Source organism: Cygnus atratus, chromosome 3 (genome assembly GCF_013377495.2).
Source record: "Cygnus atratus isolate AKBS03 ecotype Queensland, Australia chromosome 3, CAtr_DNAZoo_HiC_assembly, whole genome shotgun sequence".
Classification (NCBI taxonomy): Eukaryota; Metazoa; Chordata; class Aves; order Anseriformes; family Anatidae; genus Cygnus; species Cygnus atratus.
Window position 1 is genome coordinate 42,394,274 of NC_066364.1, and position 72,089 is coordinate 42,466,362.

The window sequence follows — 72,089 nt, forward strand, 5'->3', positions numbered from 1 at the left end:
TTAAAATATTCATCCAGATTTATGTTGCAAGCATGCTTGTTTGTCCCTTTAAGTCTTGTAATTTCCTAAGTCACTGAACAATCAGAAGACTGACTCTAGGCACTGAAAGACTACTTCACCCTACACCACAAAATAACTCAAGTATTGCAAACCAAGTCATCTGAAAATGGTACCACCTTATTTGGGACAAGATATATATTTGCCAGCACTACAAATGACAAAGTGGTCATTGGAAAGCTCCAATAGGGAGGAAGGCCAGTACAAAGGGCTGTAGTCATCCCATTATCATTGCTGCATATATAAAAAGCAGTAAGAAATGTGCAGCAGCAGAGCCTTCTCTTTATGCTGTGGCTGCATCTATCTTTGAAGACCAATTCCAAATTATACTGTTCATTATACAGAGATATGTGTGGATAGGTCTGTAAGCGTACATGGATGATAATGATACATATGTACACACACACATGATAAATCCCTCCCAGAAGTACAATTCCATAAAAAAGATTTAATTCTGGATGAGTGAAGAGGTTCAAACCTTTAATATGTGTCTGAAAAAGCCTGGAAAAAAACTAAGCATGCCTGTTCTTCAACTGAATGCACAGAATTTGTTTCTACCCCTGACTGCAGAATGAGATCACTTGTGACAATGGACACAAATCATGCAATTTTAATATTAAATTTTAAATAACATTTTAATTTAATTCCTCTTCACATACATTCTGTACTGGTCTGGTAGAGCAAAAAATTCTGCAGGATTATATTGCAAAGTCTCTTGTGAGCAACTCTATTGAAATGAATAGATTTATTTCACATTTACAATTGCTATAACGAGAGCAAAAATTGGTCCCCTGTAATAAAAATGGTCCAGCCGTGGAAGTGAAGATATGGAGAGTCTAATTAATTTCAAATATCTGAAACATTTCCAAGATGTTTTTCATGTAACATCAGTAGAAATGCAAAAATTGACTGAGGTACGACGGAATGACCTGGAATTAATAATTTGAAGACATAAGCAAGCCCAGTATCTTTACTAATCATGTTTGCAAGCCATCTTTCCTAAATACAGAATCACAGAATGGCCAATGCTGGGAGGGACCTCTGAAGATCATCTAGTCCAACCCCGCTGCTGAGCAGGATCACCTAGAGCATACATATAGTTTTATAATAAAATAGATGACCTCAGAGAAAAGCTAGCTTTTTAAATGCTCTCTGATTTCTTGCAGGAGGACAGGGGGTGAGGGGGTTGGGATTTTTTTAAGTACATATTTTTTGACAAAAAAAAATAAATCTGCATATCATCTGTTCAAACGTTGATGGATAAGCTGCAAAAAATCAGTAAGTGGATGAGAAATTGTAATGCTTCCCATCATTTCGAGGACTAGCAGGCAAAAACATCATAGTCAGTAGGAACTAGTAGGAATTCCAAAATTCCTGCTTACGTCAAGAATGAAACAAGCAAATGAAACAAGCCAGGGATTTATTTCTCAGACCAAATAGCATGGCTCAGCATACATTCTCCCCCATAAGGGGTTAAGGTCTCCCCTTAAAATATGATCTCCATACCCAAACTGTTAAGTGCAATAAACTCGTCCTCTGTTAGCCTGTGAGCCATGCCAGGGAAAAGGCTTACTGACCCATGAAAAAAATAAGTCTGTCAGATATTTAACAGCAAGGACTGTGCAGTGGTGCTGACAGAACCATGGAATGGTTGAGGTGGGAAAGAACCACCGGGTCCAACCCCGCTCAAGCAGGACCACCTTGAGCTGCTTGCCCAGAACCATGTCCAGGCAGCTTTTAAAGAAAAGGCCTGGAAAGAGGCTTACTAGAAAGCTGGAGAGGGACTCGTTGTCAGGGAGTGTAGTGATAGGACAAGTGGCAACAGCTTTAAACTACAGGAGATATAGATTGGATATTAGGAAGAAATTCTTTACTATGAGGGTGGTGAGGCACTGGCACAGATTGCCCAGAGAAGCTGTGGATGCCCCATCCCTGGAGGTGTTCAAGGCCAGGCTGGATGTGGCTTTGGGCAACCTGATCTGGTGGGAGGTGTCCCTGCCCATGGCAGGGGGTTGGAACGGGATGGTCTGTAAGGTCACTTCCAACCCAAAAACTATTCTGTGATCTCCAAGGAGGGAGACTCCACAGCCTCTCTGGGCAACCTGTTCCAGCACTCAGTTACCCACCAGTGCACCCTGATGTTCAGGTGGAACCTCTTGTGTTCCAGTTTGTGCCCACTGCCTCTTGTCCTGACACTGGGCACCTCTAAAAAAAAAAGCCTGGCTCCATTCTCTTTGCATCTTCCTTTCAGGTATTTCTAAACATTGATTCTCCCCCCGGGCCTTCTCTTCTCCACACCGAAGAGGCCCAGCTCTCTCTCCAAGGAGAGGTGCTCCAGTCCCTTAATTTAGCCATGCTGTAACCACTACACCCAGGACCAGTTAGCAGTGTAGATGCTAAATCTAGCGGTGCAGATTCATTCCTGCAGCTCCCTCACCACGTCCAGGACTAGCTGACCTAAAGCGTTCAGGGGCTGCAGCTTTAGGCCAACCCTGATGCAAGGCGCTGTGAGGCTAAGGACGTTGGATCTCTGGGTTCCCTGACACAAAGATAAAAGACTTCGTCTCTGGAGACCAAGCTTAACTCAAGCTTGACTGCTTGGCTTGGTCCTTGCAGCAGAGCCCCTAAAAGCATTAAGAGAGTTGGAAGTGTAAGAGTTCAAGCTTACTGACACCCCTGTTTACAATGAGACATCTTCACACTCCAGTCTGATTCTCTGGAGGTTGCCTGGGGTCCTGGATAGTGTGGGAGTCTCTGGAACAGAGAAAAACAGCAGCATTTTGTTGAAGAAACACCAAAACAAAAGCCGCCTGCTTTTCTAAAGGAATTGATTCTTTGTCTGCTGAGAGAATTTTTGAAACCACTAACTTGCCCTTTGAATGAAAATCAAAACATTCTCAAAACATTGGCATTTCCCACAGAAACCATAACGTAATTGACCTATGGCAACATCATAAAATCTTAATTGCTTCAGACAAACTAATACTTTCTCTAATCAACTAATCAGACTTCATGCAACTTACTTATTTCAAACCCCTGCTTAAAGTGATTTAGAGCTTGCAACATAAAATGATACAGTTTAAGAACAGAATCTATTTCTAAACATCACATTAATTTTTAAAAGCCATTCAGTCACTTGATAGATGTAAGCAGATGCACAAGAGACAGTGATAAGCTTTAAACAGAGCTGGGAAGTTCCTGTACAACCCTGGATGGGAAAGTTAGGAGGGGTTCAGATACCAAGGCATTTTTTTTCACTGAAGTGAGGACACAACTGCTTCTGGGCATGCCCCAAAATAGACCTCATTTAGCTTGGAAAACACCTGGCAATTCTCAGTATCTCCAGGGACAGGTTAACATCTCACTAGAGGCTCTGCGTATTTACTTTAACTTGGTGGCAATTAGGCATCTAATTTTTTATTTTATTTTGGTATTAATTTCTCTCGTGCCTCATTTCTCACTTTATAAACATTTGGGTAGTAGTGCATCTATCCTAAGTAGTGTCAGAAGATATGTATATTTGGGGAAAAAACATCAAACAGTGCTAAGAAGAAACTGTGACTGGAACGATCAGAGTTCAAAATATTTTGGGGCAGTAGTGGTCATGAATTTCTACGCTAAAATTGATTTTGGATATTCTATCCATATCTTTAGGAGTCTGACATTCAAGACCAAATATATTTACTATTTAAAGCATATTTAGCATGTTTTTTTCAATTGTACATAACCTACGTGCACCATTACTATTGGGTTGTAATGTAATAGATATATTTACTGTGAGGTTTATAAACACTATTGAACAAATATTCAAATTCACCTCATGTAAAAGTTGTGCTAGAAAATTGGATCTCTTGTACACTTAAATGAAACACAAGAAGAAAAAGAACAAAAAAATTGAAATTATAAAAAAGTCATTTGAACGTTTATAAGTAATCTTTTTTTTCCTTTCTCCTGTCATTTGCACTTTGTATTTAACAAGCAGTTAGCTAAGCTATAGAAGAGAGTGAAATCTTTTCCCTCAAAAAGCTGAATATCCCCTGCCCCCTTTTTATTTTTAACTTAAGGAAGCTGCAAATATATATTTCTACTGAGACCGAAAGATAGCATCATTTGTGAGCTAAGAAAGCATTCCTGTATTCCTGTATTTCATTTCACTCTGTCCTCACAACTAGAATAAGCGCTCTTCTTTGAATATGACTAACATACTGTATCTGATTCCTTTTCTCAGAAGAGTTGAGTATGCTGAATTGTATTGCGGACTTTTTTTTTTCCCTTTTGAATGGTCATGCTGTGGTGTATTTTTTTGATGAGAGGCTGAATCTTGCTTTGTATTTGCAGTAGACAGTAAAATGCTATGACCAGTCTACGCTGATCTTTAGCTCCTGTGGGTCAAACAGCAGCTTTCATGGAAACTCCTGGAAATACCCTGTGCATGGTACTACTTGTGGCCAGTCTACCCATCATACCGTTTCATCATATTTTCACTGTGTTTTGCTTTACTTTTGTACATGCTGTAGCTTCAGCCCCTCAAGAGACGCTCAACAGAATCTGTTGCTTAGTAATAGTAACCTTCATGGAAATTAGCTTGAACTTCAAAAGAACAAAACATCTTTCGTTAGTCACAGATTTTAAGATAATGAATTCCTCTGAGAAAGTTGATTAGAAAAGCCAGCCTTCCAGAATCAAGTACCACCGATGTTGACCTAAGATGAATTACAAAGGTTAGCAACGCTCTTGAAAGGGCCATTTCTTTGTATCCCTTAAATTATAGTTAAGATTCTTCCTAGCAATTCCCAGGCTCACCTTGACAATGGCACTAATAAAGTGAAGATTTATGTAAGTGAAATCAGCCTCTCATACAGAAAAAAAGTCAGAAAGAATTACTGTGGTCATATAGTCTGGCCTCCTGCACAAGCCATGTGAATTAATTATTGTAACACAAACACCTCCTAAAAAAACTCAAATATAAAATGCTTTTTGAATTTTTCTTTTCCCTTAGAGACCTGCTTCAGTTAAAAAAAAAAAAAAAAAGTCTTGTGTTAGGGAAGAGGGGTTAAGATCCAGAGGCACGAAAAGTGCTTCCGTTTACAGCCCATTTGCAGACTCTCATTCAGTGTCAGAGACAGGTGCCTACAGTACTTGTGCTGAGAGCAAAGTCAGCTGCCTTCAAAGGTTTTGTCAGAGATAGCCAAAATAATACATTCATCTCATCATATTGATCTGCTTCTACACATGTCCAGAAGTGCTGCAGTAGTGACAATGGTGAACAGTGCAGTGCCCACCTCAAACTAGGATTTGCAGAACAGGCTTTACACTACCCACGTCACAAGAAATTCCATCCACAGGCATTGTCAGGGCTCATTCAACAGCTAAGACTGGAAGACAAAAAAAAAAAAAACACATAACCAAGACAAATTTCTTGGCAGACCACTCCCTTAAGCTAGTTATTCAGTGGTGAATATATTTATGAGGGAAATATGGTATCAGTTCACCTTAGGACACAAGAGGATTTTAAATCAGAGCTTCTGTCTCTTGCTAATGCTATTATCAGTGGATTCTTACCTTATCCATGGTAAGAATAGAAGGATAGAAGGGGCATTCTCAGTCCCTCCTGTAAAAGCTGTTCTACATTGAACAGAATAATTAACTATTTGCTGAAAGAGAAAGGACATGCACCTGGGCTGCGGTACTTGCTGCATGCATCAGTGATGGGGCTTCCAACAGTTGAAAACCTAATTGCAAAACTCTACTCTACCTTATATGAAAGGTGACTGGAGCACAGCCTTCCGCTTCCTTGTGAGTACGCTAACTCTTTCCCTCTGGCCCAAGAAATTTGAAGTCACTCATTGTGATAGCAAGGGAGGGACTGACACTGGAGGGACTGACAGCATCTCCCTGCTCTAGGACATACTGCTGATACACAACAGGTTCAATCTCCTCCTGCAAGGAAGGGAAGGACATCCAAGTCCAAGGAACCAAATTCAAAGACTGTTCTCACCGCCAAAGAATCAACAAACAGGAGATGATGGAAGACAGGCCACTCTCTTCCTTTGAAAGGCATGACTTTTTCAGAGAGACAGCACTGGCACCCCAAAGAACAGCAGGACTGAAGCTGTACTTTAGCACCGAGATTTTCCTCCACGCTACAGGGTCTCTCTTTTGCCATACCAACTTTAGGCACTGCTCACAGCCACCAAAATCTTCTGTCTTTGACACAGAGCCTAGGTCCCTTAAATCTGAGGACAACACTGATGTTTATCACAGCAGTGATTACAGCCCCTTTGGAGATCAGATTAATTCACTCCTGGAGGAATTATTGCCATTTATTTGACGAGAACTTCTCTTTCAACAGAAGGGACAGCGTTAGTAGAATTCCTACTCACAGTGGTGAAAGGCTTACCTTTATTTCAGGTCAACCACAGAGGTTTGAATTGCAGTCATCTATTTAAGGCACAGCACCAATTAAACAAGGAGCATGCCTCAATATTGCTATGTTCTGCTCCCACACACAAGCAAAGTTAGTTATCTAGACAGGCGAATAGAACAGGAACAAGTTCTACTTTGATATTTATGAATACTATCTGCACTCACTTGCAGCACTGTTAGTGATTTTACCTCAAGCTGCACTCACCGTTGCACAATAAAGTAAAATAAGACATACTCTGCTCAAAGTATCCATAACGTCCATTTTACAAACAGATCAGTTTTGTAAGGAGCAGCTAAGAATTAAGAAGCATCACCTACTACAGCTGATAATTTCTCCCATCTCACACAGTGCAGTAACTGACTTAAGGCTTTCTTTTCTCCTCATATCGTAGCAGATCTGACTGTCTTCATTAATGCCATTTTGATTGACAGCAAGCAGTAGGAACTCCAGTTCTGTTTAATACTCACTGGCAAATACTGTGCCCAAGGTACTCACAAAAACAGAGGGACAAATTCAGCCATGAGCTGATGACTGTTGTAGCTCAGTTGGAACAGGACAAAAACGGAATAAAACCTGGACCTACTGGGGATAAGAGCAGAATCCTGCACTAACGCTAGAAGCAAATATATGTGGACCTGTAACAGCTCTTCCCTGACAGCCCTAATCTTATAGTCCAAGTTGGTAAAACTCTCTCTCAACCTGCCAGAGATGCTCCAAATAGCCCAAGAGCTGCTTCAGGTACCTGCGCTTCCTCACCTTCTCCAAACACCAGCACCAGCACCTCCTGCCACAACACAGCAGAACAGGAGGTGCTGCCTCAGGGGAGGTGGAAGGCAAAAGGAGAGAAGAGATGAAGTGGTTGTTGAAGAAGTCAGGGACAGAGCATTACAATTAGCTGTGTGACCAGCTGAGCAAGGCCATCCCTTAGCACCTGGAATACCCATCCCCTTGCAGGGGTTCTCTAGGGACATGTCTTGACTCTTTACCATTTCTCTACATCACTCCAGTGGAATTTCTGCTGAATCATTAGCAAGCTGAAAAATTTCCCCAAAACAGCCAAGATGCTGGACGTTTTTCATTCTACTAATATCTGAAGTAATTCATCACATACAAACAAGCAGCATTTGAATCATAAAGGTCACTAACTGAAATGAATCATGCCATGCAATACTACTGCCTGCTTTATTTATTGTAAAATAAGATTATTTAAATTACTTAGTCCTAGCTAAAAGATAGCACGCAGTACAGGTAGTATTTTTTGGATTTTTTTTTCTCCTTTGCAGTATATTATCACTTTTATTTTAGCTATGTTGACACACAAGCTCTTAAGAGAGTTTTCTATTTTTTTAAAACAACATTTTGTTTTAAACTGAAATTCTGAAAAGCACTCATACTCTTAATTAATTTACAAATAAAATAATGTTTGCAACTAGGAAGCTGGGCATCAAATTGAAGAAAACTTTTGCTTAGGTTGTGAATATACAAATATATAGCAATTGTACAGTCTTTAACCACATTTTTTTGAGAATGCTCTTTTTGTTTGTTTGTTTCTTTATTTCTCAGGTATGTTCACAGGCATAGAAAAGACAATACCATTCTATTTAACAGGTTGTTTTCAAAGAGTAGTTCAAGTTTTCTTCAGAAAATGACTATTCCTCCAAAAAAAAAAAAAATCAAACCAGTCCATAATGGCAAAGTAGTGTCTCCTAGAAAACTGGACTTAAGAAATTTGTCACCATTGCAACCACAACAAACTTGTGCTCTGAATTTTTATTTTTCACTTAAAAATAAATCAAGATCTCTCTCTAGGAGGGCACTGTTGAATGATTTGAGAATTGAAAGTTTCAAATGGTTACAGAAAGACCACTAAAGTCTTGCAACTGTCTATGCATGTGCCCAAATTCAAAAGAAAATATAAAAGCATCTGGCATACAAATTAAGAAAGTAACAGAAAACAGTAAGAGACAAAACAATTTTCGTATCTAAATACATAAATTTCTTACATGAGTAACAAATGTCAAAAATACACAACTTTGAGTACAAAAGAATCATTTTAGCAATAGATTTCTACAAATGAGCCTTGTGTAAGCAGCATGCTTTCACAGAATGAATTAAACAAACATAATTGAAAATACATTCATTTCCATCCTCCACATCAAAGACTTCTGAAAATGTAACATAAGGGAATGCAGTTTAGTAACCAGTGTAATTTCTGGAGAAGACTGTTGTAATTTGCCTGTAGAATCGAGAACGATCAACTTTATTTTTTAAAATCCTGACTTGATCAAGCCCACCAAAATGCCTTAGTAGCCCCTAATTCTGCAAACATGCAGATGTTTTAACATTACAGATGTTTGCAAGGTCAGGCTTATTTTGGCAGGATCACAGACAGTAAGACTGAGCAGTTTCAGTGGTCTTTAACTTGGTCCTAGAACTTCAGCTGTAACAATCAAGGCACTGCTCTAAAGACAGTGTATTAGATACAATAGGCCAAATGATTTTGTAAACACAGTTATCCTGGGGATTATTCTCTGACACCTTTTTGTATGTTTGTTTGAACACCCTTTGTTTACTGCATGCTGTCATCATCTCTAAAACCTGGTAAGTGTGAATACTGTATCACCACCTCAGTCGCTTTTGAATTTGGGCTACACAATTAGCGTTTCTTTTCTCCAGGTATCAGCAGGCCCAGCTCTGAGCAGAAACCTTGGTAGAGTAGTAATAAACAAACACCAAGTTATTCAGACAGATTAACTTTCTTTGATGTTTGCAATTTATACTTCACAGCAAGTACTTATCAGAGATTCTGAAATCCCCCCAACAATCTTTTCCCTTTCCCCTCCCCTTCAAGAAAACCATCTCACCTTCCTGTATTTCTCATTCCTTTTTGAATTACTATATTTTACATTTGTTCAAGCCCCTTATATCATAGCTCTGGAAGACAGCAAAAAATACCTGTTCTGCCATCTTAGACAGTGTGTACTCTTACCATATTACATTAACTCTAAGCACAATTTTGCTGCTTTCAGAGGTAAACAAGGATGACAGCTCTGAAACAGAAAATCCATACAACCCAGGTCATAAACTTTTGCCATCAATGTAAATGTAATTGAGAAATAAAAGCTATACTGCAAAGACACACTAAAACACTCTGTTTTACAGCGGAATTCCTTTACCGCCTATCATTTTGATCAGAAAAATCCATATCATCAGTGAAGTTGACAAGGAATAGAAAGCATGGACATCAATAACATCAGCCCCGCCAGGGTGTCTTCACAATCCAGAACCTCCAATAGCAGTGCATTAACAAGCTTTTTTTTGTTGTTGTTGTTAAAAAATGAAATTACTAAAATTCAGAATCATTCCTTTTATTCTCATAAAATGTAAAAATTGCCAACACTTTTACCAATAATTGTCAATGAGAGGAACAGAAATTACAGTTAAAGTAGTTCTTCACTGAAGACTTGAATAAAATCTGTGCTAGAAACGCTTAGCTGGCCTCCAGGAGCAAGCAGTCCCTGAACATCCACGCAGTACAGAGCATTTCCTTCATACACTCAGTTCAGCATTCATGCAGCAATAGATAAAATTGCTCTTATTTGCTCTTCAGGAACAAGAATAATGAAGAGACCCCATGCTGGACAGACAGCTGGAACCAAGAGAAGCCCAACCCCTAGCCCTGGCTGACAAGTTCATTGTGCCTTATTCCTCCTGTACCCCATCACAGACAGCCCCGAAAACCTGCTGCAAGAACACGCAAGTTCTGCAAGCATTCTTTCCTAGGCTCAGAGGAACTGGGGATCTCACTTCAAAGCCCAAACCTAAGTCTTATTTTTACTTGCTTCTCATTAAATATTTATTTAGCTGATTGAAAAGAAAAACATCTGAGCCTGGATTGCTATGGTCAAGGAAGACCTTTGTCTTTCTACTTTCCAGGCAGGTATCGAGACAGCCTGGTACTAACCAAAAGGGTGGTTTGTCATTTCAGGGGGAGAACCCGATGCCTAATGCATGAGAACAGTAAAGTAAACCCTTGAAGCAGCAGCCACTACAGAAGGAAAGGGGCAAAGAAAAATGAATGTAAAGAAGTCTCAGAGGGAAAAAGGGGAACTTTACTCCATCCCTAGCAAACTTTGCTGGCCAACTGTTAATCATTAGTACCAGATTATGGTTTCAATCTAATACTTAAACTGGAAAAGAAGTCATAAGGATTTCTGTCCCCCACAGTTGTTCCTATGTAGGCTACATAGGTTTCCCCTACTATCCCTAATTCTATCCCATTAAACACCTAATAGCATGATTTCAGCCATATAGAGCATACCTAGCCTTAAATGATCTTCATGCAGAAACAGCATTACACCAACATACTGTGAACTGACAGCACAGAGTCACAATTTCTGACAGCTTTTCAGGCATGTATGTCATTAGGCTTGGATAGCGTCTAACAACCTTAAGTAACCACACCACAGCTACCGTTTCCCCCTCCAACAATTTTCAAGTGAACTCCCTTTTTCTAAATCTTTTATTAGCCTAAACCTCGGGATACGATATTTCCATTGCTTTCTTTCCCTTTCTTTTCTTCTTCCAACTCCCCTCAGAACTAAGCAGTTAATGCTACTTCTGATCAGTTGTTTGAAAATATCAAATCCATGACTCTAATTGTAGCTATACCAACATAAATTGCCCTCCTAGAGCTTACATGGGACTTTCATCGAAATTCACCAATATAACAAATAATAACAACAATAATACCCCTTCAATACAGAACAAAATATTCCAATGAACAAATTCTATAGCAATTTCTTTAAAGTGCACAAAAATATTAATGGAAATATTAAAAAAGAAAAAAAGTTTTATAGTGTCACCACCAAAACTTCTGAAATATTGTTAAAATTAAATAGAAGTTATCTAATGAGACTTTTTGGCTCTAATATATTGACAGACAGCAGCAACATTTTTCAGAAAAATTACACCAACTGAATATACTGTATCTTAGCAGCATAAAAAATCCCTACAATTAGATGCAATTGCAGGTCTAGTAAGCATAAACCTGACAAAATGTTACAAATGCAATTTTTGTTTAAAAGAATGGATTTCCATGGAATCCTAGAGGTAACATTTGTTATTTTGTGTAGATTGTATTCTGGTAGTAAACCCAACTATAACCGATCACCTCCCCTCCGTCTTTCCTCCCAAAATTGCACAGAAAATTTAATCAAGTTATAAGATATGGCCACACTGAAAAAGCCATATGGAACAAAAACAAAAATCAACCTAAAGCCTAAAATCAAATAATCCCAGAAAATAACAATCAATCATTGTCATACAGCTGTAGCTTTACACTACAGACCGATGCTCTCCACACACATAGATGGCACTGGGTCGAATGCGCCGCCTTGTATGGCCAGGTAGCTGTGGCAAAAACTTGAAGTATTTGGGCATCAAGTCTAAGCATGCATCATGAAACTTCTTAATCCTCCAGTAGTAAATCAGTGGGTTCAGTGCAGACTTGAGGTAGCAGAGCCAAAGGAGCCAAGTGCTTATCTCAAAAAAGTTGTGCTTGTAGTAGAAGTGGCTGTTGAACGTGGCAATAAGGCTGTAAGTGGTGAAGGGTGCCCAACAGACTATGAAGACAAGGAACAAAATCAAGATGGTCGTGAAGGCACGAGTTTTAAAGCTCATATCAATATTCATCTGAAAAGGTCTCTGTAAGCTCATAAGACCAAGTTTGCTGGCCTGGCTGAGGCATATGCTATCAGGGTGGCTATGGATACGAACTGCATTGTGGCGGACGGTGTTGAGTATGCCCATAAAAGAATACAGCATTACCAGGAATGGAATAAAAAAGGAAATTAGCAAGATAACTATCACATACGCTCGGTAACCTGGGTTGGTAGAGTAGCCAAAAACACACTGAGGTGCTCTCGAGGGTATCTGCAGATTAGGATTCCCTACTGACAATGGAAAAGCAACAACAAAGGATGCTGCCCAGGAAATCACAATTAGAATCTTTGCGCGATACGGGTTCAGTTTATCTTGCCTCTGCACTATGATAAGAAATCGGTCAATGCTAATAATAAGAAGAATGGCTACCCCCTCTATGACAAAAAGCCAGAAAAACATGGCAGAGACTCTGCAGAATATATCCCCAAAAATCCACTGAGTGGTAATGATTGTTATCAAAGCAAAAGGCATGTTCAGCACTGCCAGCAGCATGTCTGCAAAAGCCAGGCTTGCTAAGAGAATGTTAATTGCAGATCGCATAGCTGCCTTCTGGTAGACCATGAGGCAGACAACAAAGTTTCCAAGGAAAGAAACCAATAGGATAAATATCATAGCAGCAGAAAGAATGATCTGGAGTGGCAAACTCAAGCTCCTGAAAACTTCTTGCGACGGCAGAATAGCTGTAGCATTTACCAGAAAAGTACTTCTCTCAGTGGTAAGCACAGCACCTGAACTATATCTCAATGGCTGTGTTGTGCCACTACGAAGCAAGAACTGTGGAGTGGTAAAATTCGTGTAGGCATTTTCATAAACAATAAAAGTAGCATTTGAGGTCCCAGGACTGGCCAGTGTCAACATTGCTGAGAAAACCATTGCTTCAGGAAGAATGAAAGCAGAACCAAAGGTCTTCAAGGCATTTCAGCTTGTTCAGGCAGTATCTTATTCCTGGTCATTTACCAAATCAGAGTTCAACATCTGAAAGCATCAAAGCTCTTAAATTCATGTCAGTATTTCCATCTGAAAAAAAAAAATAAAGAAACAAAATAAGATTCTCTAAAATCAACGTGAACCAAATGATCACTTGCTTTCCTCAGTGACAAAAGTATCCTTACACTTTAAGCTTTACACTTGAGATTGACACATCTTGCTTAAGAACCCACACCGGGGTCTAATACTATTTGGTCCTTTTCTTAAAGATCCTGCTCCTGTAGTCTTGCTGATACTGTGTATTGTATAGTATCTCACTCGCCATGCTTTTCTCTACTATAACCAGGACTGGAAGTCTTGTGTTCAAAACCAAAACTTTACTGATGAAGAGTGAATAATTCTAATCAATATAATCATAGAATCATCCAGGTTGGAAAAGACCTTCAAGATCAAGTCCAACCACCAACCTGACCTAATGAGTCCCATCACTAAACCACATCCCTTGGTGCCACATCAGCACGTCTCTTAAAAACCTCCAGGCACAAGAACTCCACCGTTTCCCTAGGCAGTCTGCTCCAAAGCCCGACCATCCACTCCAAGAAGAAATTCTTCCTGATATCCAACCTAAACCTCCCCTGCCACAACTTGAGGCCATTTCCTCATATGCTATAGCACTTGTCACCTGAGAAAAGAGACTGACACTCTCCTTGCTGTAGTCTCCTTTTAGGTAGTCATAGAGAGCAATGAGGTTTCCCCTCAACCTCCTCTTCTCCAAACTGAACAGCCCCAGTTCCCTCAGATGTTCCTCCTAACTCATTTTCTAGTCCCTTCACCAGCTTCATTGCTCTTCTCTGCACACACTGGGTCTGCTCAATATCCTTCCTGTAATGAGGGGCCCAAACTGAACACAATATTTGAGGTGCGGGCTCACCAGTACTGCGTGCAAGGTTGGCCTTTTGGTCACCTGGACACACTGCTGGCTCACGCTCTCTTCCCCAGGCCTATATTGCTGCATGGGGTTATGACCCAAGTGCAGAACCCAGTACCTACCCTTATCGAATGTCATTCAGTTGGACTTGGCCTAACCAGATCCCTCTGCAAAGCCTTCCTACCCTCAAGCAGATGGACAGTCCCACCTGACCTGGCATCGTCTGTGATTTACTGAGTGTGCACTCAATCCCCTCATGAAGATTGTTGATAAAAACATTGACCAAAACTGGCCCCAGTACTGAGCCCTGGGGAATGTCACTGGTGATGGGTCACCAACTGGACTGAACTCCATTAACTATGACTCTGAGCCTGGCCATCCAGACGGTTCTTCACCCAGCAAACTGTACACCTGTCCAAGCCATATGCAGACAGTTTCTCCAGGAGAATGCTGTGGGAAACAGTGTCAAATGCTTTACTAAAAGCCAGGTAAAACAACATCCACAGCCTTTCTCTCAGGTTGGTCATTTTGAAGGAGATCATGTTAGTCAGGCAGGACCTGCCTTTCATAAACCTATGCTGGCTGCTTCTGATAATTTGACTGCCCTGTATGTGCTGTGTGATGACATTCAAGATGATCTGCTCCATAACCTTCCCTGGTACTGAGGTCAGACTGACAAGTCAGTAATTCCTTGGATCCTCTATCTTTAAAGTATCTTTATTTAAATCTCATAGCCAACTTCATGATTTTGTTTTGAAATCACCTACAGCTGGAAACATTAGTAACATTTCCAAATAACTTAGATAGTACCAGTATCATCTACCTGCCTGTTTGGTAGGCACTGAAAAGCTTACCTATCTGAGCTACACTACATATTACAGAACCCCTTGTTCTAAGTTAACAGCATCAGATGCCTCAGGGAAAAAAAAACAAAAACAAAAAACATGTAAAACATCCTAACCTGTTATTTATTATCAAATAACATGTCCACAGGACTAAAGTATTTCTCAATTTGTTTCATTTAGTGACTGACTCATATCAATGTGCAGGAAACTAACTCTTCTTTAGTTGTTACAACCCTTCCTCCTGCAGCAAGCGTTCCCATTTTCACTGGTCTAGACATGTCTTTGTTAATTCATCTTGGTATTCCACATAATTTAACTGTGCATGTCCTCTTTTTCCCTGTAAATCTAATCCTTAGACATTATGCTGAACTCCCTCCCTCACTGTTATGCTGACACAATGCGACATTTCCTTTTAGAGTTTACCCATACCATCTTAGGTATTATCAAATATTCACTGTTCTTACCGACAAAATGCAGAAGAGCTGAGAGCTGTCTCCCCCTTTCAGTGCTAGCTCTTCACAGAACTCCTCCTATCTTTGACTATTAATTTAAGCACCCACAGAGTACTCTGGCATCTAATCAAGCTGGAAAACAGAAGGACTCTATGCCTTTTTTTAAAATGGATCACCACAGCCAGAAACATAAAGTGGGATTCATCTCATTCAATCTGGATGACAGTAGCAGCCACTTCAGGCCGTTTTCATGTTTTTTGTCAGACGAAGGATATAGGTATCTACAGAGGGCAATCTATCTCCTCTACCTCTGCAAATTGTGAGAAGTTTGTGCTGCTAACTTGAGATGCCTGTGTCTGATAACACAAATCCCACCCATAGTATCTATGCATGTTCTGGTTGGTACAAACATTGGGCACTAACGAAAAGAGGAAGAAACACTTAAGAAATTACACAAGGACCATATGCTTCAAGAAGGATCAAAAGTGTACTCTTCCCAGGATAATATTTCACTATCAAAGGAATGAACTGTCAGACAAGTCTAATGTACATGCCCAGGATGGACAACTTTTTGTGATTCAAATGCAAGGCTGCTCAGGATGCTGACAAGAATTCATCAGGAACATCAACATTATGGCCCGCTCATCTCATTCCATAGCAAAGCTATTCCCTTCCCATTTTCATGCTTAGGATTACTAGATGTTTTCCATGGCCAGACAGCCTTTGGCTTTTTTTTTTTTTTTTTTTTTTAAAGACAAACTATTAATCTGTCTCTCTTCATTTCCAGTAGTACCATGAAGAGATATTATTATAAGCATGTTAATTTCGTTGAGTCATACGTATTCCACTTTTTAGAGGTCTTCCTGCTGCAATAGAAAAAACTATTGTCATCATTTTCTACTTTACCCTATTATATTTCAACAGCTGTTAAACTCAGCAAGAACATACCAAGGCATGTAAACTGACATTTTGTAAAAACATCATTCATTCTAGATTTTACTTTTCTCTCCTTTTTCTTTCATTTTATTTTATATAAACTCTTCTACAGAAAGTTTCAATGTTAATTATAACTAAAGCATAAATAGTAGATAAAACTTTTTTGTTCGTTTTTGTTGGTTGTTGGTTTTTAGTTTTGGTCTTTATAAACCTTCTGTTTACTAGTCTTCTTTAAGATATTTGTTAGAATAAACTCTGTAAACAACAGCAGAAAAGTTAAAACAGCTTTCCAGGACAGATAACCACGAATTTCAGCAATAAACTAGAAAAACGCACCTTAAGTTCCACAGAGGCTTATAACTCCACAAGCCAAGAACACTGAAGAGGGAAAGAAGCTGTAGTGTTCTGCCGGGACTGTAAAAGAGCATAAATTCAACAAATACTTCTGGATTTAAAATCATGAAGAACCGAAAATGAGATCCCCAGGGCAGTATCTTTTAGAGCTCTGTGAGCAACAAACCAGCAAAGGTAACTTTTGCATTTCTGTTTTTGACAAGGTCTCTCCACCAAGGCTCTAAAAGAAACTAATCTGCACTCGGATAAATGTAAAACCTCTCACAGATAATAATCAGTTTAAAATAGTAAACAAAAGGAGAAGCAGTTAGTTTCTCAACAGAGAAAGGTCAGTGGAAAGATCCTACAAAGAAAAACTACACTGGGGTTCAAGTGGTTTGACATATGGAAAGAAGAGGGAAATGCGAATTCATGACATTTACTGATGATGAACATGAACTGTTTTTCAGAGCAACCTAATAAAAACAAAGGTCAACTATAAAGAGGTACAGAGGGATCTCATGATAGTTAATGACAAGGTAATAAACTGCCAGATAAAATTCGTTGTTGCTAGAGGTAAAGCTGTACATGTGTAGAAAAACAGGGTTATCTGCACAGTAACAGATGCTAAACAAACTATTACCATCCAGAAGAAAAACAGATTTTCAACTGATGGTAGTATGCTCTAAGAAAACTAAACCAAGCGTTCAGAACTGTTAGTAAAGCAACAAAGAAAGGCAGGAGCCATCTACATACAATATATATTTATATACACTACCTGCTACAATACACATCCATGGCACCTCTTATCTTCAGTGCTACGTTCAATTCTGCTTCGTCTGATCTCCATTCAAAAGTGACTGAAAAAAGGTATCACATAGGTCTAGGAATTATTAGGTCTAGGAATTATTAGTGGCACAAGGAAAGTGAATGATTGCTGTCTCTCATAATACAAGTAGGAATAGACAAAGGAAATAATAATTTTACAATTACTTGTGAAAATACTAGTCACAGGATGCTGTGGATGCCATAGAGCTTCTGTGAGTTCAGAAGGCAATTTAGGGTATATTTAGGAAGATCTTCAGAGATAATCTGGAAGAGGTGAATCACCCTTTCTCCCTCAGCTGACTGCAAAGTATGTGTGGCCACCTGATTTGAATAGAGACATTTAAAGCACATACCTCCAGTTAATTGACTAACTTGTATAAATACAATAGAATTTGCTCCCTTAAACATGATTAAAGAGCTGAAAACTTAGGTTATGCCACTCAACTTTACACTCTGGAACATGAAAAGTTTAGGAAGGCTTTAGATGAAAGCATGTCATAAAAACCCTAAGAGAAAAAAATAACTAGAAGCATTCACGTTCCAAGGTAAAGTATCAAAGTTTTACAAAATGCTGCTTTATCATGAATTGTCCTTCTAAACTGAAGGAAGGAAACAAGGGGAGTGAGAGCAAAAGTGGTCTGCACCCTTAGTTTAGCCAAAAAGATTGTGCTATCCTGTATTTCTCAAGCCAGCACTGTCCAGGATACAACAAAGGACTCACAGGTGTCTGTAGACTGTTCCTAAAAAAAAATGACTATGAAAAATAATCTCACGTACATTCCCTCACCACTGCAGCTCCCTAAGCAAATCGCTACATCCTGTTTTGCAACTTCTCAATGTGATGATCATATGCTTTTCTGCACAGCTTTAAGAGAAGAGGAGGAGAATGACCTCACCCAAGCTGCTGCCTGGACCCAGCCAAATGCTTTCAGTGGGAAGTGAGCGTCAGCCATTCGGCTGTTACGAAAGTCGTCAGACGTATCTTCGTTTTGAGAACAATAAACAAGCTGTCATCCGCTTTTGAGAAGACAATACCTAACCTAAGAAGAGGACTGAAGTCTTTGGATCCCAGGTAGAAGGAAACTGAGTGCTGCTCATGTAGTCACTGCTTCCTGATGGTTTCTAGGCAGCACCTTCCTCTGTTTATCAGTCTGATGTATGAAATCTCTCCACGGATCACACAGCAAATCTCCATACTTAAACATGTTTTCAAGTCGTACTTATCCAACCTGCAGGCATGCTAGTTATGGCCTTTCTTGGCTATCATTCTTTGTAAAAGTCATTAGCATTTCAGCCAACAAACTCAAAAGGATCCCTTCTGTAAGCAGTCACACATTTATTTTTTTTATTCACAGGGCTTTTACCATGAGCATTCACATGATTATTACACATGCACCTTGTGTTCCTTTTCTCATGCATACCTCTTCCTACCCTCTCAAATTTCCCCAAAATTATGTAAGGATAGAAATTTCAAATGAAAGAAAGGGACCAATAAGATAACTTCAGAGCAATTTCATTTCAGTCCTCACTTGTTCTTTGAGAAAGACAGATCCTGTAATTTCAAAGGCAGTCGTTGCTGAATGGCAATCACATACCTCGTAAAAAGAAGACCATGCTCTGGTAGTTTAAATAGGTAAGCTTTTTGACGGTGAAAGTGTTCAAGCAAGAGGCAGGTACCTTTTGTCACAGCATTCTCACTTTTGGAACATGTACTCTCACCAATTCTTTTCACATGCAAAAAAGCTTCACACAATCACTTTTTTCCATTTCTGTACTGAAAATTACTGGGTATGTACATTTTCTCTCAAGCAAGGTTCTCACTCGTATGCAACTTTCTTTTTATAGAACATAATAGACACAATTATTTCAATGAAGTACACACTTAAAGCTAAATACCACACAAATTTCATTCATCATATATAATTACTGCTAGAACTATGGTGTCTGTTTTTAACAGCTTTTGAAGCTAAAAGGTAAATAATTTCCGTTCAAAATCTGGATAGCATGCTCAACCAGAAATAAATGATTCCATCTCATATGCAAAGACAACATCAGTCAAAACCGGTAACTCCCAACACAGCCAAAACAGGGAACTTTTTACTTGTGAAAACAGTACCATAATAACAGTTGTGTTTGATGCAGATCAGAACATGCTATGAATTACTGTCAAAATGTCCAATCATTTAATAAATTAAATTTATGTGCTAAAAGCAAGCATTTTTTCAGTACTGTCCAGTACCAAGGTTTGGCCCAGCATGCACAAGCCATCATTCTTCAGAAACCTGAAGCTTACAGTGCCTGATATGGTGAATCTATTTCTTGGGAATATTTCAAATGGTCCCAAATGGGAACCTGCTGTATGTTTTAACGCTGCCATTATTTTGAAGTAGAGCTCTGCAAAAACAGTTTATGCAGCATAACCATAAAAAAGCAAAATACCCTTTTGGGAAGATAAAGTCAAGAGCATGTATGAGGGTCACGGGCTTATTTTGTTTTTGAAAAAAAAATATTTTGATAGAAAATACTCAAGTATGCACTTTCTGACACACTGTTATTGAACAAGGCAGCCTGGGACATATTCCTGCTTCAATATGAGTTGAACATTTTTTCCTGTGCCATTAAGTAGAGGCAGCAACATATTGCAGTGGAATCCTTTCTGCTAAAGCCAATGCAAAGAATGAGTCAGAGCACAAATCAGCAGGGACAATGTTCTCTTACTCACCTAACTGTTCCTCCTGAAAGGAACCAGCAGTTTTCAGTTTTAATACCTATTTACATATCCTAAATTGAAACTAATCAACTACGCTGCATGAGTAGATGACCCACAAAACTACTCACAAGAAGCATTAGTTTAATTTAGGAAATTTTCCTCTCTTCTGCTGTATAAACATTACTGCAGCAATTTTCAAAGGAAAGTATGGTGGGGAACAGGCACCTCTGCTTTGGGTCATTAAATACAACTAATTGCCCTCTTGAGGATATTTATTTCTATCTTAAATTCAGAGAGCCACTAACTGTCAAGAAATGCCAGCCATGCGAGTCATTATTACTATTTGAAACCACAAATATGCGAAATGTAATTAATAATTTTATATTCTTAGCTCTTGGGAAAAATCATGTTCTCAATTTGTAGATCATGTGAAAGGACTTCTGCACTTCTAGATTAATTTCTAGTAGTGCCACAGTACTCCCCCAACTCTTAGCTTTCCCAGTAGTTCAACAGTCATATTAACCACACGTATGTTGAAGAGGTAAGTAACTTAATACTGTAGCACCTAGATGAACAGTAAACCCTGAAAATATTATTGAAAACATACTATTTTAATTTATATCTCTGCATAGTTAACATAAAACTAGTAAGCTGGAAGTTTCCTAAATGCTTTGCTTCCTAAATTTTAGGAGTGGAACCTTTGAGTATATATGTAATCACTACACATCAGTTTGACAAATTAAAAAAAAAAAAAAAAAGCATACCAATCCATACAGTCTCCCATGAAGAACAGGAATTGTAAGTCATCCTGCGCTGTCCTGTTCAGCAAAGCATTCCTCTTCCAAATAACCTGTCCAAAAAAAAAAAAAAACCCAAAGGTTGATTGCATATTTACAAACAAAGCAGAACAAGATCACAAAGAATAGCAACAGTTTCTCCTCTAATAAAACTTCATTTTTTTATTTGGAGAGGTAGAAAACGCGGTGTCTCACAACGAAATACAGATCACGTGTCCCTGTCTTGCAGGAGGTACAGACGTTAGGAAGGACAGCTTCATTACTCCAAAGAGATCCTCAGCTCTCTTAACTGCATAGAATTAAAATCTCAACATTTAATACCAAGATATTTCAGGACCAGAGTGGCATCTTGGTTTAGATCTCATTCAGATGCATAGAATTCATTTGGAAACAAGCGCACAGAAATTAGTTGCCGTAAGTCTTATTCAACCTCTTAAACTATGTGCTTAGTCTAAAACACGAGGAACCTGATGTTGAGACCTCCGAAGCCTCTCGTAAGAAATGTCATTTAAATTCACCGGGTGCTACTGAATGTCACAAAGAAGCTGAGTAAGTTTTCCAATGGCACAGATATCGGCATAACTATATCAGAAAAACAAAAGGCAAGAAAACAAGTCTGGAGAGGAAGAACAAAGATGAACAAGCAATAAGAACAAAAGGATCTCAGCACTTGCTTTATATGCTCAAATATCAGTCAATCATCAGCTATCATCAGCCTCAAGTAGTTAAAAGCATTTCTGTAAAGTGGGCTACCACAGCTAAAAAGCTGCATCTTCTATCGTGACATACCTGTTGTTAATTCAGATCACCAATTTTCAATGTAGTTTCTCTACATATACCCAGAAGGAAGCTAGAAAATTTCAGGGAGCCTTGAAAGCTGAGTATATGCCATACCAAAAGATCCCAATATGTATAAATATTGTTTATATATAAAAATCAAAAGAACAAAGACGTCGGACACTGATTTAAAAAAAAAAAAAAAGACTACACAACTTTCCATTTCTTTCAAAACATCACCTCCACACTGGAGCAAAAGATGGCAGGAGCCTTCACAAACAAGCATCTAAATAAATGCTGTACATGGGGGTTGGAGGACAAACCAGCCAATGAGTTGACAAGGACCTTCAAAAGAAGAAGAATTTGTACTTTAAGACCCCTCATAACCTCCTGCTTCCTTCAGCAATTTGAGTGCTGAATTTCTGTATGTGCAACCAGCTTAATAGGGACTTCAAACATCCAAAATGTAAAGCCTGATTTGCCAGACTGGCACTTGCTGAGAAAACTGCCTTCTGTAGAACAAACCCATTATCTAGCCACAATGGAAGTCAGTGTCTGAAAGATTTCCCTGACAAGCTATTAATATAAAATTATTTTACGTTAGCACAAAATTTGATCTTACTTTTATTCCACAGAACAATGTGGAAAGGGAAAAAAAAAAACAGAAAAAAAAAAAAAGGAAGTCCCAGATTTAATTATATATAAGAGTGAAAATGCAACCATGAGATTATTTTAGACTTTCATCACCCAGTTTGTTCCATCTTTAGTGAGATAAGGATCACGAACTGTTAATCTTCCCTTTTAGTCTTTCTGAAGAGTCAAAAGTGAATAGCTTTGCCAGCAGGCAGAAGACTGCCAGGAACCTGGATGGACCGAATACAGCAACAACCTGCCAGATCTTCCCACCAGACAAGCACATTCTCTGGCATAAGACTCATCTCTTCTCTCTACTTATGTGTTTACAGAAGGTATTTCCAACTCTCATTAAAAGCACCTCTAAAACCAATTTTGAGAAGCATCCAAAATATCACCATAAATGTTTTCCACTTCAAGCTTCCAAGCAGGGGAAAAAGTAAAGTAAAATTTAGAAAAGTTTTCCAGATTAAGTAGCCTGATGAACTTGCTCTTACCTGGGCAAGATGCTTTGGGTAGTTTTCTGTTGGCAGTCAGGGGTTAACACTGTTTCCAAATGACATTCCTTCTTTCCCCTCCCATTATAAATGATTAGTCAGGCTTTTTTTTTTTTTCTTTCTAAATGTGAACGGAGGGGAAAAGCTCTGTAATCCTATACAACCCCTCAATGAATTCAAGTGTAAGGACTCCAGTACCTGCACAGTTCTACTGAGAGAATTACCACCTCCATGAGATCAGCATTTAAAGCTGGCAGTGCTACCAAAAGGCCAGTCCTCACTTCTTCATCATTCCCAAGCCCAGCTCCCCAGTCCTGAAGCACGAGGATTGATCTGGATTAAAACAGACCCTAGCAAGCAAATTGAACAGCTTCACATTTCTAGCCTGAAGCTGTAGCAATACACAGATCAAGGTGTAAGACCGTGGCCCAGATTTGTCTGCATACTAAAAGGTTCTTACTAGAGAGCACACTCAAGACAGAGCTGTGCCATCAGCGAGAGCTGTGCAAAACTTGTAAATACTGATGATCTTGGAGGAATTTGCATCTTACCAGGTCTAATTCAATTCCCCAAACCAAGATCTGTCATTTCCAAAGAACTGAAATTGCAGAACCAAAAGCACAGAGATCTAAGACACCATTAAACTTGTTTCCCACAAGCATTTGGATTACATTAAAGACTTTGCAACAGGTTAGAGAATGCCTCAATACTGTTGTGTTTTCAGTATACCATTGCTTTTCAAACGAGTCATAACTTTCAACAAGTACTTTACTGACAGTTCTCTAAAGTTAGTTGCACCTCATCTATGGTCACTTAAAAAAAAAAGAAAGTTTTCTTAACATTTTCTTGTGATTTAAATTCAAACCTTGATGCAAAATAAACTTAAGCGCTGAAAGCTTCCTTTCTCCCCCAAAAGGTCAGTCTATCAAAAGATTGTAGTTAAGTAAAAAAAAAAAAAGCCTACTTCAGGTCACGAAAACAGTTGTCCTAAGGCTATTTTAGCTTTTCAACTACAGCAACTTCTGCAGTATGCTCTCTAATTGAATGGAAGACTGATGTTTCATCTTCATTTACCGTAGAGATCTAAAGGTTCCCTGTATTAAACTGCTCGCACCTCCTTTGCAGTGCCCCAGTACACTTGCACTCCGATCTGCTAACAGGGGAAAATGGGTTTCCTTATTTGTTTTGGTAACAGCCATTAGCACACACTTTTACCAAATCCTAAGGGCTTACCTAATTAACCTTTTAAAAACAGTAACCCGATCACCAACAGTATTTTATGCTGATGCAATTTATTAAGTTCTCTCTCCCACAAAAATATACCCAGTTTTGAAATAAAATGAATTCAATGAAAATTCATCTTTTTTTTATGGAAAGATGCAGAGACAGTAGTGGCAAAGTGATTAATATGACTGAAAAAACGTTACCAAGTTTGTACCCGCTTCACACTGTGCTGCCCATACCGAGATTTGGGTTAGTTCCTGAAGCAAAAGGGTCAGCCGTGATTATGTTTTTCCCACAGGCATTCAGCTCATGCTACAGCCAAGCTCTGATGCCGCCCAAGAGCCCTGCTGCTGTAATACAGATGTTACGGATCTTGCTTCTTGGCTCATAGGGGAGACGTGTCAGTAGCAAGTTCAATGAAGTGACAGAAATGTTGCTGCTTGCAGCATCCTACTCTAAGAGCACTCAAACTCTGTCAGAATAAGATTCAGTTGAAAACTAAAACCACATTTAGTTTATACGCATATTTAAGTATTTTTATATTACTTCTGTGTGTATGTATACTCATGTGAATGCATGCATCTTTGATAGTTATTAACATCTCTATTCACCCAAAACCAAAAACGCTTAACACAACAAAATGCTCTAATAGTGGTTTGTGTATTTTTCCAGATTTACCCTATAATTTGTTGTGATAGTCTGGTTTAGTCTATTAAAGCAGTTACACATTGGACCATTATCTTATTTTCCCTAAAATAGAATCAGACAAATTCTTAACTATTTTTAAACCACATCATCTGATTGTTTTCATGGCTTCAGAGTAATTTTTGTCCAGTCAGCTGAAATAACCCTTTCAAGACAGCATATTTACCTCTGAGAAACAATCCTAGTTAGAAATCAGTCAACTCTGTTCATATTACAGATCTGAAAAATTGTTAAATTTAGAGTTCCCATTTGGACAGCTCTCAGGGTGAGATGACGTATTACAGACATTCAGATTCTGTGCAATACAGGCACAAACAGTTTCTATACAGATGTGACAGGCAGGGCTTGCAAGCATTCCATGCATCATGAACGAATTTAATTTTTAAAAAATATATAAGTCTACAAGCCAAAAATATCTAAATGAGCTGATGCAGTGATTTTTAAAACAGTTTTGTTTTAATGTGATAGAACAGATATTGTTTTTGTTTTTTAAATAACAATGCAAAGCAAGCAGATATGCTTATCAATTGAACAATTCAAATCCTTTGCAGGAACAACCTTTTTAAGTACCTTATAATTCCCTGTTACAAATAACTTTACAGATAACTGAGTGACTTTTGTAATACTCAGTGGTTTTGTGGTACTTAGGAACTGTTAAACAAACAGTACACCAAAACAGTTGTCTCACTGGATATAGTCACAGCAGTTCCCGGTCAACAAACCTTTTATTTTTCCATGGAAAAGCTCCTTCAGAAATTAAAGTGAGGGATTTTTACGCTATTTAAAAATAAATAAATAATAATAATAAACTACACAGAGAAGTATTACCTCACAAGGCAGGAGTTACCCATTAAGTTATGTTGTCTTCTGCTTTGCTAGCTCAAGATCTTATTTCTCTACTTAACTGAAAGCTGTTTAAGTACGGTCAATTAACTCGTTTAGCAAATAATATTTAAGTGTTTCTTCAGTCACACATAAGTTCAGCTAGTTTCAGTTTCAATTTGAATCTGATCCTGACAAAATACTGCATGGAATTTATCATCTTGCACCTAAGATAACTCTAAATAGAGTGATAAACCTAAGACATAATTTCTAATTTGATTGTGACTACTCAGAAACTGCTCACAAATTCAAACCAAGAGACTTGTAGCAGTTTTTTAAAACAGCAAAATACACTGACTAAGCTATGGAAAAGATGTATAGGAAAAAAAAATGTAATGACATCCATCAAGAGAGACCAGGAAATGAGATTCTGGCCTTTGTGCTATACATAAATCTCTTTATAATCCCTAAAATATCGATCATGTTGGAATTAACATTATTCAGACATTGAAAAGGATGCATATAAAATCAAAAGTGATGCTCCTCCTACACTTCCAAGACCAAAATAAAAAAAAAAAGGGATCTAAACTACTCAGAAAGATAATTATAAGGGATTCTGTACCAGGATGCTACAGAAGGTATCAGAACTGTCAATTAAGATGTAATTTTTCTGCCTTCCTTTGGAACTGATTTAAAGTAAGTATTTTTGTCAGATCTTATTTCTCTCAAAAAGACTTTCCTGCTCCACATGTAATAGTGAAGCTTCTATTAGCAGCTCTCCAGCTCTCAGAGCTGGCTAAAAATAACTTCTATAAAAGTTTTTGCTCATCAAATCATTATTGCTTTTCCATTTAAATTTTTGTTGAATTTAACATATTTCTACAAAATCTAATAAAAACCAAAACTGTTTGCTACACATCATCATTCTGTTTACACAAGAAAAGATTCACTTTAACAAAACTTGTTCCAGCACACCTTGATACTTCACGGTACTTTTACTTTAGTTCTCGTCCAAGTTCAACCAACTAAGAGCCACAATTAATCCTTCAGGGCAGTTTCATCTGGCTTGCTGTCTTCTTCCTACTATCTCGCTTCCTAAAGGCACTTTGCAACAACAGTTCAGGTGATCCACAGCATGGTCCTTGTTGCTAGCTTTCTCACGGGTCCTAGGGCTCCTTCCACCACACAACAGGCAAACAAGTTAGCAGGAGATGAGAAAGGCTTCCATGGAAGAGGCAGTGGATCCTTCAGGGAGCAAACACACACCGGAATAATTAATCTGGCTCAATCCTAAAGCCCCTCAGAAAAGGCATAACTAAAGAGGAAAAGTCATGCTGTACGTTCTTTGATAGCTGGATTCTGTTCCTGGCTACTGACTGCAGCGATAAGGCAGTGACAGATACTGATCCATACGTAGACTGATGGCACTCCCATCAATGCAATAAATCCAGTCATACAACAAACAGGCAAGGAAAGGCTCCAGTGTACTCAGTGCCATCTCCCCAGTGACCTCTGCTGCCTACCTGGCTGAAGAGACCGGACATACTCCTCTCCAGTGTCCTCTAAATGACAGTTTTAACACTTCAGGCTGAAGAGGTTTAGCACTGCTGGAACACTGACTCATTTTCCAGAATGTGTTTTATTGCAAACAATTTCATTTCAATTCAGAAAACATAGAATGGTACTTCTACCAACCGCATGTATATACTTTAAATCCTTCCTCAGCCTTCCATTTCCTATTTAGCTCACAAACCATCTTTGCTTGGCAAGTTCTTGTAGTTTTTAGTCTTACAATGAGCTTTTCAGATCTCCTCTTTTCATTACAGAAATACTTAGTACAAGTTTCTGAATCTCTACAGACTCAACCAGTGCCTGCTCACCTCCCAGACCTCTTATTTTTCTTCTTCTTAAACAAAAACAGCTTGTAAAACACTTACATGTTTTCCCATCTTGAATAGATATGCCCCATAAATAATATGTCCGAGTAAAGTTATAACCACTTGCTCAAATGCTTTATCCACGTATGCACAGGATACAACTTCAAAACAGCAGAGCAGGCTCTTGCTAGGTATTTGTGCTGCCCTTCGCTACCTACCTATTTGCTTTGGACAGGTTTTTTTTGAAAGTGGGCACAAGTCTAAACACACCCTGTCTGGATGCAGACTGCTCCTTCCTCTTATCTTGAACCACGGCACACACAATGCTGAGAAAGCGGGTACCACTGGCTACCCAAGTATTTCAGAGCTTCCGATCTCATCAGGCTTGCAAGGAAAGGACTTTAACTGCAGGAGCACAAGGCACTTAAGAGTAAAGCAAGCAATGTGAAACAAGCACAAGGATCTAAAGTTACTGACTCTTCAGTTACCACCTTGGTTAAGTGGGAGGGGAAGGACCCACATCCCATTATACCCTTTTAAAAGTGTGAGGTCCGCAAGTATTTCAGGCTATTCAGAACTCCTCCTGCCCTCCCCTTGTCCAGTCAGTCCATCTTACCAATGGCAGTGGTTGCTCAGTAAAATATATATGCTTTACAACTTATACACGAGGTTCCAGATTTGTAACTTCTTCAGGTCCACAGCAGCTCTGCTTTTTCCTATGTATATGGCATAATCTCATCTTATTTCATAGTCCCAGTTTTTCAGGAGGACCATGCTGCTGCCAGGTCTTTTTTAGATCATTATCTGTGGAGCAGTAGATTTAATGATTATTTTAGGATCTACTTTACTGTACAGCTTTTGTCCATTTTCTAATTTTAATAGCAATTTTTTGTTCAGTGACCCACACACCAGGTGGTCTGAGTGGGAATTTAAGCTACCTTTTGTAAATACTAACAAAGCAATGAAAATTAACGAAGCGTAAAACGCAGGAAATTAACTTCTCATCGCATCAATTTATCTACCCACCTAAATGAGTTTAAAATACCAGCTTCGAGCAGTCTGATGTTCTAGGGACACTCAGCTGCCACTTCATTTATAGTCTGTTTCCTTAGCAACATTATAATCCATCTGGCTGCAGAAAGCTAAATTCCTAAACCATATCCTCCTGTACACCGGAAATAGCCTCAGAAGCATTCACATTTTAAGTAGCATCCAGTCATCATGATTAGCGAGCATATAAATGAAGCCAAAAGGCAGTAACGTTCTTAAAACACATACAACTCTCCACGCTCGAGCTTGAGTAAGTGATTCACATGCTGAGAATGCACACAGGCTTTCGACTTCCAGGTGTTACAACAGCATCCCTTCCTTAGCACTGCTGCCCTAAGCAAAGCTCCTGAAGACCCAAGTCCCTTGCTCTGAGAGGGAAAGACCTTGCACGTCTTCTTCCAGCAAGCGTCAGAAATGGGAACACTTCCCTCATCCTTGTGCCACCAGGCCCAGCTAGAGGATTCTGAAGGAGCCTTCGTACAAGGTCAATATGTTCTCTTCAGACTTCTCTATCAGAAGTAATATGAAAAGCCTGGGATGCAATACTGCTGACAGCAACCAACAAAACCCAGGGAAAGCTAATCACATTACAAAGGATTGCTACTTGTCTTAAAATACTTACTTCAGGGGTTTTTTTTTTGCATCTAGAACTAAAACTATCATCAGTAAACACTAAAATAAGAATCTAGTCCCCAACAGCAGCATTTACTCATTGTTAAGAACCCAAGAATGATAAATATGCGTTTTTTCACCATTTTCATCGTGTACTCAGCAATGCAACCTGTGTCACACACTCTCTAAATCCTCTTTGTGGTGGGAAAAGCATGTCTAGTGGGGCACCCCATGCTGACCGGTCTCTTCTGGGAGCAGAATCAGTTGCGGTTCTCTGTTACTTGCAGGTTTACTTTAATATGCATGCTACACATTTGCAGCATTTATGTCAGAGACTATGTCAGCACGGGTGTCTTGTATTAGAAGGAGAAAGTGCTGTCCAGCTGTGTGATGATCCTTAGTGCGTTCCACAGCCTCAGGCTAGCCCACAAAACAGCTCCTATCTCATGTGGATCCAGCTCATCCCTAATCTGTGACTCAAGACAAGTCTTTCTCACAGTGTTTTTCCAGTGCTCGCTGAAGTAATTTGCTATGCGTAGTCACCCCGAAACCTTTAGGTAAGATACAAATATTCAGGAGAACCAATTCTGAGATTGGAGGGGAACTAGAAATTCAGCTTGGCTACATCAGTGCAAAGATGAAACTGAATACTGCCAGAGCATCTTCCCCCAGGATGAAGGGACACAACTTTACATAGCAGAATGCATCTCACATATTGCACAAATTTGGCAACACCAACCTGTAAATTAAATTCAGTTCTAACCTAGCAGGCAAGCTCGTCGGTTACGTACACAGAGGGAACAACTTCTTCATTGCCTGCATCTCACAAAGGCTCACCAACAGTGAGCTGGTGGTCTCTAACCCACAAAATGGTTTTGCCACACAGTGAACCGTTTCAGCGACAACGCTACCGCAGCTTTGCCTGCCCACACCGTGTGGTGATGGCGGAACACAAGTCCGTATTGCCTGATCTGCTGACAACCACCGAAGAGAGATTTCTCTTTCGTAAATCAGGACTCTGGTCTGGTGAGGAGCTGAGCAGTGCTTCTCACTGCTATTCACCAGCTTGCATTCCGACAGGAATAGTTAATGCAGTAGCACCTACTCCAGACTCCCAATGTTCCCCTCGAAGAACACTGCAGCAGGGACACACTTACATAAGTTCTTCTTATGGAAAGTCTGATTGGAAGAGTAACTGCAAGTTCAGTCCCACCTGACTGTCTATTACAATCAACATTTCCTAGATGCTTTGGTGGTGGCTGGTTCCAAGAGAGAACAAAACGGGGCTGACCGTCAGACAGAAGCAATGCTGGCTCTTCCTGGCTTTTCTCCCATGCGAGGGAAGAAATGGGTCAAATGCCCAAACATCAGTCTAATATCACTTATGCATTCAAACACTTCTATGCTACATGAGCGACCACAAGTTCTCAGGAGATGGTCTATCAATCATAGATTAACTGACGGATACAGTTCATTAAACTCATTCTTTGAATATGTTTTCAAAACGCATATAATCTTTTCACTATGTGGATGACAGCTGTTTGAAACACTTAGGGCCTGGCTTTGTAGCAGCCCCCAGACCGAGCAGCGAACTGGGCAGGCCTTTGGGCAGCGTCTGGCAACTGCGTTACGTGCTCCCCAGTACAAACCCCCAGCTCACCATCTTAGGGTGGTCTGCTCCCTCAGCAGTGTTTGCTTCTCCCCCAGCCCCCGTTTCCTTCCTACTAGACTGATCTCACCTAATTTCAACAGAGCTCTGAAGTAATCACATCAGCTTGGCCCGCAAGCAGACAGAACATGAATTTCTGGAGAGCAAAATTCATCTAAACTCAAACAGCTAGCCGAAACAATAATCTTGTTTCTTAAGAATGCTGTGTATGAATGCCACATCTTTATGTTTCTACATCTGTCTGCACGCGTCTGCACTGTCTGAACCAACTGCTTCAGATGTATGCTTCTGTGCAACTGCTGCATAATGCTTGATAGGTGCATGCCTCCCAGGAACAGAGACAGCCTTTGAGAACAGCAGGGAAACCTGAGGGAATTATATGGGGACTACAATTTCTGCCTTGCTGGTGATATCTAGAAGCACAGCACCGCATTGCCAACGTGCTGTGGGGATGCTTTTTCAGGTCTATCATTTGTGGTGGCTGTGAACCACATGTGTAATCCAGCTGGTTTGGATCTAGCGGTTTAACAGCAGAAGCGCTATTACCTGAGACTTTACGCTTTGATATTTCTGGAAAAGATGTATGCAGCCCAAACTTGCCTTCTTATCAAAACGATGGGAACGGGGAGGGAAAAAGCTCTGAACTTCCCTCAGCCGGAGCTCTCAGCCCCATCCCTGGGCTCACACAACAACTGCAATGGAAATTTCTTATGGCAGATGTCCTGATACCAGTACAGCACAGTACAACCTCTGCCTGTTATAAATACTCCGAACACGTTATTGTGAGTCAGCATTAAATATTGCCGAATTTGTTTCAAATGCCACCTCCTTATCATAAATGACACACTTGGAGCCTGAGCAGACACGCTGAAGATGTGGTAGTGTGACGGATGGAATTAATTTCTCAGCGCTATCGACTCACGAACCCTTCAAATCAGAGATAAGGCAAGAGGTGGGAGGCCCCACTGCTACTCAGTGCATTTTGCACTGAAAATAAACAGGTAGCTCCTCTCCAGGCCACACAAAAATTTGTCCAGAGCACTCAATACAAGCATACAAAGGTCTGGGGTATTAGTGAGTACTTTTGAGGAAAAGCAAAGTGCAAACATACTCTTTTGATGTTTCATGGCGTGTCTTTGGCTAGACGTAGGAAGGTTGGAATTTGGTTCGGAGGTTTTTACTTTGTGACATGAAACAATTTTGGTAGTAATGGGAAGTGCAGTAAATTTGGATACAGATCGTTTGAAATAATTATCTGCCTTTAGAGTTAATACAAATTATAAAGGCTATGCGCATAGACTTAGTGATAAAGGACTCAGAAGAAGATCACGAACACATTATGTGCATCTACTTCTAAAACACATCCACAAAAAGCATGCAAGACTCCAGAAATGTTTCAAGAAAATTCAGAAGTGACAACTGACAGAAGATTCTAAATCAAAATGAACAAGTAATAAAAGGCTTGTTGGAATAACATCTACTGAAGATACGAATTTAATCAGCACATAATATCATGTGTTTTCAAATTACTTTTCAAGTCTGACAAAAAAAAAGTAATCTATTTTTCACAAGATATCACACCCTCTTTTCTATCATTACACACAATGAACCTTGTACAATCCTTTGAAAGGGATAATTTTGTGAATTATACTACTGATGCAGAAAACTTGCATCGATAACTATTTCTAAGTAGTATCAGGCATCAAGTTCTAAGACAGCTTTAGAAAGACAGAAGTATTATTTTTTAACTTGCATTAAAAATACACTTTCTCCCTACCTGTTGCAAAGTTTTCCCCACCTTTTCAAAGCAACGCAAACCAAACATCTTCTGTTTGTGAAGTTTTTCCTGTAAATCTGCATCTAGCACAGTACTGTTCTTAAAATAGGGAGACAACTTGCACAAAACAGGAAGGTCGTGAAGATAACATATTGCTCCTGAAGAACAGAGATAACACTGCCACAGAAGCACACATTAAAATTAATTATTACACATTCAGGGTTGTAAATAAGGCATATGACTGTAGATTGAATAACGACAAGAAAATTAAGAACTGCAAAGGTGCTCACTAAGGATTAATGTTGAGTAAACGCAGCTGTCCTAAAAGGTAGACAGCAAGGCTAGAAGAGCCATCAGGACTCTCACCGCACTAAGCAGAGAGTATAATTCAACACAGAGAGCATAATTCAACCACAGGGATAAAACACTTTCTGGACAAGCTTATTTTTCTCCATTGACCATACAGGTGCCTGGAAGGCTAGTTGAGACTACCTCAGAGTTACCATAGTCCACGGATTATTTCCAATTTCCCCTGAAAGGTAGCCTGTTGTCACTGGGTTTCAATTTGCTGTGCAGGGGTCCATAAGCCTAATGAGGTTGGAAAAAAATAAAAAATAAAACACAGTACAAGCTAGCTAGCTTTTAGAAGCTCATGTTGAAGACTCAGATTTACCTCCTAAAGCACCAGCATCCATTCACTGCCCACAATGACGCAAGCACCTGCTGGAAAACACAATTCATGATCACGTGGGAGAAAGAAATGAGAAACTTCAAGGAGACTAGAGGGCTGCAAACTAGATTAGGATAAAATATTCTAACTGCCCAATTAAAATGACCAGCAACCAGAAATTATATATGAAATCAACCAAGGGAAGAATCTGGCAAAAAAATGCAACAACCAGCTGGCCAACAAGACAGCCCAGAAGAAACAGGGCAGTAAGGGTAAAATATTGTGGGGAAAACAACAGTAAATTCACCAGACAGCATTGCCCTGCAGACAACAGAACAGGAACCAAACCCCAAAGTTTCACCGTCCTCTTTAAGTCGGCAATATTATATAAGAATTGTGAGATACCATGGGATAATTCAGATAGTCATCTTTATAACCCTTATATAAAGCATTCTATTTCCCTTCATTATTAATCCATGCATGAATCAAAAACGACTGCTACAAGCTCAGGTAGTTAAAGCCTGAACTGGCATCTACAGGTTCTAAATCTGCCAAGAACATCGGAAGTGATCATAGATATCCCACTAAAAAAACACTTAACTTGTTTCCATTTGCTTTAGGGATGGAAAAAAAATGTAAGAAATACACACCCATAAACCATGTTAAAAAAATAAGCACTACTAAGGTTTGAAAGTCAGCCTCTCAAGTCTTGAGAAGTAACAGTTACGAAACTTTAATTAAACGCCACGACATAGCCTTTAATTACATGACTAAATACTATTTACCCACACAGAATCCAACTTCCTTCGGAAGGCCCAGCACTTGTATTCTCCAAAATTATTGTGTGTTACCATGTCGTATTTAATCAACACAGTTCAAACCTCGCATTAGTAACTCCAAGGAGGAGAAAATCAAGGAAGAGATGCAAAAATCATCCGCTAATTTTGGCTGCCTGATTTTAGATGGTAAATGCTCTGAAAAAAAACGTATCCTAGATAGTATAAAGCATAGCTCCCAAAACCCACATCACCAACACTTCATAGCTTTAAATTTTCAAACACTTATGTGCTTATGTGGTCTGAACAATGTTCTTTTAAACACGGCTTGTGTATAATCTACATCTAGATTGAGGTAAATTAGGTTACAGTTATGCAAGAGATTTCTCTAAGTGCCATTCAAACCAGTGGGGGGACTCCAACACTTCAACACGTGCCTAAGTGTAAATATCTTACTGAATCAGTGCTTCTACTCGGAGAAGAAAAGGAAAGCTCGCCTTTCTCCTAACGTACATGTTGAAATGTCTCAATGTTGAGATTAATATTTTGTAAATTTCCATTCAAATGGAATTGAATGGAATTTCACTGAGACCTCAGCTTAAACCACCTGTTTGGGAAAGTACTTTAAAGCATATACCAAGTCCCATCGCACATGTAAGGTTTAGGTAATATTTAAGCAATATCCACAGCTGAAAATGAGGCAACTGAACATTTTTCCTACTTAACTTTGAACTGCACTACCAGCTAGGTTAGTAAAAAAAAAAAAAGAGCTGCTAGCGAATACACAGAGAAAATACACCATTCTATTAAAGTATTTTATATGTCTATGAGAGAGAGTGCGACCTGACAGATCCGTTTTCAACCTGAGATTCTAATTCTAGGTTTTATGACCGAGATTCCTTAGACAAGCAGTCACTCTTCCTCTTGCCTCACTTTCCTAATTTGTAACAATTAAGTTTGATATCTTTTAGATTTGCTTGGAAAATCATTTATAAGACTATTACAAGAGATTACCTGGACATATCAATACCCCAAAATCAAGTACAGTGTAAAATACAACGCTTATACTAGCACCATTTCATTACAGAACCAAACTATGAGATACTGCAAAACTGTGAACAAATCCACACATTTACAGAATGCTATGAAGTATGCAGGCTTTGTTTGTAAATTCAGTGACAAAAAAAGAGACAGCAAGCACGGCTGGGGTCCAAAAGATTGATTTTAAACATCTAGTCTAACAGTTTTAACAGGCTAGTACTCTCTCCAGGCATCTAAAAGTAAATAATCTTCTTTAGAGCATTTTAGAAAGTTACTTGCTCTGATCCTTTTAGCAAAGTGATTAGGAAAACATCCAAACAACATGCCGTGGATGCACTGACATCTGGCCACTGGGACTGCTCATGGGCAGATGCTGTCCTGGGGAATGGTCCCAGACAAGCAGAAGGAAGCTGTGTAGGCCTTGCTCCTGCCCTGACAACCTTTCCCTTTGGGGCAAGCGGGAAGGCTGCCCAACCTGCACCTACTCCCTCTGCACCCACCCATACAAGTAGAGAAAGAAGCAGCCCTGGCAGTTCTCAGCAGAAAAGCGGTATTTAATAGTGTCCGAGCTCCTGGATGCAGGCAAATTAGATCACAGTGACTGAGCACAGAGTTAAGAGAGATTACTTCCAGCATTACTGACAGCCCAAGCCCACACCAGCAAACCCAACAACGCTGGGAACCATCCCTGGGCGATGCAACTTGCTCGGTCATGCCGAGTGCCCAACTGCTAAGGCCAGCATGGCGTGCTTCTCGCACAGGCCACCACAGCTCCCCCACGCAATTCTTGGGCATGACTTGGGCTCAGCACAGCCCAGGGAACAGTCCCTACCACTTGTTCATATTCAGCTACCCTGATCAGGAAGGTAGGAGAGGCTAAGCAGCACTGACAAGGGCAACTGGCTTCAGGACCAGAGAACAACCACGGGTACGTTTAATTAACTGGCAGAGAAATGTGGGTAGCATCTCCGAGCTTTACCTGCTGTTACTCTTAGAGAATGATTTTAAATGTCAACTACCATTAAGTACACAAAAATTATCCATCTACATATAGTAGTACACAAGAATTAAAAATGAGCTCATTTCGGCTTGTTCCTGTTTCCTCTGCTTGCTCCTTGCACGTGATCTACTGACATCCACGGCCTCATCTTATTTTCTTCCACTTAACAAAAAAAAGTTCTATACTTGATATGCCCTCTTACGGTAAGACCACCCCCTAATAAATGAGTCATGCAAAACAGCGTAAGAAGCCAGGTTTCTGAGGGACGATCATCTCGCAGTAAATATTTCTAACAAAAGTTATTTAGAAATGATAATTCTACTAATTACCAGTCATTACCAAATCTGCTTCTGTAGATGAAAAATATAATTACAAGTGAATCAATTACGTTATCCTGGAAACTTGGCTACAGCAATGTTGGCAAATACATTTTCACAACAGGTAACGGCACAAAAACAACAGTAAAAATACATTTGAGAGCTGTCAGCAGACAGCTGTTCTGTGTAAGTAATACTCTCTGAAACCTCTTCACAGTTTCACGTAGCTAGAAACGCTCTGTTTAACCTGTACAAAGCTGTCCCTTTTACAATTGAGTTCGACAGCAATTTTGTTTAACCATCCTCTTGGGCACAGATCGTAACCTCACTGAGGCCATTTGGGCTGTGCGTGTCACTACCACCTGCCTCTGCATGCACGTCCCATTTTCCTCAAAAAGTGGTTTTATTGTTTGCGAGGAAAACTTTATCGCACGCTTTAACTATTTCAGCCTGCGCTGTATTACGACTTTTAAAAGCCAAGTATACAGAAGACCTCGCCGAAAAGAGCGCACCCGTTGCAAAATAGCTGGTATTTGAAGCGAGGCGCTTCTTTTTGCCACAGGAGCGCCTCCCGCAGCGGGAGCACCGTGTGCCTACGGGACACCGGCCACGCCAGCGGCGGGTCCCGGCTGATCGCGGACTTTTGCACGATTAGGACGGGAAGACGACAGCCGGCAGCTCCCCGCCGCCCCGGGCAGGACGGGGCAGGGCGAGGCCAGCCCCCGGCGGCCGGCACCGGGCCGGAAGCGCCGCTCCCGCCGTGCCGAGGCCCCGCCGCCGCCGCCGCCCCCCCGGGGGACCCCCGCCGGGCCCCCGCTGCGCCCCCCGGGGAGGGCAGAGCCCCCTCGCCTCGCCTCACCTCGCAGCGTGGCCGGCGCCCTGCGGAGCCCCGGCCTGAGCCCATCCCTGCGGGAAGTTCCCTGCCATCGCAGCGGCCGGGGGGAACAAAAGCTTCGAAGCCGGCAGCAGGAGGAGGAAGAGGAGGAGGAGGAGGAGGAAGGGCAGCGCAGGCAACAGAGCGAGGGGCATCGCTCGCCCGCGGCGCCGCTGCCCCTGCCCGCCGACACCACCGCGGAGGGCAGCCCGCTCAGCGCCGCCTCCCCATTCGCTCCGGCGGCGGCTCGGCTGCACGGGCAGCGCCGCGGAACCGCCGGAGCGAGGGGCGAGCAGGCGAGCCAGCGCCTCCCCGCCTGCCTGCCTGCCTACCCGTCCGTCCGCCCGTCCGCCTGCGCTGCCCGCCCGCAGCCTCCCCACGGCCGCCCGCCCGCCCGTGTCCCGCTCGCCGCAGCGCCGCCGGGCCCCGCCCGCGCCTCCGCCCGCCCGCGCCGCGGCTCCGCCTGCTGGGGCTCGGCGCACGCTCCGGCCCGGCCGAGCCGCGGCTCCCGACGGCGGCACGGCGCTCCCCGGCGGAGCGGAGCCGCCCCCGGACCGCCCCCGGGCGGAGAGGGGCCCGCCGCCGGGCGTGGGGTTGGGAGGGGGAGATGGAGGTGCTGGGGTGGTGCGGGCAGGGGATGTGGGTCCGGAGGAGCCTCCTCTGCCAGGCAGGGGCAGCAGCAGGGTGTGCACCTTGGGGTGCTGTTACTGCAGCCCCTGTGTATGTGGAGGGAAGATTAATAATAAAATCGTGCAATCACAGAGCTGGAAGGGACCCACAAGGATCACTGAGTCCACCTCCTGACTCCACACAGGACCACCCAAAAACCAGACCATGTGTCTGAGAGTGCTGTCCAAACACTTCTTGAGCTCCGGCAGGCTCGGTACTGTGACTGCTGTCCTGGGGAGCCTGTCCCAGTGCCCGACCACCACCTGGGTGCAGAATCTTTTCCTGACACCCAGCCTGACCCTCCCCTGTCCCAGCTCCATGCCGTTCCCTCGGGTCTTGTCGCTGTTCCCAGAGAGCAGAGCTCAGTGCCTGCCCCTCTGCTCCCCTCGTGAGGGAGCTGCAGGCCGCCATGAGGCCTCCCCTCAGCCTGCTCTGCTCTGGGCTGAACAAACCAAGGGACCTCAGCTGCTCCTCATACATGCTCCTCATACATCTCGCCCTCTAGACCCTTCACCATCTTTGGTGAAGCCCTTCTTTGGACACTCTCTAACAGTCTTAAGTTGTTCCTCCATGGCACCCAAAACCACAAACAGTACTCAAGTTGAGGCCACACCAGCACAGAGCAGAGCAGGACAATTGCTGTAAAGTATCTCCAATTGTCTCTATGTACACCAGCTGATTTTTAAGGACTAAGATAAGCCTTTATGTCTTCTCACTGCCCACATTGCTCAGCAAGGAGGAAGAGTTACCAGATGGGTTGTGTTTGTAACCCTAAGGCCACATGACATGCAAGGCAATAGCTCATAATTTCGGGCCAAAGACTGTGTGGTTTAAGGTAGTTTAGTATGGTTAGAATCAAATAGAATCAAATAGAATAGTTCAGTGGAAAGGACCTAAAGAGATCATCTAGAGGATGTACATTGCCTGACCACTTGAGGGCTAACCAAAAGTTACAGCATATTATTGAGGGCATTGTCCAAGTGCCTCTTCAACACTGACAGGCATGAGACGTCAACCACCTCTCTAGCAAGCCTGTTCTGGTGGTGGAAACAGGTCTTAGCCAGTAGTTTTATTGTTATAATTAAAACACGTATTATTTGGCAAGACTTGCTATATCATATTAAATGGATTTAGAAGGATGTAAATTGATATGAGCACTCTCACTTTCTATTATATCACAGAACTGCTTGATGTCTGAGTCAGGGAGAGTCTTTCACAATCCCTTTTCCTATTCAAAATGCGTTTACCTGACTGTCAGCCAAATAATAGGTCCCTGTAGCAGATCAGAACTGCCTGCAATGAACTCAGAACATGAGAGAGGAGAAAAAGGAAGCTTTTTGTTCTCTGAGATGGGTCTCTGAAACATGAGGCCGATGTGGTACCAGCAGAATGTCAGCAGCTCCATCCACTGCTCTTGCTTTGGTTTTTAAGAAGTACAACTCTCAATTGAGTTCACCCACTCTGCACCACAAGCCTACGGTTGAGAACAGCAATGCAAAGCCAAAGAGAGAGCAATCTGGCTTGTGAGCTGCTTTACAAATTCTTGACCAAGTGAAATTGTTTATTCTTATATCTTCTTTAACAAGTGCCTATGAGCACTATTTTTTTTTTCATTTATTCATCTCAGAAAAATTGCTGTTAAGTTCTACTGCTTGTTTTGGACATAGGAAAAAAAAATAACCGTGGGCTCCAGTTGTTTTTTGGGATGCATCTGAGCTCCTCCCATCTGAAGCAAGCATAACTTTACAGTGAGCAACTGCCCCACTGGGGTTTCTGATTTGTTTTCTGTAGTTGGCTGAAGTCTTTAAAGGCTTTTTCAAGCATGGGGAGACGTGATATATTGATTCAATTTGAAAATCCTCAGATATTATCACTACACTCCATCTTGTGGAAGAGGCAGCAAAACATCTTAAAGTGATCCTCCAGTGGTGGGTATTTTCGTTTGTTTGTTTTGTTTTTTTGAGTAATTAAACCTAACAATGTCAGGTTCTTGCTGCCAAAGCACGGAACTACACATACCTGTGGATACAAGGATATAGGAAGAATGATTTGCTGTCAAAATGCAGTGAACTTCCTATATAGTCTTAAAACATCTCTTCAGAGCTTATTCAGAAGCATTGACAAATGTTTATATCCTTACTGTTTGAGATTATGCTATAACTAGCTACTGAGGTGATTAGCACTCACCTAGTACCACTCTGCATACAGAGTTTAATTGTAAACAAAACAAAACAAAAAAAAAAAAAAAGAAAGAAAGAAACCAACCAGCCTTTAAGGCAACAGGGATAGAGGACTTTTATCCCAGAGGAAATGCTAAATCTTGCCTGGGCAGTTTAATTCTCAGTCTACCTAATTGTATCCAATGGATCTGTGTGAATGTCCTTGGATTTAGGTATTTTAGGTATCTCTTTCTTCCTTGTTTTAGGAAGGAGCTTTAGGAAAGTATTAAAGGGTACGATCTGAGTAGAGGAGCCAAAGCAGAAAGGAACGTTTTTTTAGAGGTAAGGTTGCCAAGGAGCCTCCAGGATTTGGGCAAGTTCTTATAATGCTGAAGAAGCCTACTGAAAAAGACAGCCAGGTGAAGCAGGGGCAGTGATCTGTGGGGTTATGTGGCTGGAGTAAAGTCTCTGGTAAGCACAATTGCTTTGTAGGGAACTGGTTTTGGTTTGCTTGTTTGTTTTGTGTGTGTGTGTGTTTGTGTTGTTGGTGGGTTTTGTTTTTTTTTTGTTTGTTTGTTTGTTTTTATCCTATAATAAGTAAAATAACCTAGCTGTATCCAGGAAACTGTACCGAGGATCACCAGCTGGCTTACCAAAAAACAAACGATGAGGTGCTCTCTGCCCTTCTCAAACTGCATTTCATGGCTTTTGACCTTTGTTCCCTTGATGTTCAGTACTGTTTTGGGAAATCAGAATAGGTATTGAGGCAACAGCTGTGAACCACAGAAAAGGCATATTCATACATATTTGTGTCTGGCTGGGTGCAGAGAAAATTGGGCAACTTATCTGAATTCACAGCTATAGAAAGGTTAACCTTATAATAGTTGCCCTAGGACAAGCTTGAAGAGAAAGCCATTTAACTTTAATGAATAACTTAAAATACAAAGGCCTAGTTATTCCAGCTGTTCCTTGGACGGAAGGAAAAAAAGGTTTTGTTGAGAAAGGACCGCAGAAGAGCTTAGTCATTCAGACCAAAAAGAACAGGGAAAAAACAGGTCTTGTGAAGAAAGAAATCAGGAGGAAATTCTCTTGTACGAACAAGGATTCTCTCAATTACCTCACCCCAGCAACAGGTGCCGTAAGGAGGTTAAATTTAATTAGTAAAAGTGAACCATGCTTTATTTTCTTCTACTGCTCTTCCCTCTCTTGTGCTAGCATTAATACATGTGCCTCTCCCCGTGACACGGTGTGAAACAGCAACTCCAAGCTAAGTGCTGGCATTTTTTGTTTCTTTTACCAAGGAGGGGCTTGGACAACCCAGTGGTCAAACTGCTGATTGCTGGTGCACTTTGCTGCTCCCATCTTTGCTAAGACTAGCAGGGTAAAATTGATCTCTTTTAAGTAATGCCTCAGTGCAATCCAGGCCATGAAGGTAGAGTGTCTCTTGCTGTCTGCTATTATGATAGTGGAGACAGGTCTCATTAATTCCAGAGAATACCAAGAGAAGAAAATCTTTGTTGATTATAGTATTTATTAGGTGTTTCCTGGCTTGTTGGTCATTTTCCTAGAGCAATGACTCATTGCTTCATCACTGTGCTGATTACATTAAATTGTTATTACTACAATGTAAGTATCATAGCGCTTATGCTAATTTACTTTGTCTGCCACTGTCAGAATTCTTCAGTTCTCACTTGAAAGCATCTGACATGAGCATTTCAGGATTACTTCACATTCTTCTGATTATTCTATTCATATGTATGATATTTAACTCTGTTCAGTGGTGATTTCCAGTATAATATGTAAAAACGCAGAGAAAATGGTCAGGCCTTTTTATGAAACTTTTTTATTCTTTGAAGAGAAATCTGGTTGTAACTTGACTGTGCTTCACCTTTTGCTAAAATTAAACCTCACAAATATTTTTTTTTCTCATACAGAACAAGGCAAAGAGTAATGTTGGGTGGGGGGCAGGGGTGACTTCCCCAAAACAAAAAGCCTTCTTTTTAGAAACATTGAACATGGACGACAAAACAATGCAATTAGGTTTTGTTTCCTAACAGGAGCAAGAAATCATCCAGTAAACAAACAAACAAAAAATCAAACGTTGAGAGATTTTATATTTGTACTTATCAGTCAGTTAGATATAGGCTGTATACTTCTCCAAAAGGGTCTTGAGTTTCAAGGCTTCTGAACTCTGGGCCCTGAAGAAAAGAAAGGCTTCAAAATTTGGTTTCTGGGAGGTATATCCAAAATAAAAACCTTATAATCCTTTTTACCTGCAATGCCATTGTAATGCAATTAATTTGAAGACATGAAAACAACATAGCATAGGGTAACAATGAAGGGACAGTTACCAAAGTCTGATCTTGGTGGGATTATTCATGAGCTTGAAGTTAAAGTATCTTGTTCTGCCCATACGTGGAATGCACACAAGCTCACTGCACTAACTGGAGTCAGTGAAGAAAGGCTGGATGAGTAAGGATTATGGTGAAAAAACAGACTGCTATTTTGGAATGGAAATTTATGACATTTATGTGTGAATTGATGCAGAAGGCTCACAAACTGGAGCTGAATTTGAAGTGTAGCATGAAAATACTTTCACATCTCTCTATAGATACAAGGACCTTTAGAGATGCTTTTGCAGTGGAGTAAATATCAACTAGTTGTGTCCTCACGGCTTCAGTACTTTGTTTTGTATCCTGTTTTTATTCTGAGAGGAAGATAGAGAAATAGAAATCATTAGAGCAAAATTTGTCATTTGTTATTACTTTTATCATGTAATTTCAGGTATCCCCATGCATTCAATGTCTCGTCTTCTCTTTTGCCCTACTGACTGCTGTTGAAGTAATTCCTCTTTTATTTCTCATAGCAAAAATGAAAAGATGGTCAACAAACCTCATAAATTCACCTTCCTCTCAAAGGCCATTTGCTGCTTCAGTTGCTACTGTTTGTCTTTGAAGCAGGGTAGACCAAAGCTCTATTGCATCAGTGTGCCATACACATTGCCTCAAAAAAATTGTTTGGGGAAAATTCAGCATTCTGCTTTTGATCTATGGGGCCCTGAAGTGGCTGGGCTGTGACTCCATCCTTTAACAATTAGTTCTGAAGCTCAAGGAGGCTGAGGACATGGCATGGAATAGTCTCCAGAGTGATATTTTTCCCCTGAAACTCAACTCTGAGGACGATGTATCTTCATCCCAGTTCCCAATTTTAAGAAAAGACTCTCAACACTTCTCTAAATTTATAGTCTCCATTAAGAACCAACTAACCTTCCCTTGTACATGGTCTGCTGGATACTCTGTTATTTCAGATAATAGCAGGGAGGCTATGTCCAATATTACAGAAGTTCTTTGTAGTCTTTGCTTTATTTTGTTCTTTGAACCAGGATCCAGGGGCAAAAAATCTAGATTGACAGACTTTCTAGAGGGGAACTATAAATGTTTTTCCCAACTCTCTGCCCTTCCCTCCCTGCAAGTTTAGTGTTTCAGTGCAGGGGGTGTAATAAAGGAAGTGTATTCTCTGCCACCATCCAGCTTCCAGCTGCATCTGGTTTTGTATCTGAATTTCAGGACTGCAACCCTGAAGAATGGTCAGTCAGCTGCCCGCTCCGCTGGGAGGTCCTGGATCTCCTTTGCCCCTGAGGTGTTGGTCTCGTGTGCCCCAAAGTGCCTCGGGGCTGGCGGGACCGAGCGCCTGGTTCCTAAGCTGACTGGCATCTGGATGAGAGGGGAGGCAGCCCCAAAACTGGCACTAGCAGTGGTCTCTGCACTTGATTTGTAAAAAAATGTGAATCCTGCTCTGAGGACTACTTGTTTTTACTCCAGTGACTTGTTGGTGTAAAATTATACATAGATATTTTAACTGGGCTTGAAACTCAGATCTCCCTCTGGGCCACTGCACTCGTGAAACATCATTCATTCATTTCTTTGCCCTCTCCTTCCTTTTCTTCTCTCTCTTCCCCTCCGTCTTTCTTCACTTCCAAGGAAATCTGACAGCTGGAGAGCTGCTGGTTCAGCTGCTCATCTCAGATATATTGGTAAAAGTTCTTTCAAGTGAGGTGGGAATTTAAACGGGGCCCCTCTGCATCTGAACTACTCTAACCGCCAGGCTGTACTAGAAATGGTTGTGGGCTACCATCACCCTTGTTTTAAGTGTGACCACACACTTTTTTCAGAAAGAAAAGGGAGGGAGAAGGTGGTCATACCTTGCCTCAGGGGGGGATTTCTAGACCTGGGGATGTTGAGAAAAAAAGGGAGTGAGACATAAAACCTTCTCATTTCCAGTATTTCAGCAGTGCCTGCCCAGAATAATGTTTGGACCATGTTTTGGACAATGGTGTCAAGAGCTTCAATCTTTGTAAAGTTTTGAATAGGAAATTAATACACTGCGAGCTAATGCGTGGTTCTGGACCTCATTCAGAACAATGACAACAACAAATACAAGATGTCTACAGAGCCTAATTAACCATTGGTACACCTCTGTGAAGGATAATATGCTTTTTTAAAACACTTGAATTTAAAAAGAGGTTAGAGAAACTAGTGGGAAAAAAAAATAACACTTTGCTGGCTCTTATATACAATATGAGTGAGCTTACTGGGAGGATAGCCTAGGAACACTGTTACCCTATACACAGGAGGCACAGTTGCATGCTTATTTGTTCTTTCGCTGTTTGTTGTCCAAACACTGCTTTATTCAGTTTCATTTCTTCCTTAGGACTGTAATCTCCCATTTGTCCTTTCTTTATTTGCCTGCTCCTAGCTGTGCAGCTACTGATTTTCCAGGGCAGCAGTTCAGCATGGACACTGGAAAAAAAGCAGCGATGGGTTCCCCTAGCAGTTTGTTCAGCTCCTTCTCTTTTCAGATGGTGAGGTGTTGTCAGTAGAGGATGATTGTGGGAAATCATACTCAGAGCCAGCTTGAGAATCACAGACATCAAGTACCTCCAGCATGAGAGCTGGGTACCCTAGAGCACCAGCTCTGTTTGTTTTGGTTGCTCCCAAGGGGCAAATGTGTACCTGAACCAGAGAGACCTGGAGCCTGGTGCAGGAAGAGTGAGATTTGGCATTAGCTCTTGCTTTACCCCTCTGCTTTCCATGGCCCAGCTCTCTGATCTGCCTTCTGTCCTCTCTTGCAAGGGACAGAGACCTGGACAGATGGATTTCTGGTCTTACCTGGATGTTCTTACATTTGCTCTGCATCATGAAGACATTTGAAAATTTGGTATTTTTAGTCCTCTTTTAGAGTTCTGCCCTTGCATGACACATGACAGAAATAGGAGATAAAAGTAAAAATCAGAAAGCCTGAAGACAGACTTTCACTCACTAAGCCGATTGTCAAGCATTTATTAGCATACGTTTCTCCAGTACTGGGTATAATCTATTGTGCTAAGGTCCTCGTTAAATCCCAGTCTCATCTTTTGAATAAAATGTCTCTGTGCTTCCAAGCTTAGGATAATTTTAGAGGAGCTCCTACTGTTTCTGGTAACTCAAAAATGGAAAGTAGAACAGTAAAATGGTACTTAACATCAAAATACAGAAGTAAGAGACAGAGAAACAGCATTATTATACTTTTCTGGTAGGTTTAAATTCTACTCAGGTTATTTATACAAATTTTGGTTTCGTTAGGGCTTCACACATGCTTAAGAAGAGGTGAATTGGCATTGTGTATTCGGAAAAAGAACTGGAAAGGATGCAACATTATCCTTAAATGTGTAAAATCAGTATGTTCTTGATTTTAATAACTTCTGATTCTCCACATCATTGATTAGGAGTTAGAACCTGCTGAGTGGCAGTGTGCTGCCCACTGCAAATTCACTAACATCTATGCCTTTCCTGCTGGCACCAGTTGGACTTCTTGGTTAAAAACAAATGTTTTATGTAAAATCTAAGTCATGAATTGTCTTTTGTCAAGATTATTTTGTCCTTTATTTAATAGGCTTTTTCACAACAGCCGTAAGCTTATTTCCAGTATCAGCAATAAACGAAATAGGACAGAACAGGAAAATGAAGCTTCTCTCACATGAATCTCTGAAACCGAGGCCAAAGTGATGCAAGCGGTTCAGTAGCAGTGATCTAAATTTTCTGGTTTTGATATTTTGGAGGTGCAGAGCACCCATCATCCTTAACTGAGTTCAGCCACCCTCCACCCATAAATCCAAGTTTAAGAAGCATGGTGCAGATCCAAAGAGGAAGCATTTCAGCTCACTGGCAGCTTTAAAAACTCTTCACCAAGCGCTTCACCTGGAGACTGCTCAGCAAAGTGAAGGGTCCGGAGAAACCCCATGTTTCCTGTTTTGAAGTCTTTGATCACACAAAGGCATTTCATTTAATTTGTTTCTCATTTTAAATAGTTTGCTTGAGCTCAAAATGAAAAGCAAGGTGGATGGATGTATACATGCCAACACTGTGATGGGACATCTAGTAAATTATTGCAAAGGGCAGCATTCAGGTCTTTGCTTCCGGGCGCCCACTTCAGCCTTCTTGGTAAGTGCAAAGCACTAACACCCATAGGCAAGTGACAGGGGACAAGGAAAAAGGAAGCAAGTTAGTTTTCCTCAGGGACTGCTCGCTGTCCATCACTGTGATCTGAGCATACAGGAGGGAGATCGGGCATCTCTGCTCAGGACGGGGCAAAGGGCAAGACTGTGCCCCTTCAGCCATAGATCATACTTAGATTAACAATTAGCAATTGTATCTCAGGGTTGCTGTCCTTTCCTCTCACTCCCAGCTGTATATTCACACTCCCTTCATGTTCAGCCAAAGGCACACAGGGAGCTGGCTCAGCACACTAGTCCCTCAGGAAAACTTTTGGGCTAGTTGCCTGCAAGCTCAGCAACCTCAGCTGCCGTCCTCCTCAGTGGCCCACGTGTCAGTGCCACCAAAAGGGAGAAGCTGGGACCACAGAAGCCCAAAATTAGATTGTGCCCCTTAGGAAATCCCCTTAGAAGACAGAAAGCAGACTTACAGCTCAATTAAGCTGGCTGCTACTGCCCAAGAAGGGGACTGCCCCCAGTCCCAGTAGTGCTGGCCCTAACAGTGGACAGGTGGATGAGTGGGACAGCTAATTGATCCAACAGAAACATTTATTTCCACCCTCAAGAAAAGACTTTTCTGCTCTATTAACCAGCTGAATCAACAACCCCCCCCCCCGCCATCACTAGGTCTCTATAATACAAGAGAAGTTGGAAGGGAGGCTGAGGAGTGGAGAACTGCTCCTATCAACTGTTAGATTGGCTTAGTGTTAAAACAAAAAGACAATGTGATTCTGCTTTCTCTTGTAGTTTGTAAAGTGAGTACAAAGTGGGTGTGAAAGGGTGCCATTTAGGCTTTCGGAGGTATAGAGGCAGTGACTGCATGGGTTATTTTTCAGGAGCTGTATTGGCTGAAAACATCCTGGTCCTGCTCCAGTTTTGCCACTGCAGATTATATACTGCAAGGCTGCTTGCAGGACTGAGCTGTGGGGGACTGACCCACTGAAAAATATTTTTTTCAGGTTTTTCAGAAGCTAGACCAGCTAACAAACACAGCTCACTGTAAAACCACACCTAGGCTGGCATAATAGTTCTGTGAAATGTGAAAACTGCTTATACCAGTTAAAGGTTTGCCGCTGTCAAATATATTGCTGCATTCTGACTGCTCATCTTTGATCGAGTCTTGGACTCCTAAATATCTGCAGCAGAATAAATCTAAAGAGACTAGAAAACAGGAGTTATGAGGAGTAGCCAAGTGGAGTAGTGGTGGACCTGGTTAGCTAGTGGTTGGTTTTCATTACCTTAAATATCTTTTCCAACCTAAATGATTCTGTGAGCCTGTGATTTTGTGAAGGTGACAGGTGGTGATTTGCCACAGAATTCAAAGGCATGAAGGAAATAATTCTCACAACTTGCTTTCTTGTATTTGTGTGGTGCCAATAACTCTGCTTCCAATAAATGGACAAAAAGCCCAGAACACAGCAGGGGAAGCACAAGATTCTCTTGACACCACGATCTTATGGCAGAGCAGAATGAGTTAGTATGTAAGCAGCAAAAGGATTTTATTAGATTTAGAAAATACCATAATGTATTTTTCATGTGAAGTGGCGCAAGAGAGACCGCAAGAGAGACCATTTCAGGACAGGACAATATGATACCTTGAACGTGACACCAATGTATAGTCTCTCATTTAACTCAAAGTTTCCACCTTTATCTTTAGCTTCAGTTCTGCACTAATCAACTTGCTTTTCCATTTTCTACTGCAGCAAAAGCCAACTTGAACTTTAGTTTCTTAAAGGGGGGCCTCAGGTGCAGTAGAGGAGTATGTAGGTACGGGTATTTTTGTAATAACTTCCTACTGTAAATATCAGATAACCTTTAAATGCTGCACTTCAGTTATCAAAATCATCCCAATTACACAGAAGAGCTTACCAATTTGTACAGATCAGAAATGTAAGAACAGGATGTTTATCTGACAACTTGAAATAATTTTGTGATTACATGCACCAAAGCTTTTTGGAAAAGCAGCTTCCTAGGAATAACCCAGTTTCTTGCTATTCTGTCATAGTCAGAATAGATTTATATCTTCTCCAGTTACTTTATCTGATTTTCAATTGAACCTTTGTGATACATATATATATATATATTATATATATATACATATTCACTGATAACATGGCAATTTAAATAACAGTATTTTCAGCAGATGCGGTCCTTATACTATAGTCTAGTAAAACTATCTGGGGTGACTTTCAAATTTCTTACTTGAGGAAACTATCTACAGTGTAGTGTTTGAACATGCCCTGTGTTTTGCATAACTACATTCTCTATGAAAAACATAATAAATCAGAGGACTTTTACTACAAAACACATTTCTTTTCTGATGTGGCAAGCTTGGTATTACAAAACCTAACTCTGTGCATCTTGCTAAAACTTTTCTCATTTGCTCACCGCCACATTTTATTTTTTAACAGAGGCTGTAAATCAAGATGGACAACACAGATGTTACGTATTAAAAAAATGATCTGGATTCTTCTTATTCAAAACCAAAGACAATGCACCAGGAACCTAGTGTTGCAAAGTGACCTCTGTAGTAAAACAGATTTCTGAACTACTAACCAATGACTGATCCTTCATAGTATCCTCAAATTAATAAAAATAAAAAACTCACTTATTGAAAGAGAACACCAGAGTGAGTAAGGCAAGCAATTTACCACTAGGAAAAATCTGAGTTGGAATCCCCTTTTATAAATTAGACTTCTGTAAATTAAACTTTAGAAGAGAAATAGTGAGTCTAAAACAAACTTTTGCATTTAATGGATTTAATAAAAATATAAAAAATATGGTGGTATTGCACATAATTTTCAATTATCTCTTTAAAAAATACTAGCCTATTTTAATTACACTTGGGATTTGCTCATTTTTCAAGTTCCATTTGTCCTAAGTATGCCTTGCCATTTTTAGAACAGCACTAGTAATTTAATGGTGACTTCCACCCGTGGAAGATGTCTAAGAACATACACAAGAACATACAAAAAAAAAAAAAGAAAAACAGGAAACATCGCACTGGGCCAGAATGGGCATCCTTTTTCAATCTGACTGTGGAAAGAGGCCCTGGAGCACAACAGGTACTTTGAATATATGTTAAATGAGCCAGGCTGTGGTCTCACTTCCAGCTCCTCCAGAACTTCTGACTGAAGTTCTAGATGCATTTTTTTCCTCTCACCTTTTCATTTATACCTAACCAAAGCCCTTCCAAGATGTAGGACCTCTTTGTCAGTCTCCTCCAGGCCATGTCCCGCTGGTTATTCACATCACAAGCAGGAAGAAGCTTGATAGAGGGGTGTGGATCCTGGTAGGCGTGGGACCTGTGTTCATCCATTCAGTCATCCTCCCACATCTTCAGGGAGAGCATCACAAGGAGCATCCACCTTCTTCAGGGAGTTAACCTTCAGGGAGTAATGTCAGGGTTTCTGTTTTGTGTCCTTCTCCAGTTCCCTACCCCTGTAGTTTTAAACCTGAACTCTTTCCTTTCTTTAGTTTGTTTTCCAACATAGTTTGCGTTTTTCCTTTAGCCCTCTCTGTCCTTCTAAATTCCTCTCTGCTGTCTTCCCTGCCCCTACCATGTCTTTTCCCAGATACCAAGACCAGAACTGCGTAGAGCATTCATAATGTGGATACACTAGAGTTGTGGCAAAATGACACTTTTCATTACCCTTTCAGATGATGCCAACATGCCAACACCCCTCCACCCCCACTTTATAATAATGCCACTACAAATTCACCCAGTGATTTCAGAGGACTGTCTCAATAACTCCAGTATCTCTTTTCTGAGTTGCATCCGGTGGTTAGATCTGGCAGTGCTGTCTGACAATATGTGTGCTTCAGAGAAAGCCAACTCATTTAGCCAATTAAATAGTGGCTTTACTTTTCAGAGGTGATGTTAACCTACACAGAAATTTAATTCTGAATCCTGTGTATGATCACTTCTACAATTTCTTGAGTATATATAAATATATTTATTGGTCCCAGTGCTGTAGGTCTTTCAAATGAGTAGCTCTACGTTGAGTGAAATGGAATGCTTATTTAATTAAGTTCAAACACATTATCTTTGGTATGAGGTAGATAGGATGAAAATGCTGCACGTGTAGATCCTAGATAGGAAGACAATAGAGAGATAGAAAATTAGTTACCTTCATAGCAGTACCTGAGTCCTGTGACAGAAAAGTCAGCTTTCCTTGTGGCTGGTGATCTCCACACTGAGAATCGTGATCTTCACAGGTTTTTAATTCTCTGAATTTCATCTCCATTTTCAGATGCACAAATACCAAGAGTCAAAACTTAGGATTTTGTTGTCAGAGACTTCATAACATTGAGCTTTGTGTGTGTGTGCATACATGACTTACAGGATACATACCTTGACTTAGACCTTGCAGTGGAGTTCAGACAAACAGGCTGAGAAAATATATTTTTGCTTATCTATTTTACATAGGCAAAGAGAGAATAAATGGCTTTCTAGTGATCAGACAAAAGTCTGTGAAAGAACTGAAGGATTAACGCAGGCCAATACAACATCTCACTCACCAACCCATCCTTCCTCTTTGCGTGGAAACAAGCATATGGAGATTGCCGAGCAGTAAAAAAGCTCTTCCATCACTTTTCTTGTCTTCATCTGTATTAACACTTGAGGAGAGGGGAGTATCCCTGTGGACTATACTAAGGTATGGTTATTACATTTTGCTTGGCACATTGTTTCTCATCTATTCAGTATCCAAGTGAAAAAATAATGTAGGGCACCCGTAAAGGCAATTGCACAAACAGACAAAAGGCTATTCTTTTATAATGTTCTTCACTGTTTTAGTTCTGTATTTTAAAAGTACAACATTTTAAATCAGCTTTCTAGTAAATAAAAGAAAGTAGTACTTGCTTTTGTTTGTTTGGTTGGTTAGTTTGTTGGTTGGCTGTTTTTTGGGGGTGAGGGAGGGGGTAAAATATCCAAAGAATAAGTAAAATGTCTATTTAAAAATGAATACATTGACACTATTCTATTCTTATGAATGCTGACTACTGGAGAGAAATAGGTTGTTAATGCTGAAGCTCTATATCCTTCTAAAGTAACTCTGCATTATTAAAAGTAAACATTAGAAGAGTCAACCTTTTGCTATTGATCAGTATACTTCTTTCCCTTTTTATCTTCACATAGACCAGCTGATGCCAGCTCTGATTTTCTTATGCAGAGAGGAGGCGGGTACAGCAAAGTTGTATTTTAACCCACAAAATTGGAAAAATAAAACCATCCTTTTTGCAATTTCGGATCATGTTTACTGAAGCACAGTTCTCCTGATTGCTCTCTATGAAGTTCTTTCTAATATTATGATTGATGCCTATAAATACACAGGCGGTAAGATGGCAATCACCAAGGAAAGAGAAGAGCTATGAATAAATTTAGGCTTGAAATGTAGAACATCTCTAATTATCAGAAGAATCTGGTTCTGGAACAGCTTTTCAACAGAAGTCACGGTGGGATGAACTCTTTCAGCACAAAGATGACATCTGTGATTTCCAGCTCTGCCAATTTAATCAGAAGGCTGCAACACAGCCCAGAGTCTTTCTTCCTTTTGCAGAACTACTGGAAAAAAAAAAAAAAAAAGAAAAAAGGAATTCTACAGTCAAAGCAACCTACTCTCTATGTGGGGACATAGTTCCAGCTCTGTCTCAGGGATTAAAGGGAGAAAATCCACATTCAGCCTCGCTATGCCTTGCCTACACAGGCAGTAAGCTCTTACTGAGCTGTGGAGTTGTGTTAAATAACTTTTGTGAAAGCATCTGTGGAAGCTTTAGACATGATTGTCTTTCTGCTGGAGGGCACTGTCATCAGAGCTGAGCTGGCAGAAAGGCTCATAAAAATGTGTCTTGTTTGCTTCAGCAAAAGGTCAGCCAGGATTAGCTCAAAATCTATTAAGCAGTCGCTGAAACAACTCCCACCAACTGGTGCAGAAGCGATTGGGGTGCTCACCCAGCCCAGCCCATCAGCTGGGCTGCAGGGGCCGGTGGGCTCTGAAAGAAATGGCCCTAATGTCTTCCGCCATTTTTACCATTTCTGCAGTGACTACCTGAACCAGCAACCGCTATTACGGCTGTGCAACCACTTACTTCTGCTGCCATCTGAGTGGTAGTCTCTGCACAGTCAGGGCCTCAGAAATATTAAGCTTGCAACATTTCTAGAGAGAGTGAAAATGCTTTGGTGCCAGATTTATGCATCCTCAGCTGTTTTCCTGTGGCACGCTAGGAAATGCCCAATACATGGCAGGAAAAATGATGGATACACAGCAGCTGGGTGGGAGGAGGAGGAGGAGGAGGAGGAGGAGAAAGATGTCAGTCCTGCTGGCTTGCTGCTGTATGGATCCAAACATGTGGCTGTCACCATTTTAAGCTTCCTCTGTGACACAAAGCTGCCTGAGGTCAGAGGTCCATTCAGCCCAGTGTATTCTTCTAAAGGGTGATCGATAGATGGTTACAGGAACAGCCATTCAACACCGAGCAATTACGTCTACTTTCCAGCAGTCAGTGACTTGTGGACTTCCTAAATCAGTTGTTCTTCCTAGAAGATGTTACATCCCAACTGCTGTGTATAAGAGCTACAGATGGACTTTCATTTCATTGTCTGTTCATCTTTTTTCTTTTTTTAACTTTGCTTTTAATCCACTTACACTGTTGACCTCCACAGCATCCCATGGCAATGAGTCCCACAATTTAATTACGCACTAAAAGGAGAGGACTGGCTTGTGGGGCTGACCATGCACAGCAGCCCAGTGTTCCTCGAAGCCCATTTGCCATTTTCATGCACTCCCTGCAAAGTTTCAGCCTACAGGGATGCATACAGAAGCTAGAAATGGAAGAGATCTGCTATATCATAGTGTTAGCTCCAGCCTTAATAGAAAATGTCTCAGTCACAGCTTGATGTGATAACATCAGTGTACTTAAGAGATACAGCCTGGCTCTGAGCAGTCTGCAGGGTACAAACACAAAATGACTTCTAACGCCTCCAGGGTGTCTTTCCTCAGCAGAAGGAGCAGGGCAGGATCCGTGCTAGAGCCGCTGGAACATCTCCTTTGGAGTAGTTTGCATTCTGTCCAGGTCTATCATTTTCCTGATAATTGTCTTTCTAGAGGTATTTCCTGTCCTCCTTCAACATGTGTTAGAGGAATACTGTATGCGTTTGTTTGCATACATGTTGCTGAGATGATGTTTTATGATAGATACTCCTACACTTGGTTTTCAGTACAGTAAAATCTAGTAAAAGAAGAGATGAGAAATGATCAAAAGTTTACTGCAAATGGTCAGTCTAGAAGATAATAAACCATCATGTAAACCATCATGGTGATTTTTTCTCACTTGGAATTATTTCATCAGTTGTGGGTTTGCTTGCTTTTTTTTTTTTTTTTTTTGGTTGTATGGTTGGTTTTTTTTCCTTTCATTAAGCTTGCTTTCTATTTCAAGGAAGTGGGAATTTAAGGAAGCATTACATCACTGGGTTTTAGATCACATTAGATCATAAGTGTGGTCATGTCTAAAATTATCTGAAATACAAAAATAAGGATAAAGGAGGAACTGAGAATACATAAACTGTTGAAAGACATCATTTGCTCTGGAATAAATTAAAGTAAATAAAGATCATTTAGTTTATGATCAAACTGTCCTATGGTAATCTATTGAGGGCTTTTTCTAGCAAAAAACAACACTGCAGATTTATATAATACTTTTACTTAGTGGTAATCCAAAGTGATATGCAGATGGTATACAGGATTATTTCATACATCTCTAAAAAGCAATCTCTTCTTGAGTAGAAAAATTGCAATTATTCTCTGTCAACTATAATACACTGTATGCAGTGAATCGGCAGTGTAGGTTCTGGATATCTGAGGTATCATTCCATTTACAGGCAGAATACATGAGCTACCGTCTGTTTTCCTCTCTTAAGAAAATGATAAGAAACAAATGCTGAAGAAAATGCCTAATTATATGTGGGAAAACCTTCTTCCAAACTAAAATCTCAATATCTGATTAAGATATTACTGATTTTACATTAGCTTGCCTATTTTTTTTTCTCAGAGAAAAGAATTATATTATTATTTTTTCCTCCCAAAAAGAAGTTTTAATTCCTTCAGTCCTGTTAGTGGGTGAAAAGCTTGCTTGCTTGCTTTTTTTAATGAAAGTTTCTAAGCCTTATGATTGCAGAGAAAAGATTAAAAGTCTGCAGCAAGTGTTCAGTAATTCTAAATCAAATAAAGCCCATGAACCCCATATTTCTTTACAAATTCCCTGATGCTTGGGCAGTAGTATGGTTCTTGGTAACTGAGACACAAGACTTTTGTGTGCTTGGGACTGATGATATTGTAATTGCTATCCCTTTATAGCCATTTCTTGTAGATGAGAAAAATCTTGGATTGTGTTATAGCCTCGACTCTGAAGTCCAAGAAAACTGCAACAAATCTCACACAGATCAGATGACTCCAAAATGAAGATGTTGTTTCTTCAAATGTACGTCCTTTGTTCCAGAGTACCCTTGGTTAATGTCTGTGGCACAGTGAACAAGGAAACCAAGGTTTTATAATAGGTAAAATTTTGTAAAATTCAGTAACTTACCACGTTACCCACCTGAGTTTATTTTACTTGGATAGACTTGAAATGCTGTATACATTTTCATTAGCATACATATCAGTAGGTTTTAAACCAGGGACAGGTTTGTAACATCTGAGAATGCGCATTGCAGGGACGAACAAATTGTCAAGTTGTACTTAGCTGAACACAAAAATTGGCAAAATTTGGTGCAGGGCTGTTATGTAAAACAGCTCAGCCCTAGCAGGCCAGATCTCAAAGCTCATCTGAGGTTTCTGATGTAGCTTTTAATCACTCTAAGTGTCTCTGCTTTATATGACTGAAGCAGGCCTTCTGGACTGCGTGTCCATGTAATCCACTGCCAGGTGTATGGGGACTGGAGAACAAATAGATGCAAGCACCTCCACAATTATTCCTTGGCTTTGAGGAACAAATGGATGCTTATGAACCATCAGCATCACCTCAATGCATTCTGGAAGTCTGTTCAAGCACTGCCCTTCTCCATTCCCACTGAGAATATAAATTCTCATAGCTCTGGCTGGTATAACTATTTTATTCAATATTCCCATTTTATACTGATTGGATACTCAACATTAATTTTCAGTGTAATTCCATTCCAGGTGTTTGTGCACCACAAAAGGTTTTTGTTTCTAAGTACATGTTCTGCTACGGTAATTATCCTTTCTGCACTGTAATTCAAGCCTGAAAGTTGATTTATTCTCCATGTGTTCTTTGTAGAATTAAATGTGTAGCTGTTGCAACAGACTTACTTCTGACAAAGCTGATCTAAACAGTTGCAGAAATGTCTCATTGCCTTCGCAGTTATAAGCCCAATTAACCTGTCAACATTTTCCAGTGGTTATTTACTACAGATTTACCACAGCCCTCATCTACTACAGAGGTGGGAGAGAGGCGGACAGTTAGGGCAGGGAGTGGCTTTCCTAACAGTTTTTAGTGACAGGTGTTACTGGCACCTAATTTCACAAGTATTTTAGGATACGTAGGAAGTCAGAAATGGCGATGGGTCAGAAAATCACAAAGAAGTTTGGGCAGTGATTGTGATCTGACTCTGAAGCCTGCCAAAATCAACTTTTTTACTACTAATTATTTCATTCCAGGTTGTTTCAACATGCACATTTAAAAATAGGTTATCTCATCTGTCTTAGCATATTTCATATGTCATTTCACACATGATTTGCTACCTAAGGAACGGCTTCTGCTACCTTTGTTCATCAGATTCTGAGAGAACCGTGGCTGCAAGAAAAGGCTGAAAGTTCAAAACAGAGAATACTGGCTGGTGTTCAGACAGCGTTAATTCCTTCTGTGTTTTGCTTCTTTCCATATGTATTCTGCATCACAACCTGTGGTTTTCAAAAGGTCCATTGCACACCATCCAACAATCTTTGGCAAAAGCCATCTTGGTGGCAATATCTATTTTCCAACCTCGCCAGGGTGAGAGAAGTTTTTAGGTCTAGGGAAGTGCATGTCCCATTTGAGCCAAATCCTGACGACCTGTCCATAGATACTCAAGCTGAAGTTCTGCTTTAAAGGTACCTAAGGAATATAGGTATTGAATATAAACCTAAACTTGTTGCTTTTCTGAGAGGGCACTGTGACTGGAGGGAAACCATGGTAACAAGGGTGGCATATGCTGGTACCTTGTTCCTGAGGGATAAAAATGCACATAGAGTAGGCTTTGTGCTTAGCAACAAAAACTAATCAGCCAAATTTTCAAATAGCCCTCCACTGCAGCTGCCTTCCTTGTCCCATGCAGGACGCACATGCCCAGTCTTCGTACTTTCATGTTCACTGATCCATCTTTTAGGCGTGCAATAAGCAGTGCAAAAACACATTTCATGCAAAAAACAAACAAACAAACAAAAAAAAAATTCATTCTCGTGGCCATTGCTTTGAGAGAATACAGAACTCAGATCTCCTTCCCTGTAGAGCTGTTGTGAAATATGACTCATCCTTGGCCAACATGTTGGATGTTCACTTTAATTAGAATATGTGCATTTAAAAATTGTTGTAAACACTTGCTGTTAGTAGCAAATTACTCCCTGGTATACATTGAAAGTAGAAGCAATTTTAATACATTTAATACATTAAGCTGTACATTTAAAGTCATGTTAGAGCAACGCACTGACAAAAATTAATGGGGAAATTCTCTAATTAGCATACATTGGCTGCTGTACAAATCGTGTTGGCATGAAAAATGGGAATAATGCAAATTGTAGCCTACAGTGATGATTAAATATTTTCTAAACACTGAACAATATTATGCAAATCTTTGATATCTACCCTACGTGGCAAGTCTGGAGAAGGATCCATTTTATTTATTACAATGAGAGTGAAAAGAGATAAAATATTGCCGCTTTCTAGTTTTTGATGGTACATGTTTGTTGTGGTTTAACCCAGCCAGCAGCTAAGCACCACACAGTTAAACAAGCTGACTTTCATCTCACACGCTGATGCCTTCCTCTCTGCAGGCAGGAGTAACAATTTTGTATTGACCTGGGATCCAGCTGAGCCATGCAGGAGAACCAGCAGCAGTGAGTGATCCAGAGGAAGCCAGACTCTTCGAACGTTTCAATAAGAAAATTAAGAGGAATATGACCTCTTTCCAAATGTGCACAATTTTGCGCATTTTGCACACTTGAGCAACCTTAGGCTACTCCCAAGTCTAAGCTATTACCCTAGTACTAGAATGATAACATTGTGTGTGTGTCTGTATTTCCGTAGTGCAGAGATACTGCACATTTGTCTATGAGCAATATAGGCTTTTTTCTCTTTTTACACTGTCATTTAATGACTCAGGATGTAGTGTCAGAGGTTTTGTAAGGCAGCATAATACTGTATCACTGTGTGTTAAAGGGGAGTCTCTAAGGTGTTAGACTAATTGAATTTATTATGATCATCTATATTTTAAGAGTGTTCTCACATGGTCAGATCAATAGCATATGATTAGAGCATTATCATGCCTTTTACTACTCACAGGGTGCCATTTCACACTTTCATAGAAGTGTGTTTCAATGTTTCTCATCCCTCAGACAAAAAAAAAGCGAACATTAGAGTCTTAACTGAAGTAGCCTTACTTCTGAGAAATGCACAGAAGCCTCAGAACTAAGCTTAATGCCTGACTGTTCATATGTTTAATCCCATGAGGCATTTCAGTCAGTGGGAACTATTTATGACTGTTTTATTTATGACTATTTATGCACATAAATATTCACATATAGTCTGTGGGACCAGGACCTGAAGGTCTACCCTGCTCCATTCCCCCAGCGAGGGTAGCCATGCCCCCTGCACTGGTGCATGAGATTTCCCATTCCCCCGTCCTCTTGCAGCAGGACAGAATTTTCTCTGACCTGAACTTAAGGTAAGCACTTACCACAGAGACAGATGTGTACATGCCAGAGAGCCATCAGAAAGTCTTCTTGGAACACAGCGTCAAACCGGAGCACAGAAGGTTCCCTCTGAATATCAGGAAGCACTTCTTTACTGTGTGGGTAATGGAGCACTGGCACAGGTTGACCAGAGAGGTTGTGGAGTTTCCCTCCTTGGAGATCTTCAAAAGTCACCTGGACATGGTCCTGGGCAGCCTGCTCTAGATGACCCTGCATGAGCAGGGGGTTGGAGTGGGTGACCTCCAGAGATGCCTGAACCATTTTGTGATTCTGTGACTTCTGGGGTGAATTAAGTGATGTTATTAGAACAATGTGGTGTGTATTGCTACAGCACTGATCAAAAAAAATGGAGATGTCAGGCATCACATATGTTTCTTCTGACATCTGATGCAGACCTGAGGCGTGAAGAAATTGATAGCAAGTTTTTGTGTGCTGCCTTTATGAAAACATGGGAGACGTGAAAGTAAAATACCAGCTCACTTGTACCTATGTATCAATACCATCAAAGCACAGAATCAAAGCAAAATAAATCAGAAAGCTGATCAATAACAGACTTGCTCCCAACTATTTTATAAAGTTTGGGGCCTTAGAAAATGAGTAACAACTACTAATCTTTTACGTGTGCAATAAATGGAAGCAATCCCTTTCATAGAGTGCTCTGACTGTAATGTGAATCCTGTAACCTTATTACCAGAAAACATTACTACAGAGAAATTGCTAGGGGAAGAGGAGCAGCTGTGAGTTTACATGCAAATGTTCTATATTACTGTTGATTAAATAAAATAAGGCAATGTTACTTCTATTGGTAAACCACAGAGAAAACACACACACAAAATTTTGTTTGGATTTTCACTCTTATTTCCCTGTTCTCCTGCCCAGAAGCCTGGCTTGTGCTTTTACATTTCCCGGTATGAAGGAGATACAAAGAAAACACACAAGGTGGCAGGAAGAAGAATGATGCTATTACAATTTTGGGAATAATCCTTAAATTGTATATTTGCATTCTGTTGAATGATTCCTTTGTCCTTTAAGCCGTATTTTAGTACCTTTCCTCTCCACTCACTTCTTACAGACGAGGTAACAGAGTGTACTCCAGGTAGGAGCAGGAATAGGAAGAATGATGTTCCAAGCAGAGGAGTAAAGCACAGGTAAACAGAAGTTGCTTTCCTCAGAATTTGTAATGTTCTGGTGATGTTGTGAGAAATTTGGCAGGTTATAGGAAACATGGAGTCACCCTTCCCAGCTGCATACAGCAGAACAACAAGAGGTAAGGGCCACAAGTTGCAACAGGGGAAATTTTGCCTAGACATAAGGAAATGATCTTTCCCATGGGAATAGCTAAGGACTGGGAGGGGTTGCCCAAGATGTGCAGTTTCCAGCCCTGGGAGCGTACAAAGCTTGTCTGCATACAACATGTTATTTCCTTACAATCTAAATAAGTTACTCTGTGATTCTATGGATTCAAGACTGCTTACATGGCACCCAACTCTTTGATGTAGCAAAGGGTCTGCTTCTTTCCCAAATGAAATGCTCAGTTCTCCTTCCACTAAAATCCTTCCCCATCCCCATAATGATTAGATCCCAAAAACCCAAATGGCTAACTACACTTGACTTTCATGGAGGTTGCTCAGCCCCTATTATAGCTGTGTCGCCCTGCTCCTGCACATCAATAAGAATCCAGCACTCATTATTCCAGTACAATGGGCTCTGTATAACCTTAATTGACTAAGGACGAGCTCTGAGAGTACTACAGGCATTAGATGCTGCTAACGATCTGCACTTTTATAAGTCAAATAAAAAATAGCCTCTCTAAAATAAAAATATTATTGTAGCATGGCAAAAGATGCTTAAGTAAAAAAGTGTGCCCAGGAAAAGTTAAGGTTAATTTTTCAAACTATACCTTTTTTTTTTTTTTTTTTAAATTTCTACCCTGCTGCTAGCAGATGTCAGGAAAAAGAAAAAAATGTATATATCATTCCTAATGGTAAAACAAAGAAAAAACATAGCGGCAAATTAGGTCTTGCTTTGTGTGATGACTTACCTAAAAGCTATGGGGTAAAGTGTCCTTGCAGAACATAGCTAAAACAAATACTACTCTTGTTTTCATATTTATATTTAGGTGCATACTGGAAAGTCATCTTTCCAAATGATGCATTTTCAGATCCCCTGAGCACCCCCAAACAGTCTCATGATATTCTAGTAAATCTCTGGGGGTACTTCAAAGCTTTCTTAGTTAATAGCATTTAAAAAAAAAAAGTGGCCAGCTGCAGTGAAATGGACTTGGCCAGGCTTTCAGAAAGTTTTATGTGGGGAGAGGGGTTATCTACAAGGATTCAGTAACAAAACTACCTGCCTGTATCTCCTCTGCAGCCTGGAGCTCCATTTTTGCCTAGCATATGTAGTGAAGGGATGCAACAGATAAGCTGTTTTCTCATCTTTAAGCCACACTTTCAGCTGAATCTTCAGATACCACTCTGCAACCATAGAAACAGTTTGACCAATTGGAATGCAACCTGGATTTTTATCTCTTAAGTAATCACTTTTCCTTATCACAGAAATAACTTGATGCCAGCAGTGTGTGAAGTCAGCTCAGATTCAAGTTCTCTTCCACTTGAAACAAAGCTTTGATCAAGACTGTACAAATGCCACATAGCTGTGCTAAGTGCCCTGTGCAGAGAGGACATAGCGTTTGAAAATCCTTCATGACATTCTTCAACCTGGCATTTGGATCTATTTGTCTACTGTATTCCTCCCCCTTCCTGGAAGCCAAGATGATCTGTGCAGGGGATGGCAAAGGAGGTGCTACTGTTCCATCAAGGATGAAAGAGGATTTTAAGAAAGGCCTTTCATATTCTGCAAAAAAAGTTAAAGAAAAAAAAAAGGGGGGGGGGGGGGGGGGCAGAATTGCCACAGAGGTCCAGGTTAAATTCAAGACACAAAGGTACAATAGTATGTCAAATGCTTTATGTAATTTATTTATACCAATATCATATTCTGCATTTTGCCTTTACCTAGATTTAGATAGAAGTAGCTAGCAGTTAAGACAAAAGGAGAAATTCGTATTTCTCAAAAGTATTTTTTCAGTATGCAGCAAACTCAGTAAAACTATGTTTTGTTTTTTTTTTTTCCCCTAGGGTCTCTCAGAAACATTGTAGTTTCACTGCTTTTTGAAGGCTAGAGAATCATTTATGTCATTGAACCTATGCATTACAAGTAGATATTTACGTTATTCATGGAAACAACAGACTTGCTTTTAGTTGCATCTCCTCAGATTTTAATTACAACTGTGTCCACAATAAAATTCAAATAATTTTATTTAAAATGTGCAAATTAGTGTATTGTTTTCAAAAGGGCTAAGAAACCACGATTAAATGCCAATCAACCTATTAAGAGAGTCACAGGAGAAACAGCTCTATTTTTCAAATTCCTACATTAATGAGAATTTTACAATACAAAAATAAGTTTAATATTAAAGTACCACATGTGCAGAAATGAGCTGATAGAATTTATCTTTAAGTGACGACAACAGTGAATTTGTTCCCACACAGGAAATCTTTAACTGGTGACAGCTAATTGAGAAAGGCAGAATACAATATGAAATTTATTCTCACTTTCTTCCTCTGTGGAGGAGCAAAGCCAATTGAGTGGCATTATTTCTTCCTAAAGACACCTTCAGTAGCCTGCTTTGCTTTGATTCATTGCTATTCAATGCACTTGCTTTCTATTTATTCCAGTTTCCCTGTAGCTTTAGGTACACAGTAAATCAGCCTCGCTCATTGTACACAGTTAATTGCAGATCTGTGACACAGGACTAGAGGCTTACCAGATGGTCCCAGCAACAAACAAAGTGTCAGGGAGAGAGTGGGAGGACTGGATCAGGTAAGGATGGGAATAGTAGCAACCAGGCTGGGACGTTTGTTTTTGAGGTCAACCAAAGAAAAAAAATATAATTAAATTAAAAAAATAAAATCCCCATTATTTGGTAAAGTGACAAATAACTTTGAACAACATATTTTGCATTCAGTTTGAACTGTTCTTAGCAATAAATGACATCTCATACCATCACATAAAAATATTTTATTAAAGATTTTTTTTTTTAAATAAACTTTTCCCACCCCAAATCAAAGAACTTGTGGTTAATGTACTTGAAAAATTCACAGAGGCCTTTTGGTACCTCTGCATACTCAGCTTTTTGGCCTTAGACTATGAACACAAGTATATACGTGATTTTAATAACTTTTTTCCCCCCTGTGGACATGGCTGGTAATAAAAGTAAGGTGAATGTATGCTGGATCCAACCAAGGGATAGCAACTGATGCAGACAAAGGTAAAAGACCATTTCTCGGTTTTAAATAAGGGGACTCAAACCCACCTCCCCACTTTAAGAGGAGAGACCTCACCACCCAGCCCATGGCATCCCTCAGGCCACACAGCTGTGCTGTCAGCACGAGGGACCAGGACAGAAGGTGACCGAGGGTGACACACACGCATCCTCTGGCTCCTGCCTGACCCACATGTGTTGCACCTCAGCCCCGCAGCACGACTCTGGCCATGCGGGCTTGGAGCCCAGCCGGCACCTGGCCTGGCTGTCTCAGGGCTGCTGGAACCACAAGCTGCACTGTAGCTGTTCTCCTGGGAACAAAGTCCTGTGCAATTAATAGTAGGACATACTTTCAGAGAAAATGCTATGAAGACCCCACTTTACCTCTTTTTCTCCCTCCCAGCACAGTCAATTGCCATCAGCTCAGCATTCCCAGCTGCATGCATGTTGCCACACTGCTTTCCTTCTACCAGACCTCTCCCACACAAGCAGGGCTCCCAGCTGCCACTTCACATTCATGTTTCTGACTACAGAAACCTCTGGCAGGAGTAAGCCTGGCTTGCACCAGCGCCACTTGTGGCTCACCAGAAGAGGTGGACTCCCTGTTCCCTAGGTCAACCCTGCTCACAGGTGTGCCTGCCCCTGAGCACCACTGCCTCTAGCCACAGGGCCTCAGTCCTACAAAACACCATGCCTATTCCACTTCTGGGCAAGAAATCCTCACAGGAGATGGCTAAGGAGTCTACTCTGCCCCTTGTCCCTTCTCATTTCTTCTCTCTTGTGTTACACAGCAGCACTGCTCTTGTCAGGAGGCCCCAGTGAGCCTCCTACACACAGGTGAGCCCACTGCCACCTCCCTAGCTGCAATCTTATTCTTCAGCAATTGAAGTAGCCCATACCCAAAGGTGATCTTGCACAACAGTATTGGAACAACCTTTGTGGATTTATTTCTGAAATCCTCTTTCTGGCAGCAGGCACACTAAACCCTGTTCCACTACACACAAGCACACGAGCTCCCACAGCACAGTGGGTGAGCAATTCTCACCCACTGCATTCAGCTCTGGGGCCCCCCGCACAAGGACATGGACATATTACAATGAGTCCAGAGGAGGGCCATGAGGAGCTGGAGCACCTCTGCTATGAAGACAGGCTGAGGGAGTTGGGGTTGTTCAGCCTGGAGAAGAGAAGGCTCTGGGGGAGACCTCATTGTGGCCTTCCAGTACTCAGTGAGCCTACAGGAAAGCTGGGAGGGACTCTTTGTCGGGGAGTGTAGAGATAGGACAAAGGGCAACGGTTTTAACTAAAAGAGGGGAGATTTAGATTAGATATGCAAAAGAAATTCATTACTATGAGGGTGGTGAGACACTGGCACAGGTTGCCCAGAGAAGCTGTGGATGCCCCATCCCTGGAGGTGTTCAAGGCCAGGCTGGATGGGGCTTTGGGCAACCTGGTCTGGTGGGAGGTGTCCCTGCCCATGGCAGGGGGGTTGGAATTAGGTATCTTTAAGGTCCCTTCCAACCCAAACCATTTTATGCTTCTATGAACTGCACTGAAAACAGTTAAACCTCCTTCCTGCCTTAGAACCCTCATCTTGCTATCCCAGCATCAGACTGCAAGAACCTAGCTACTATCCATATGCAGCGAGATAGCACAAGACTATTTGTTTGTACTGAACTGTGAAGGTAAAACAATACAGACATGAAGCATTTGGACAGTGCGCCCAGATACATGGTCTGATTTTTTAAGTGGTCTGTTGGGGACCCAGGAGTTGGACTCAACGATCCTTGTGCGTCCCTTCCAACTCGGGATATTCTATGATTCTATTTAGTTTAAAATATCTGAGGACAAACTCTGAAAATGTATGAAAAGCTACATCCCTTTTGAAAATTTCTCCTATTCGTAAGTTCTCCAGAACAAAACATTTGCTCAGTCCACTCATCTTTACCTCTGCAGATGTGTATCTCCTCGAAATCAAGATACCACTCAGCTGAAATAAAACAGGTTGTTGAGACTGTGAGGGCAGAATACAACCTACATTTGTCCATGAGCTAGTGAAAAAGCAAACAGTGCAGCTGCACAGTCTTCACAGTAACAGGCCAAGACTGGCTGGAGAAAACTGGAAATACAGACTTCATTACAGAATGAAGCTAGAGGAAAAGATGTACCAAATTGACTTATGTCCCAGAAAACATAGATAAGTGATCAAATAGTGTCCCCCAGAATAGACATTTTTGGGAAAATTTAAGCCTGGAAGCCAAACTATCTGCTGAAACTTCCCCTGTGGACATTCATTTTTACACTTCACCAGGAATTCAACCCTCCTTTCCAAATGAGGCTCTGCCTGTCATGTGTACTCAGATGTTCTCAGTTCCTAGGAAGTTCCTAGCTTTACTCAGTGACAAACATTTCCAAACACTTTGGAAAACGGGTGTAATACTGCCACATATTAAGAAGCTTGTTAACTATGTGTCATTCCAGCTAGAAATTAAGTATTAGTTTTGTAAGCCTGTAAGGGAGATGTTTACTATACATTTTACATTACTTCTGCAGTTAGAGTGGTGCAGGTTGTTCCTTACCAAATTTAGTAATTCTATACGGTGGACAAAAACATTTTAAATTTGGCACACCACATGTATGGCAATGACGCATGAAAAATTTTCCATGTAAGATTCCCAGAAACCTGTATGGCAGTTTCCCACAAATTCCCCGGTAATTATCTCTTGAAAACGTTTGCTTGAAAAACACCTCTTCCTAAAGCTGAGAGCCAAACAGCCATGGGAAAGGGACATGGACAAAAACAAGTGTAAAGAAAATAACAGAATACGTACTGAGTCAGTCAAGGGGCATGGTTAACCAGTTTCTACTGCTGATTGTTTGGAAGTTTGTAATCAACACTAATACCTAACATGCATTTTTAAAGAAGGAAATCACGGGGTTTCCAGCAATAAAAAAAGCGTATGTACCAAACACATTCCACAGCTGTTCTGATTACTACCTTAAATACTACACCAGGAAGAAGTCAAACACTACACGAAGTATTTTTGTTAAAATATAAAAGGGTATTTTGCGGAAGATAAGTAAAAATGTGATTCATCACTCAGAAGGCACGTTAGTTTCAGTGCAGTTCTGTCCCTGTTAAGTTACAGGGAGAGCAACAAGGCCATCACCAATCCACACATCCAAAGACTAATAAATTAGCGTTTTTACATAATCTTTCACTAGTGTACAGTGATACGTACTTTAGAAGTGAATAAAGTAAAACCTTGCATACACTGTTGTAAACTATATTGTAATACCTTGTTCCATCACAGAACATCACAGAACTTGCCACAGAAGCAGCAAGAATCTTGCTGTGAAATCGCAAAGGTGATGATCTTCTTGGTAAGATAATTACCAGTCAGAAGCCAAAGACTTGGCAGAGTTGTTGAAAAGGAAGTTACACTGCAGTTACATTTACCTCCTTTGGTGATGGGCATTAGGAACATTAGTATTACATAAAATTAACATGTATTTTTACAGAAAGGCAACCATAATGCACTTTAAACATAAATTCCGATGATCCCTCCCCCCTCCTTTTCTAGGGTGACTGGACAACATGAACCTATTTTCACTAGTCAGTACTCAGTGTCAGTGCACAACTTCTTATCTACACAGACCCAGACAGCCACAGTATCAAGGTTACTTCAGTTTGGGACTGCCTTTACTAACAATGGTAAAGGATGCTGTTTGATGTGGGAACGTGGAAAATTTATCATCAGTAAACACAGAGCGACTTAAGCCTGCATTTGGATAAATCACAGAAGGCCTCCATAGGAGAAAAAGGGCTATTATAACATGACAGGTAGACATTAATAGATCTTCCATAAGTGGGGCCAATTAGTAGATGCAATTGCATTTAATTGGTACCTATTAATTACACAAGCCATTACTTCTCATACAGCAGGTGCTACAGACTGCTGTGATACCAGATCTTCACTCTTTACGAACTCCCTGGCTGACAGACAGTACCTGGGGAGGTACAGATATTCAAGCTAAATCAGAATGGAAAGGAAAGGTAGGTACACATCAACCAGCTATTGCTGTTCCAGCATCAAGAGGCGGCGTTGCTATTCACCTTCTTTTTATTTCAACACAGATGAATTTCCCAAATCTTCTTCTGGTTAACCCTCTTTGTAAAGTATAAATAATATTCAGCTTTTATATGAAATAAATACAGCTACTTGTATATGCATACGTCTATGAGAGCAAGTCCTTTAAAGAACATTTTAACACGAACTACAAAGATAATACACACAGAGCACTGATTTAGCTGAAGGCCAGGAATTCTGTTAAGAAGGGTGATCTGTTTTTTTTGTTGTTGTGGTTTGCTTAAGTTAAATTTCTAAACAGTACTTCTATATTTCAACTGAATTGATAACATATGAATGTGATAATCAGAATCATGTGACAGGCTCTCACACAACTTAGTAATTAAACTCTGCTTTACAAACCGTATCCTATAATTGCTGCATTTATCTGAAGCCCTAAAATACATAATGGAATTGCTTGAATACTTCTTCTTAGTATAAGAAAGCAGCCTTGTTGGATGACATGTTACCAACTCTTTTCAGACACCAAATATACTCGTGAGTAAAACCAAGACACAAGTAAGATCACACAAGGTTTTGGTAATTATTTTTATGTTGGTTTTATAGCTTTTCTTGTTTCTTTAGGAAATTCCTGCATGGTAAAAGGAATGAAGAATTCCAGAAGAGAGTTGACTTCCGTCAGTTCCAGACTGTATTCCACTGCTATTTTCTCTGCAGTCCATACCTTAGGATGAAGTTTATGATTATTAAGAAGCATCAGAGCCTCCACAATGGAAATTTTGCCTTTGGTAACTTTCTTAATATCTAGATCTTCAAATTGACCTAGTTTTGTAATTCTCTTTTCCTCGTGTTTACATGGAACATGTTCACCACCTCCATCTTTTACCTAATTGTGGGAAGGAAAACAAAGAGAGCTTAACAGCAGTTCTGTTTACTATGTATACTGTAGCAGCCAAGCAATCTTCCTAAATATGGCATTTCCTATTAGCTTTCCCCATTTTTACAGCATTAAAGTGCAAACATTTTAATAACATTAAAATGCTTGGCCACCCTCACTTCTTAATATCACAGAGATCATAGCCAGTTGTTGCACAGCCATTCCACATAGGAGGGCCAAACCCCCACCCACATTATGAAAACCTATAATCCATTACAGTCTATGTGTTGTACAGACTCAGCAGCCCTTTGTACAAGTCAAACTGCACATTTTGGTAGCTAAATGTAAATGCAGATAACCTAATATTTGGTATCGGTTCATGGTGGTGGGGAGAGGAAGGGAAAAAAATCACACTAAAAACCGGTATCCTTCTTGTGATACCAATGGAAATCCTTTCCATATACTCTCTTCCCCTTTCATTTTCAGATTTTAGTTTTGCAACTAAAAGACATCACCTCTTTTACTCTGTCTAGAGAACAAGATTTGCTGGACAAAGAGAAAACTATTTTGCATCATCATATGCAATTTAATTCTCATGACTACTGCAGCGCTCAGACACGAGGTCTCTTCTCTCAAGTCCTTTCATATTTCCTTTTCCAAGTTATTTAGAAACCAACTCTACCTTCCCCATATCGCCTTTTATTAAGACTTCACCAGTGAATGACACTGCAAAGAGGCACAATGAAAACCTTTCTTAAGGAAAAGTGCTTTTAAAGTTATCAGAGTCCACCAATTACCCCAGACATTGTACTAACCCATACGCTGAGAAAACTGATGAGGATGCTGCAGCATCTGTAATTGCCTGCTTCTAAACTACACAGACTGCTTGACAATGCTACCGACCTTCCCTTTCTTTTTATTTCCTTCTAAAATTGTACTCAGATAATGAACAATTTTTCAAGTCTTAACAAAATGATGCATCTCTAGGTATTTGCCACTTCAGAACTGAAAGCTAGTAGTTTTCCATGTAACTTGACATGCAAAATATACATATATGTATATTTACATACATAAAATATATATAGCATATATATATACACAAAATATATATATATAAAATATATGTAAATATACATATGAATATTTATTTTATATATAAATGATGCACCAGGTTTTTAGAAGAAAATCAGGACAAGAAGGAAGTTTTTGGATGAAGCTTTGCCCACAAGCCTCAGTGCTAACATATTAATCACGCTCTTCCTAACAACCTCAAACAGACAAACCACAAGAGCAAGCCTTATGTGGCAACAAACTTGCGGTAGGTGCAGAACCAAGCACTAAGATTCGTTCCACTTGTGGCTTTTCCTCTAATCTCTCTCCTGAGAGACTTACAAGTAGAAGTGTTTAAAGATACTGGAATTAGACCTTCAGCACTTCAAAATTAGCATACTAACCTCTTTTATGAAAATTAAGGAAAGAGATTACTTGGAAGCTACAGGAGTGAATGAATTTTAAGATATTTTAGTTTTGAATAGAAGGTACTCTGGATGTGGAATATCATAAAGACTTAGAAGTTTTATTGCTAGACTATTACAAAACTTTTATTACTAAATGGATGAGCTAGAATAAAATGGTCCAATAATGCAACAGGTAAAAACCACAAGCCATAACATAACGAGGTGGAAAAGAGGAGACCGAGCCCCAGTCTGCATGTTACTGGAAGGCATATGCCTTGTTTTCCACGTCAAAGAGTGCAGCCGTTGGTAACGAGGAAATGGATGAGCGTACAGTCCAAAGACTATACAAGAAAAACCCAGCTAGGGCACTTCCTAAGCCACATAAGGAAAAGGCTCTGCATAAGACATTAACATCAGCTGTTAAAGACTCCAGAAAAGCGTTAATGTCTTTATCCTCTACCACATCTATGCCTCCATATTAGTCCCAATCTCTTTTCTTCTAAGAAATCTATGGGACATCTCTGGCAAACTGCATCTTTCCAAAAGGATGGCTAGCTGCCCTTCTGCATTGGAAGAAGCACCAGTGGGAACTTAAGTGAAAAACGAAACACCAATGTGATATTAAAAAGGAACCATGTAGGTTGAATAACCACATCCGGACACATGTTCAAGACCCAAAGTCAGTCTATGCTACTGAGATATAATTGAGAAATGAAAACATCGTGTTTATCTAACAAAAGGGTAGCATCTAGGCAGTAGCTGAGCGTTTTTTCTTGAAAAAAATCTTGAAGAAATGCTCATTTGTCTTGAAAAGTAAAAGTCTGATAGGATTTGCGTTGAGTTTGAAAACCACAACGCTGATGCTCGCGTGCCTCCGACACAGAGCAGCGCTCACCTGCCCCGGCGGATCTCTAGACTCAACATAAACGTCTTTCAACAAGGTGAGCAGCCTGTCGTCCTTGCTGTAGACTTTCTCGCGTATCGCCGGGTGCTCTAGAGGCAGCGGGGAGAAGAGCAGAAAAAAAAAACCATGAGGAAAGGTAGAAAACCTCCGAAACGTTCCCTTCCCTTCCCGCCTCGGCGGCCGCCATTTTCTCACCGCCCCTAGCAACCGCCAGTAGCAACGGCCCCCCGCGACCGCCGCCGACTACAACTCCCGGCATGCCCCGCGCGCGGCCCCGCTCTCAATGTCACCGCGGCCCCGGCACCTCGCCCGGCCGCCCCGGCGAGACCGGCACCCACCGGTCAGCGCGTCCAGGCGGGTGGTGGGGTGGTGCGGCGCGGGCGTGGGCTTCTCCTTGCTGATCTCGCGGTGGGCCCGGCTCTCCACGTTGAACGCCCGCAACGCGCGGACAAACCGCCCGCCCATCGCCGCAGCCGCCGCCACCGCCGGGACGGCCCCGCGCATGCGCACAGCGGTGGGGGGCGGTGCGCCGCTCATGCGTAGAGTGCTGGCGCGACGCCGGAGCCGCCGGGCGGGGCGGCCGGGCAGGGAGGGCAAATGGCGGTGCGCGGGAAGCCTGCGGTGGGGTCGTAGGTTCGTGTCGGGCAACTATAACCAAATAAATAAATAAATAAATAAATAAAATAAATAAACAAATAAAGAAGTGATTCAGTGTTTCTTTCACAGTGCCTTCCACCAGCGCTGTTTCCTCTCGGCGGCGCCCCGGGACGCCGGCCCGCCGCCATGTCGGCGGGGGGCAGCTGGGTCCTGCCGTGCCCCTGTGGATTTTTTGGGGCTCCTCTTCGGTGGCGCCTTCGCCTGGCGCTGCTGAGAGCCGGGGCCGTGGGGTTTCTGCCGGGGGATGTCCTCAAGGTGGCAGGCTCGCCCAGGGTTTGCTGCACGCAGCCTTTTCAATCGCTTTTCAATCCTATTCCATCGTTGTGGTGCGAGGTGCAGGGGGTGCTGGCCGACGGGTGGCTTTTAGATCCGTTATTTTCTAATCGTATTCACTTGGTTTATATGCAGGGTTACGCGCAGTAAAGTTTTGTAGGAAACTGCAGTGAGTCCGGAGTGAAAGTCTGGGTCAGGTACGTGCATGTTATCTACAGCAAAAAGCTGTACTTCATCACTTCCAGGCTTACAGATGGACCAAGTGACCCTGACAACAAGGCTGAGAGGGCAATTCAATGTATAAACACTATTTGTGTGTTTTTTTGTACATTTTAGCTTCCAGATACACAGTGTCACTATGTGCCACTACCTGTTGCGCTCAATGTGTGTCCTCACATAAGTTGTCACCCCTACTTTCTGTTCCAGTAGCTGCTGTGCTGATATAAAAAGTCTTGCTCTCTTTTTTTTTTCTCTTTGTAAGTTTTTACTTAAATAATAGTAACATGGAAGTATTTAGGGATGTTGTTCCTCTTAATCAGTCATTAATGTGTATTGGGCTCATATGGCAAGGGTTTGATAGCAGGCAGGCTGCAGGGGTGGCTTCTGTGAGCAGAGCCCAGCAGCTGCCCCAGGTCACATCAGAGCCAGCTCCAAAGGGACCTGCTGCTGGCCAGAGCTGAGCCAGGGAGCAATGCTGGGTGGGCCTCTGGGAGAGCAGATTTAAGAAAGGGGAAAAAAAAAATGCTGTGCCAAAGCAGCTGGGAGAGAGGAGTGAGAAACAGCCCTGCAGACACCAAGGCCAATGCAGAAGGAGGGCAGGAGGTGCTCCAGGCACACAGCAGCAGTTCCCCTGCGGCCTGTGGAGAGGCTCCTGGTGGAGCAGGCTGTCCCCCTACAGCCCACGGGT

At 40.9% G+C, this 72,089-nt stretch overlaps 2 protein-coding genes across 4 annotated transcripts; both read right to left on the reverse strand.

Annotated features, from left to right (window-relative positions):
- Window positions 1-7,949: 7,949 nt before the first annotated feature.
- On the reverse strand, window positions 7,950-37,667 carry GPR63 (G protein-coupled receptor 63). 3 transcript variants are annotated; one of them, XM_035561772.2, is made up of 5 exons: window positions 37,271-37,667; window positions 20,932-21,017; window positions 17,408-17,489; window positions 16,633-16,710; window positions 7,950-13,225 (listed from the first exon to the last, which is right to left on the reverse strand). In XM_035561772.2, the coding sequence occupies exon 5, from the start codon at window positions 13,079-13,081 to the stop codon at window positions 11,822-11,824; it is 1,260 nt and encodes a 419-aa protein (XP_035417665.1). In that variant the 5' UTR covers window positions 13,082-13,225; window positions 16,633-16,710; window positions 17,408-17,489; window positions 20,932-21,017; window positions 37,271-37,667; the 3' UTR covers window positions 7,950-11,821. The 3 variants fall into 3 exon arrangements, with proteins under 3 accessions (XP_035417665.1, XP_035417666.1, XP_035417667.1); XM_035561773.2 differs by lacking the exon at window positions 37,271-37,667 and adding an exon at window positions 21,432-21,459; XM_035561774.2 differs by lacking the exons at window positions 16,633-16,710; window positions 17,408-17,489.
- A 29,906-nt stretch (window positions 37,668-67,573) lies between these two features.
- On the reverse strand, window positions 67,574-70,778 carry NDUFAF4 (NADH:ubiquinone oxidoreductase complex assembly factor 4). Its single transcript, XM_035561776.2, has 3 exons — window positions 70,591-70,778; window positions 70,244-70,341; window positions 67,574-67,900 (listed from the first exon to the last, which is right to left on the reverse strand). Exons 1-3 carry the CDS (start codon window positions 70,754-70,756, stop codon window positions 67,604-67,606), a joined length of 561 nt encoding a protein of 186 aa, XP_035417669.1. The 5' UTR covers window positions 70,757-70,778; the 3' UTR covers window positions 67,574-67,603.
- Between the last annotated feature and the right edge of the window lie 1,311 nt (window positions 70,779-72,089).

Bases quoted from the DNA above. Each gene is read 5' to 3' on its own strand.
- GPR63 (XM_035561774.2), bottom strand. From the start codon at position 13,081: ATGGTTTTCTCAGCAATGTTGACACTGGCCAGTCCTGGGACCTCAAAT.
- NDUFAF4 (XM_035561776.2), bottom strand. From the start codon at position 70,756: ATGCGCGGGGCCGTCCCGGCGGTGGCGGCGGCTGCGGCGATGGGCGGG. The intron at 70,342-70,590 runs GTGGGTGCCGGT...CGCTGCCTCTAG, and splicing joins CCGCCTGGACGCGCTGACCG to AGCACCCGGCGATACGCGAG. The intron at 67,901-70,243 runs GTGAGCGCTGCT...TCCCACAATTAG, and splicing joins CTAGAGATCCGCCGGGGCAG to GTAAAAGATGGAGGTGGTGA.